Below are 60,948 nucleotides of genomic sequence, written 5' to 3' on the forward strand. Positions count from 1 at the left end.
GGGGCCAGAGGGAAGGAGAGGGTGCAGACACGGCCGAGCGCGGTGAGCAGTGGCGTGGGGACAGGTCCTGGGTCTTTGCACACAAGGGCACCGCCCTTCCCCCTAATTCCATGAGGCCCTACCTGTGCTCAGAGATGGGCTTCGCCAGCCCTTCCTCCAGGCAGTGCTCCTTGATGCCACCCCCCTACCCCAGCCACCACCTGGAGGGTCTCCCTCTGCTGTCATCAAACTCTCCCAGTGAGTGTAAGATGCGGGGTGGAGCCCAGGAGTGTGCTGGGAGGGCCCCTCTGATGTTCACTGCCCTCCCCTGCCCGCAGGAGGTGCCCCAGCTGCTCACCTTCTCCTTTTTCTCCAGGTTGATCTGGTTCCCCTGGAAGGCAGACAGCCCCAGTCCATTAGGAAGAGCCCCTGGCCCTGACAAGCCCCTATGCCCACCCCTTCTCATGATGCAGTACCACCAGGTCCCAGGAGGGGGCGGGAAACACAAACAGACAGGACTTGGAGGGAGGCCAAGCTCTGGGCTCCAGAGGAGGGGCACATGGGTCCCTAGAAAGGGCATGAGGCCCATCTCCATGGGGGAGCTGTGCTGAGAACTAGGGGCTCAGTACCGGGCCTCCCTCTCCCCAAATGTCAATCCTGGTCACCCAACCCAGGTCCCAGGTTACTCACCTCCAGATAATCTTCCAACTTAGTGTCCAGCATTTCCAGGTCAGTTAGAAATTTGCCAAGGAAGGGAACACACTAGGCAATCAGGGTGAAGATGGGATGAGCCCCTGTTCTCAGCTGGCCCCACGGACAATCCCCTGAAAGCCTCCACCCTCAGCCTCCTGTCCCGCCCCAGGGACCCCACATGGAGCAGCCCAGGACCCTTAGAGCCTCCCCTCAGTGGCCCCTTCCCTCACTCTCCAGGAACTCCTCCTCATCACCTCCAGGGCCTACTGCTGGCCAATCACAGGGCCTGTGGCCCCAGCCCAGCCCCTCCCCCACAGGCATGGTGCACCCAGCTCTTCTAGGCCCCCCTAGGTCCCTGCTAATGGAGGGTTGCAGGCTCTGTGGGGACAGGAGGTGGATGGAGGAGGGAGGCCTCCCTCTCCTGACCTGGAGGCCTCCAGCTGGGAGGGCGGAGCCCCTCTCCTCTGACCCTGGAGCCCAGACAGGCTCACTCACCTTCTTGTGCGGCCTCTTCCGAGTTCCCCGGAGGGTCCGCAGCAGAGTGGCAAACCTGGAGGGCCGCTTCTGCCAGGGTCCGGGACAGGGTCATGAGGCCAGGCCTCCTCACCCCGTTTCCCCCACCACCCCTGACCTCAGACCCTGGACAGCTGGCCCAAGTCAGCTGGTACCGGTGCCACTCTGACTCCAGCACGCTCGATTCTGGGTCACTCCCAGCTGCCACGCTCCCTGGGTGTGTGACCATGGGCCTGGGGCCTGCCCCTGCCCCTTTCTGACTGACTGACTGACTGACTGACTGACTGGCAGCGAGTGCTCTAGGGACACAGTGGGAAGTCACAGAGGCACAGTGGGAAGTCACAGGAGGCACAGTGGGAAGTCACAGAGGCACAGTGGAAAGTCACAGAGGCACAGTGGGAAGTCACAGGGGCACAGTGGGAAGTCACAGGAGGCACAGTGGGAAGTCACAGAGGCACAGTGGGAAGTCACAGAGGCACAGTGGGAAGTCACAGGGGCACAGTGGGAAGTCACAGAAGGCACACCTCACCTCTCTGTCTCTGGTCCAGCAAGTGGGACCTGAGGCCAAGCAGCCCTGTGTTCCCCTGGCCCATGGGAGTCCCCTGCAGTGCCCATCCCTGGGGCAGGCAGGGTGCGCTCCCCTTGGAGGGGTGGTGAAGACAGAGGAGCAGCAGGGGCCTGGCTTCCAAGGCCAGGCGGGGCTGCTTTGGGAAGAAAGGTGCCCACCTACCCCATTCACCCAACAGCCTGGAAGAAGCTAAGTGCCAGTGGGATGGCCCCGCATGGAAGCCAGAGACCCGTTCAATGTGCCAGCCCTGCACCCGTCCCAGAGCCGCCCAGCCAGCATCACTGTGGGCCAGACCCCGGCCTCCTGCCCTGGAGCTGCCCCCTGCCATGGGCCAAACAGAGCCCTCTTCCTCTTACTCAGGACAGAGGGCGAACATTGCAGAGAATCTTTAAGTGACAAACTATCGAAGCCACATCCTGCACAGGGCCCCCTCCAGACCTCCAGCCTCCGCTCTACCTTGATGAGCTGCTCCCTGACTGCTGAGTTGTCTTCCTTACACAGCGTGTTCAGTGTGGCTGAGCTCCTCCTGAGCCGGGCAGGAGGGAAAAACATGTTTACAGTGAATGAGCGGGGGGAAGGCGGTTGTTAAAAGCAAATTCCTTTTGACAGTCTAGTGTTTCAAAGCGCTGGGGTGAGGGGTTCACTGGGTTCCTCCCAGCAGGAAGGTCTCCGTGGCCTGGGCGGGGCTCTCCTGTGGGTCACCTGGGCCCCATTCCCATTTCTATGGGGCAGCTCTGTTTTGACCAGATTCAGTTTCATCTGGGCCTAGGGTTCTAGTGGTATAAACACTTGAAAATCTTTAATGGGGTTCAGTCCAGTCTCTGGCACTTAGGGGAACTGATTCCTGAAGCAGAACTGGTGGCCTGAGGTCCCAGGGAGGCTTAGAGACCCCGCCCAGCAGCCCAGTCCCTGTCCCCGGGGTGGCTGCCTCCCAGGAGGTGCCAGCTCCTGAGGGGACATTAGAAGGCATATGAGAGACACCCCACCCATCCTCTTCTCGGGAGAGGCCTACCCACCTGGAAACTTTCCCCCACGTCTTCTTCAGACGGTGGACGGACACGCTCTGCAGAGCGGACAGGATGGCGTGCAGGGCGGAAAAGCTCCGTAGGGCTCTGCACTCCTGGGAGGGGAGCGACGGCTGTGAGGTGGCAGCTGGGGCTCTAGCTCAGTCCCCTCCATTGACACCCCTCCTGGGTGGGACAGGTGCTCAGGGTGGGCATGGTGAGCACCCAAAGACCAGCACTCACAGAGAGGAGGATCCTAGCTCAACCCAAGGAACGAGCCAGGGAGGAAGTGAGCCTCCCACCACCGGGACCTGAGAGTCAAGGTCAGCGGGCCCCTGGCAGAGAGGACCTGGGAACTGTGCTGGGCTCCGGCCTCAGGCCTCAGTCCCGAGAGCTGATAGAGCAGCAGAGGCATTTCTCAAGGCTCCGCATAGGGACTGCGCTGGGCCTCCCATAACATACCTTGGCCACCTTGATCCAGTGCTCCACCACTTTGGCCCTGTCCCGGGCCCTCATGCTAGTGTCCCCAAGGCAGGTGGTGATCACACAGGTGGCCACATTATTAAACTGTGTGATGGTGGCATGGACGGTGGAGGCCAGGTGTTTTTTGCCAGGCTTGTTTCTCTGGGACCAGACGGAGCCCAGGCACTGGTGGGGCAGCACCCTCTTGAATAGCTCCTAGGGAGAAAGGGGAGGGTCACCCACCCTGCCACACCCAGCTCAGTGTCCCCAACCCTCTGCAGTGGTCACTGGTAAACACTGAAGCTCAAGAAGCTGAGGATGTGGCCTGAGACTTGGAGTTCCTGGGATTCATTCTCTGTCCACCAAAGTACCCAGCACTGGATGACCCAGAGCCCAGGACAGGTGGGGAAGGAACAGGAGCATCTGCCTCCAGCCCATCCTCACTGACTCCAAATTCCAGGATGCAGCTCAAGTCCACTCACCCCAAGAGGGCATCTTCCAGCATCCTGATTACCCCTCCGGGCCAAATCCCCATTCAGGGCACATGCCCTGTGGCAGCTACAGCCATGGGCTCTATGTTTGTCTCCCTTGTAGGAAAGTACACATCAGGTGCCTAATCAGTGTGGAGGCCGCTGAGCCTCATGGGAACATGGGTGGGAGCCCCATGGCCCTGGCTGCAGTGAGCTCCCCTCCCACCTACCGGACCAGGACCCGCCCAGCTTTCTGTCTGATCTGCCTCCTGGAATCTGCAGCCACTCTGAGCAGCGGGTGCTGTGCGTGTCCACCCCCACTGTCCACAGGTGGGCAGCGAGGCTTGGGGGTTTGAGAAAGTTACCCAGGACCCACGGGTGGTCAGGAAGTAAGCTGCAATTTGGATCCAGATCACGAGAGTTCAGATCAGAAAAGGCAGGTCGGGGCAGCTGAGGGCAGAGGGAAGGCCTGCCCCCCACTCTCCCCGAGAGCCCCGCTGCTCACCGCGTCCATCACTGTCAGCTGCTCTGCCACCAGTCTGGGAGGGAAGCTCAGGATGTTACGCTTCTCCTCCTTTATCAGGTGCTTAGTGGTCCCAGCCGGGGGGTGGTCCGGTGCTGGGCATGGAGCTGGCTCTGCTGTTGGCATTCGGATCAGAGCTGGTGGTGCAGGAGGCTCCTGCTGGAGAGCCGGCCCTGGGGTGGAGGGTGAGGTGGGTGCTGGCCCCAGGCCCCCAGGGGCTGAGGGAGGTGACACTGGCTCCATCACTGGCACAGCGGGACCGGGCACGGGCCCCTGGGCAGGCCCCTCCTCGGGCTCTGGAGCGCGCTGGGGCTCTGGGGGAGCCTCTGGAGCAGCTGAAGAGACAGTTCACACACAGGCCTGGCTTTCCCGTGCCCTCCCAGAGACGGAAAGATGCCACTGCCCCCAGGGGAACTGCGGCCCCTGAGCCCACCCACCCCGCCCGTCTCCCAGACTGCAGGCCCCTGACCTTCCAGCTCTGCCTCCGTGGGCTCCAGATGCTCCAGCTCCACCCAGAGGCTGAGCACGTGGCCCAGCGGGTGTGAGGCAGGGAGGTGGCCCTGCACGAGGGCCTGCTTCAGGGTGAACCAGGGGAGAAGCAGGGGCCGGCCGAAATATTGTATCTGGTCCGGCCAGGCTCCCATCACAGAAGCTACGGCCCTGGGGGAGGCAGGAGGGCAGCGGGGTCAGAGTCCTGGTCTTTCCTCCCGCACAGCTCTCCCATGGCACCCTGCTTCAGACGGGGCCCGAATGCCTGCCCGGCCCATCCAGGGGTCAGCCCCATGCCATCCCCTGCCCCTGGGGCTGTCCTGGGAGTCGCAGGCCTGGTGACCCAGCAGGCTAACACGGAGTCTGTGTGAGTCTCCTCTTCCCCCGAGAGCTGTCCTGGAGGCCTGTGCACTGCCCACCCAGCCCTCTGAGCACTGGGCACCTGGACTGAGGACTGAGACAGGGTGTGAGCAGCCTGCTCCCCACGTCCTGTTCTGGGCCTGGCGATGGTGGTCAGGGGAGTGGGTGCAGAGAAAGCAGGCAGAGCAGGACGGTCTGTGGTGGGGATGGGACTCCTGGGGACAGCTCAGCCCAGCCTCCCGTCTGGTTATAAGAGGCCAGGGAGCCCACCCACAGTGCTCTCTGACCCTGTCCTCCTGGAGTGGAAGCCACCAGACTTCAGCCTCCCTTAGGAATCAGCAGACGTGTAAGATCAGGGTTCTGCCAGCCCCTGTCCACCTGTAGCCCTCATCCTGTTGACACAGGAGGCCTCCTTCTGGACCCAAAGACCACTCACTTTTTCAATTGGTCCTGGGGTGTGTCACCCTGGTTATTATATGACTGCATATTTCCAGATGTAGAGAACACCTGAATGGCATCAGATCTGATAGATGGTGGGCAGCACCTGTGAATGACATCTAGTGTCACAGTCTGACATGCTGACTAGAACTGAGGCACAGGCACCGTGTCTTCTTCGGTCCCTGAGTCAGGCTAAGTGTCTCCAAAGTGCCTGCTGGCAGTAGGAGCTCAATGCACATTGTCCAGTCAATGAGCTCCAACCAGAACCATCCAGACATCTGAGTGAGCCTGGGGCCCCTGCTGTCCCCAGACATCCCTAATCTGGCCACACCAAGGACCAGGACAAGGACCAGCCAGGCAGAATCTCAAACTGCTTGACAGACATTTTCCCATGTGCTTTTCCAAATTCAGATGCCACAGGCCGCCGATGGGTGAGTCAGGGCACTTCTCACGGGGAGAGAGAAATAAGTGCCGAGAACGGCCGCACACGTCCAGCAGCCCTTTCTGCAGAGCCAGGCAGCAGGTCAGACCTGCCATGGCTTGTCCCCACAGTAGTCCCTGCAAGAACCCCTCGAGGTTTATCCTCTATCACCCGCTTTTCAGAGGAGCAAGCCGAGGCTCAGAGAGATGTGGTGACATTTTCAGGACATGTGGCTAGCAGTGGACTGAGTCACCACTAGGGGGCGTGTGCTCACCTAGTTAACAGCTGGTCCAGGAACAGCTGGGCTCTGGAGAAGGCCTGGTGGGTGGACATGAAGGTGGGGATGTGGGGAATTTTTCCACTCGGGAAAGCTGGTACCATGGACACCACCATCTTCTCCAGTGTGCCTTCCTGGAGGGCACGCATCCAGCAGGCCTCACGGAGGTTAAGAGTTAACTCAGCAGCACACTGGGTGGGACAAGGAGGGACTTCCAGTCAGCGACATCACCATGAACCCAGGAGGATGGAGGTCTGGAGCTCTCCCTGGAACTGCCAGCCCTCAGGACATGTGAGAGAGGAGGGACAGGGGTGCCCATGCCCAGTGAGGTTCTAGGTTTTAAAGCACTGTTTAAGTTTGGTGGGTGGGGGATGCTTATACAATTATGACCTGGGCATGTGTTAGCTGCAGAACATCAGACCTCCTGTATTAATAGTCTGTGTGAAGGACATTGTCCCCATGAGTCCTCAGCAGACATCCCCACCATGGAGATGTAAACCCAGAGGCTTAGGATGTCAAATGGCTGCTCAAGGTCATACAGGTCAGAACTGAGAACTGTCCTGCATGATGCTCCCTCTCAGCTACCTGAGACTCGTCTGTCCTGACATGGAGAGAGAGGGTCTGGGAACCTTGTCACTGCCCAGTTTGGGGACAGTATACATGGTAGACATGGCCTATGAAAATCATTGACTTCGAAAAAGACACTTATTTCTCCTCTTTTTACATTAAAGGGCATTTTGAGACTCTCATTATAGAGATCCTAGATTCCACGCCAATGCCTGGAGACTCCAGGCTGGAGAAAGCCGACCACCAGGCCGGGATCTGAGCAGATGACGCAGGAAGGAACAAATCCACGTGGCTGGTGAAAAGCTGACAGTCAGTCCAGGTGCCCCAGAGGCAATCGCCAATCAAGGAACACTGGTTGCCTTGGGCAGCTTGACGTCAGATTGGTAAACATTTCAATGAGTGAGAAATCCCCAGGCCGGGCGGGAGCAAGGCAGCAGCCACCACCAGAAAGTGCTGTTGGCGACCTCACTGCCACAGCCTCTGGATGTGGATCCGCCTGCAGCTGTGAGGACAGCCATGTGCACGTCCTGTCAAGAGCAGTCCCGTCCCTGGGCAGGTATCCCCACCTGGGGACAGTATATGTTGGGGGCTGAATTCTGTATCCTGAATTGCATGACTTGGTAACCCTCAGAACTTCAGAACAGGCCTGTATTTGGGCTCATGGTCTTTAAGGAAGAAGTTAAGTGTAAGTGAATTTTGTGAGGTGGGTCCCCCAGTAGGACTGGTGTCCTTTGAAGAGCAAAGGAGGACACATGGATGCGCAGAGGGGAGTCCATGTGACACAGAGAGAGAAGACGGCCGCCAGCCACGAGCCGAGGAGACAGCCTCTGGAGAAAGGAGCCTGCTGACACCCTCCCCTCCCCCTTCTACCCTCTGTGTTCACACAGCCAGTGCGGGCCCCCGTCACGGCAGCCCGAGCAAACTCCCACAGGCGCTCAGTGCTCCCGGCCGCACTGCTGACACGGCCCCTGGACTGCACCACAGTCAAGGTCCAGCGGCACTGCAAGGGCATCGCTGTGGCCGACCCCTGCCTTATGGGACATTATGGACACGAGAGAAGCCACAGCTCCTGACGGGGCAGGGCCCAAGGTGTCTGCGATGACAAGTAGCAGAGAAACGGACGGAATAGCTTAACCCTGTCCTCCCCCTTCTGTGTACAGACCATGTGACACGTGTGCTGATGTGGAGACCTGGAGCAGGTCTGCAGGGACACCTGGGGCGGGCAGTTCAACAACTAAACAGCGAACGGGACCGTGCTCGTGGTCTCGGGGCAGAGAAACACGGGCTCCCTCTGCGCTTCCTACCAGTGTGGGGCGGCTCCGACCCTCCCAGAGAGCTGGCGGGGTAGTGGAGGTCCAGGTCCCTCTGTGCGCTGGGCTGTGCACACTCCAGGGGAAAAGCCTTGGAGGCCCCCGGGGGAGGCCCCAGATTTGGGTCTGGGTTCTGGGCCACCCCAGTTGTGTCAAGCTCATGGGTGTGGAGAACCCTCTGAGCCAGCTCTCACCTCAGACCGGCACTGGACGGTGATCCTGGCCTGGTACCCTTGTCCCTTGTAGCAGTTGATGGCATTAGTGAACCCATCCGTCGGCTCCTCCACGCTCTCTGGGGCGGGCCTCTGCAAAGACACAGCCCGGTTCCCGGCAGGAGGCGTCAGGGGCCTGCCTGGCCATTCTCACGGGGCAGATGCCCACCACAAATTCTGCCCCCCGGATCGGGCACACAGGGGCTTCTGCAAAGACCTCCAGGCAGGGAGGGAACACGATGACACCGTGAGGACTCCTGAGTAGCAAGTGGGTTGTTGGACTTGGTCCCAGCACCCACCTTCCCTTCCTGCCAGCCGTGACCTGAGCAATGAACATGACAGCCCCTCCCGACTTCAGACACCTAACGACCTGCTCCTGCCCAGGATGAGTGCCCCTCATCCCACACTTTTCTTCTCCACCCGCCACACACACACCAGGATGAGGGGAGTGGGTGTGGGGCTGCCCAGGGAGGATCAGTTGGGGTCTGGCCTGGATTAGCCGGCCCTGGGCTGCCCTGTTACCTGAGGGCGCCTCGTGCCAAATGGCCAGAATCGTCCACGGCGAGGTTTGCGCCAATGTCTACAGAAACCGAAACACCCCGCACTCTGGGCTTTCCTCAGCCCAGGGCTTCGGGGAGTCGGGAAACAGCAACGATACATCCTGTCCTCTTGACCGTTTGCAGTCAACTGACCTGGCGAGGGGTCCCTGGTTACCAGAGTTCAAGCTTCTGTTAGGGTCTGTCACCGAGGAAGTGAGGTCGCCCCTCGGAATTCCATGATCAGCGCCCCTTCCTCCAATCAGAACCTCCCGCAGCCTCTGGGCTGTTGACCTCTCACCCTGCTCGCCCATGTCACCTCCATACCTGTACACGGACACCCACCACAGCCCTCCCACAGCTCCCTGGGAACGGACCAGGTTCCCAGCTTTGAGGAGAGAGCGGAGTTCCAACCTGAAACTCTTGCTCTTTTGGAAACTCAGCCTCCTTACAGACGCTCACATTACCCTCCATTTGAACTGAAACCAGGTTCTGCTGCTGGCCCAGCGTCCAGAACAGCCACCTCCAGCGGTCACCAGTCTTCCTCCCGCCCGCGGGTGTCTCTGGACCCAGAAAGCCAGTTGGGACCCTCAGTTTCCCACAGGCAGGTGCAGTTACCCCGAGACAATACCTTTGGCCGTCACCACCCCTGACACGTCAGCGTCCATTAAATCATCTCGTTTACTTCTGTCTCTCAAGCCCATTAGACCTGTGAGGGTGGGGATGGGGCCTCATCAGGTTTTGTGTGTTTTTATTTCCATCACACAAGTACCTAGCATAATGTTGACCTGTGGCAGGAGCTTACTACATATTAGATGAATGAACGCTTGAATGAGACTGGTATTATTATCCCATTTCATAGTGGGAAAGACAAAGACTCCCCCCCAAACAAGCCACATTCACGGCCCAAGGCCGAGAGCCCTCGTGTCCAGGGCCCTGTCTCCACTGCATTCTGCCTGAGAGGAGCCTTGTTGAAAGGGGCACGGTGCCAGGAGGAAGGCCTGGGCTCTGTGGAACGGGCTCCGTCTAACGGGGGTGGGCGGTGGGCGTGTGGGACCAGCACCCAGGCAGCTGAGGGCGGGAAGGAGCGTTGCTGATGCTGCACCTTGCGTGGACCTCCCACCTGGCCCCTGGCTCCCTTGTGAAAGCCCATCATGCCAGGGGAGGGGGCATCTCGCCCGAACCTGCACGCTCCGTCCACCTTGGCAGCCGGGTGATTACATGCCCGTTGGGGTCACGACATGGACAGAGCTGGCGCTGAGTGTTTTGGATCAAAATGAAGCGACCATGTCAGTCTGGTTTGGCTGTAAAGGCATTTATCAGAGCGACATCACTGTCCCCCTCATTCAGTACAAGTCGCTGCTCGTTTCTGTCCCAATCGGCAAACATTCTGCCCCTGCTCAGGGCCTACAGGACCCGCCTCTGCTTCTTTGGGGAATGAGGCTCACTGTGGTCTCTGAACTTCCAGGCCTGGTGGCCTCAATTCCTCCTCGTGAGGGATCCCAGGGTCAGTCCCCTCAGGGCTCATGAGAGTGACCTCGCTGAGCCTGAGGGTCCCCCAGGGTTATGGACCTCTGCTCCTCCCGCGGGGCAGCAGGTCCACAGGTGACCCCTCCCTGCAGTCCCACCAGGTCCCCTACTGATCCGCAGCTCCGGGAAGCCCCAGGGAGGGGTCACCCTCTCTTTTCTGTCCCAGCTTCGATTCTACCGAGTCTGACCAAAGTTCAAATCCAGCCCATGTTCATCTTACTCTTCAGTTCTGTGATAGGAGAGCTATGGATGCTGTTCGAGTCTCATGACTCTCCTTTTACCTAAACTAACCTTTCTTACACTGGAGGAAAGTTGAAAGGGGGAGGAAGAAACGTGGCAATGAATGTCAGCACAACACCTCTGCTGACTATCTAAATATTGTCTTCACCACACACCCTGTTCCGCTGAATAAAGAAGATAGAGGCACCTTCAGGCATTTTTAAAATCAAGATTTTATTAAAAAGAAACAACGTTTCAATCACCAAGCAAACAATTTAGAAAGACAGTCTCTGGAATAACACAAGCTATCACTGTGGAGGGCAACCCCGTCCCAGCCCCTGGGCTGTAGGCCTGGCACCTGTCATCCTTGCCCACCCCATGAACTTTTTCTAGATCAGGAGACCAGTCCGGAGATGTGCAGGGTGGCTCCGTGGTTCGCACCAGGTCTGGTGGGTCTGGCACTGGTCCCTGTGTCTCTCACGGTGGAGCCCCACGCAGAGCAAGGCAGCAGAAAGCCACACAGGGCTTCCGAGGGAACCAGCCACAGCCCGAAGCCGCTCTGCCTCCCAAAGCCAAGGGTGGGCCACAAGGGATCCCCATGTTTGGTTTCTGTTCCCCATTTCTGAGCTTCCCTCTGAATGACAGCTGTGACCATATCTCAGAGCGTTTGCCCAGCCCAGTTGGAGTCATAAGCTGGTGAAATGGACATGTTCTTGTGGAAATATGAACACACTCTCATTTGCCAAAGGTAAACTAGCCTTGCACTGGTGTGGAAGGTTCCATCTTCCTGCCTTTCGTCTTCCCTTCTCAGCTTGCTTTGATCGCCCACAACATTAACCTTCAGACAGGAACGAGGGTGAACCTGGCACGTTCGAGCCCCTGATCTCCCAGCTGCACCCGCAGCAGACCCTGGAGGGAGTTCCCTGGCAGGGAGGCCTGGGAGGGTCATGACCACTCCACACTTGTCCCCTGTCTCTATGGGGGAAGGGAGTTCCTTGCTGGGTTCTGTCTTTGTGAAGCTTGAACACATAACAACTCACGGAGTCTCCCTCTGTCCAGCTGGCTCCCGGGCCTCAGATTCAGCTCCACGCTCAGGGCTCGGGGATGGGGAAAAGAAGGAAACCACACTCTATGCAGGTCCTGTTATTGCTGTAGAAGTGGTCAGTGCTATTTCAAGGGAAGGCTGTTTCTTGGAAAAGATCGCTTTCAAGTGTGGTGACTCTTCCAGGTTGTGTACCAGGGCATGAGGCAAACACGGGAAATTCAGCAGCTTCCTTTCTTGAGAGGGACCAGTGGATGGACGGGCTGCAGGTCCCCTCCGGCAGCCGCCATGCAGAATAACTGGCTGCAGTTGGGTTCCTATTCGGCCCCCGTCTGGATAATATCAGCAATATTAATGTTACAGCTTTTTCTGTGATACACTGTACTGCTTCCTCAGAGAGTATTAAAGTGTTTTGAATCTATGTTTTAGAAATCTTGAAACCACCAGTGGAACGTTTTTGTGCTGTGGGTAATGGGTACAGTAGTTGCTAGGGAGGCTGGGCTGGGAGAGGTACCCAAAGGTGTTGGAAGCAGGGAAGACACTGCCCATTGGAGTTGAAGCAGTTAGGAAGCCGGCCGGGGGAGCGCATGCTGAGCTGGGGGAGCGGGTGTGGCTGGGAAGCAGCCGTATTTCTGTCATTCGTGGGGGGTGGGGAAGAGGCAGACCCTGCCTCTCCTGGGAACCAGCAACATTGATCTGGAAGGGAGAGCCAGAAGAAAAGTTCCCTCCTCATGAAAGGAACGCTCGAGCCCCGCTTAGTATTCATATTGTTTTGGCTTTTTTCCCTTCCTGCCTGGGTTCTTTGTGCCTAGAATTCACAATTGCATAAAAACTGCAACAAAAGAATATAAATTCTATCATTGTTGGATGAAATGTTCTGTAAATATCAATTAGATCCAACTGATGTAGTGTGTCATTTAAGGTTACTGTCTCCTTGTTGATTGTCTGTCTGGAAGATCCATCCAGTGATGTCAGTGGGTGTTAAAGTCCCCTACTATGACTGTATTGCTGCTTCTCTCTCCCTCACAGTCCATCAAGAGCTTTTGAAAATATATTTAGGTGCTCTTATATTGGGTGCATATATGCTAACAAGGGTTATGTGTCCTTGTTGGATTGATCCCTTTAGTGTCATGTAGCATTCTTCTTTGTCTCTTGTTATGGCCTTTGTCTTGAAGTCTATTTTGTCAGATATAAGTATTGCTACTCCAGCTTTTTCTTTTTACTTCCATTTGCATAGAATACTTTTTCCCATACCTTCACTTTCAGTATGTGTGACTCTTGTTCTGAGGTGGGTCTCTTGTAGACTTCTAGGAATATATCCTAAGAAGCCCAAAACACCAATCAGAAGAAATATATGCACCCCCATGTTCACAGCAGCATTATTTACAATAGCTAAAATCTGGAAACAGCCCAAATGCCCATCAGTAGATGAATAGATTAAAAAGCTATGGTACATTTACACAATGGAATATTATGCAGCTTCAAAAAAGATGGATTTCTTACCCTTTGCAACAGCATGGATGGATCTGGAGAAGGTTATGCTGATTGAAATAAGCCAGCCAGAGAAAGACAAATATCACATGATCTCAGTTATATGTAGAATCTATTAACATAATAAACTGATTAACAAAATAGGTCCAGAGGCATGTATCATGGAACAGACTGACATACCTCACACGGAAGGGGCTCAGGAGATGGGAAGAAATTAACCAAAGAACTCACACATATATGCATGGCCACTGGACACAGACAATAGTGTGATGAAGGCCTGGATTTTAGTGGTCAGGGAGTAGGAGGAGGGGGACTAAGTGGGGAAAATTGGGGGATATCTATAATACATTCAACAATAAAATAACCCAAAACCGCCCTGCTTGGTTTGGCTTAGTGGTTAGAATGTCGGTCCATGGACCAAGGAGTCTTAGGTTTAGTTCTGGTCAAGAACACGTACCTTGGTTGTGGTTGGGTCCCTGGCCCTGGTTGGGGTCATGCGGGGGCAACCAGTCGATGTGTTTCTCTCACATCGATGGTTTATCTCTGTCTCTCTCCCTCTCTTCCTCCCACTCTGTCTGAAGATAAATGGAAAAATATCCTTGTGTGAGGATTAAAAAAACAAACAAACAAACAAAAATCTGCAGAAAGAGGTGTCATAACTGTGGAAGTTGTAGTAGATGATGTTGTGGTTAATTTTATGTGTCAACTTCACTGGGCCAAGGGGTGCCCATGGTTTGGTCAGACATTGTTCTGGGTGTGTGTGTGAGAAGTTTCTGGATGAGATCAGCATGTGAGTCAGTGGGGTGAGTACAGAGACCGCCCTCCCTAGTGCGGGTGGGCATCGCCTAAGCAGCTGAAGCCCTGAAGAGAACAGAAGGCTGACCCTCCCACCTGTGACAGGGAGACCCTCCTGCTGGTTTTGGGGTTTTCTTTTCCTGCCTTTGGACTCAAACTGAAACAGCTCCTCTTGGGCCCGGGGCCTGATTTCAGACTAGAACTTAAACCATTGATTTTCCTGAGTTTCTCATTGGCCAACTGCACGTCTTGGGACTTCTCATCTTTCACATCATGTTGGCCAAGCCTTTATAATAAATTCTTTACACACATACCCACACACACACATTATTGGTTCTGTTTCTCTGGACAACTCTGAATAATCCAGATGGAGTTAATAAGACAGGAACTGGAATATTAAAATCTTTCCCGAATTCCTAACCTGACTGGATCAGCTGTGTCCTCTATGAGAAAAGGGTCCCTGACTCTCCCGTGTTCAGAATGAGGCCAATGGCTCAGGAAGCTCTCTGGCCACACCTTTCTGCTGAAAACACCAGAGGCCATGAACTGTGTGAGTAGAAACAAGAAGAGGTGACGTGAGGGACAGGGACATGTGCAGGGTCCTGCCCCTCACCTGCCTCTCTCACCTGTACCTCCTGGCTCTCCCCTCAGAATGCACCTGGAGGAGCGCAGGAGCAGGGCAGAGTCGGCCTGATGCCCTGGCCCAGCCCAGCCCAGCCCACACCCCCACTCCCCGCCTCACCTGGGCCTCTCAGGGGTAAACCTAGCCATGTGGTCCTGCTGGGCTCATGGAAGTAAAACTGAACATTATCTGAGACCCAGATTACTGTGCCTTTTTACTGTGACTGAGACCCAGGTCCTTGCAAGAGTCCCTGCCACACCCTCAGAACTGCTCTGGTGAAATAAGAACAGAAAACCCTCTGGCAGCCTCGGGCAGCTGTCCTCTCATACCTGTCCCTCTGCAGGGGCCCTCGGCACAGAGAGGCCCTGGCTCCTTCTAACCAGCACAGCCTCTGTTTCTGCCCAGGCGATGGGGCCCTGGGCGGGTGGGAGGACCATGAAGGGTGCAGGTGGAGATCCCGGACAGGAACTCAGAGGAGCTGAGATGCCTGCCTGAGAGACTGGGAAGCCCTCGGCATGGCGTCGACCCGAAGGTCAGCCGTGTCACTTTGAGCAAGTTAGGTAACCTCTCGAAGGCTCACCTGAGCACCTTGTTAGAAGGAGAAGATTCAATTGTATTGTAAAGTGTTTTAGCTCTGTACTTTATTTTTTTTGTTTTGTTTTGTTTTGTTTGTTCAGACAGAGTGGGAGGGAGGGAGGGGGAGAGAGAGAGAGAGAGAGAGAGAGAGAGAAACCTCGACATGAAAGGGACACATCGAGTGGTTGCCACCCGCACAACCCAACCAGGTTCGGGGACAAACTGCAACCAAGGTACATGCCCTTAGCGGGAACCGAACCCGGGACTCTCTGGACCACAGGCTGATGCTCTAACTGCTGAGCCAAACTGGCCAGGGCTAGCTCTGAACCTTAAATGAGTTAGTGCTGGATAAACTTTTGTTATTATTTTTTACTTAGACAATGAGCAGTTTTTACCAGATATATCAATATCCATGAGATGACACATTACTTTAGGGTCTTAGAACACAACAGTATTCTGTTCATGAAAATGGTATAAAAATGAGTCTGAGTGACTCATTGGAGTATTTTAAGTCAGGAAACCCCTGACTTAAGAAGCCACATGAGGTGACCATTTTATTTCTTTGTTCGTTCATTTATTCATTAATTTATCAAACACTCATTATGCCAACTATGTTCCTGTCCAGGCCCTTGAGAAACTCACAGGCTAGAGGAGGAAGCCGACTCAAGTTCAAGATCAGCCCTGACCCTCATCACAGCCCAGAGAAGAAAGATACAGACAAGACTTGGGCATAGGGGGTGGTCAGGGAAGGCTTCCTGGAGGAGGTAATGCCTGTACTGAAGTTTAAGTTCCAGTTAGGCAAGGAAAGAGGTGGTGGCTGAGCACTCCAAGGAGGACTGTAAGTACAAAAGGCAGAGAGACAAGCAAAGAATGGGTGGGGATGGATAGGGAAGGTTTGAGAGTGTGTGAGGGGAGTGGTGAGGCATGAGGTTGGAGACCAGACTGGGCGCTGGACCTGGGACTGGCCTGGAGCTATGCCCTGAGGAGCTTGACACGGGTGGCACGTCCAGGTTTGCATTATTTATGTAAAAGCTTGCTGGGCCTGCCAGGCTGCCTGCCTTGGAAAGTCACAGCCAGGGACTTCCATGGTCTCTGCTTTTTAGCCGCTTCCCGCTACCTGTCCGTGCCCAAACCGGTGGCTGCGGGGACAGAGCAGCCAGACAGACACCAGCAGCTGCAGCCCCTGGGCCAGGGGAGGGCAGCCTCTCCCTTGCAGGTGCAGGTTCCAGCCAGACCCCTGCTGCTTGGTCGCCAGCCAGGGCGACAGCCCTCTGCTCACTCCCTGCAGTGTGAGTGAAATGTTTTAATATAATGGGCCTGGGACTGTCCCGCAGCAAGTGAGGCTCTGAGCCGAACGCGTCACACGTAGGGGCATCTTCAGATGAGCTGCGAGCGAGCGAGCGGGGGCTGCTTCCCCCGCAGTGCTCAGTGCTGGTCCCGCCTGTGCCGGGGGTAATCTGAGGTCACGGGGCTCGCAGGGGTCCGGAGAAAGGGATCAGGGAACCGGGTCCACTCTGCAGCCCTGGCCGGGGCTCCTCTGGGATCCAGGCTCCCGCGACAGGGGCGCCGGTGCTGATGTCAGACGGCCAGGCCCCAGGGCACAGGAGCCGGCCGCGTCTGTGACGTCTGTGAGGACAGAGAGATGTGGTGTAAATTGTTATTATAATCGATTTTCAATGTGGAGAGAACCTGGCCTTCCTGGAATAAACCTCACCTAGTTTAATGTAGAATTCTATGTACATATTGCTGGACTTTATTGGATGAGATTTTTACATAAAATGTTCTCTATGTTCACAAAGGATATTGGTTTATGATAGTCTCATGTGGTGGCCTTTTCAGTCTATAGCTTCAGGTTCTACTTTTTAATATATTTTGGCCACTCTAAGTCCTCTGAATTTCTATATTTTAGGTTTAGCTTACAATTATTTTTAGATTTAATTTATCTTTATTTTTTAAAGTATTACAGATGTCCTTCCTTCTTTTCCCCCATTGACTCCCTCATCCCCACTCCCATCAACCCCCCACCATGCCCTCATCACACTGCTGTCTGTGTCCATTGGTTACGCATATATGCATATAAGTTTTTTGGTTTATTTCTTCCCATCCCCACCCCAACCCCCTTTCCCTCTGAAGTTTGTCTGTCTGTCTCCTACTTCCATGTCTCTGGATCTATTTTGTTCATCAGCTTATTTTGTTTATTATAATAAGTGGGATCATGTGGTACTTGTCTTTCTCTGACTGGTTTATTTCACTTAGCATAATACTCTCCCAGTCCCTTTATGTCATGTCAACAGGTACGAGATCTTTCTTACAGCTGCATAGTACTTCATTGTGTATATGTACCACAGCTTTTTTTATCCACTCATCTACTGATGGACTTGGGCTGTCTCCAGATCTTAGCTCTTGTAAATAGTGCTGCTATGAACATAGGGGTGCGTACATTCTTTCTGATTTGTGTTTCAGGCTTCTTAGGATATATTCCTAGAAGTGGGATCACTGGGTCAAATGGCAGTTCCATTTTTAATTTTTTGAGGTAACACTATATTGTTTTCCACAGTGGCTGCACCAGTCTGCATTCCCACCAGCAGTGTACTAGAGTCCCCTTTTTCTCCACATCCTCGCCAGCACTTGTTGTTTGATGATTTGTTGATGGCAGCCATTCTGACAGGTGTGAGGTGATACCTCATAGTCATTTTAATTTGCATCTCTCTGATGATTAGTAACACTGAGCATTTTTTCATATGTCTCCTGGCCATTTGTATGTCCTCTTTGGAGAAGTGTCTATTCAGGTCCTCTGCCCATTTTCTAATTGGATTGTATATCTTTCTTTTGTTGAGCTATATGAGTACTTTATGTATTTAGGATATTAACCTCTTATCTGATGTATCATTATCAAATATGTTCTCCCAAAGAGTGGGTTCCCTTTTCATTTTGATGCTGGTTTTTTTTTTTGTTTTTTTTTTGCAGAGCAGAAACTTTTTAGTTTAATGTAGTCTCATTTATCAATTTTTTCCTTTGTTTCTCTTGCCCTAGGCAATGTATCGGTGAAAATTTTGTGATGTCATGATTATGATGCTTACATTTTCTTCTGGGATTTTTATGGTTTCACAACTTACATTTAAGTCTTTTACCCATTTTTAGTTTATTCTTGTGTGTGGTGGAAGTTGATGGTCTAGTTCTATTTTTCTGCATGTACCCACCCAATTTTCCAAACACTGTTTGTTGAAGGATTGTCTTTTCTCCATTGTCTGCTCTTACCTCCTTTTCAAATATTAATTGTGCATGTGTTGGGTTAATTTCTGGTTCTCTGTTCTGTTCCATTGATCTATAAGCCTGTTCTTGTACCATTACCAGGCTGTTTTGATTACAATGGCTTTATAGTATAACCTGATATCCGGTATTGTGATCCCTCCTACTTAGTTCTTTTTCGAGATTGCTGAGGCTATTTCTGGTCTATTTTGGTTCCATGTGAACTTTTAAAGTATTTGTTCTAATTCTGTGAAATATGCCATTGGTATTTTAATGGAGATTGCATTGAATTTATAGATTGCTTTGGGTAGTATGAACATTTTAATGATGTTGATTCTTCCAATCCATGAACAAGATATATGTTTTCACTTTTTAATATCTTCCTCTATTTCTTTTTTTAATGTCTTGTAGTTTTCGGAGAACAGGTATTTTACCTCCTTGGTTAAGTTTGTTACATGGTATCTTAATTTTTTTTGTTGCAATGGTAAGTGGGATTATTTATTTAGTTTTCTGTTCTCTGGTCCGCAGGCCGACGCCAGGGTATTTCCTGTTCTGAGTGTTCATTATTGGTGTATAAGAATGCCATTGAGCCCTGGCTGGTTTGGCTCAGCAGTTAGAGCATTGGCCCACAGGCCAATGAGTCATGGGTTTGATTCTGGTCAAGGGTGCCTGCCTCAGTTGTGGTTCATCCCTGGCCCCGGTTGGGTCATGGGAGAAGCAACCAGTTGATGTGTTTTTCTCTCTCTCTCCCTCTTGCTCTCACTCTTTCTCCCTCCCACTCTATCTGATGATAAATGGAAAAATATCCTTGGGTGAGGATTTAAAAAAAAAAAAGAATGCCATCAATTTCTGGATGTTAATTTTGTATCCTGTTACTTTGCCCAAATCATTTATTATACCTAGTAGTGTTTTTATAGAGTTTTTAGGGTTTTCTATGTACAATATCATGTTGTCTGTGACTAATGACCATTTCACTTACTCCTTTCCAATTTGGATGCTTTTGATTTTTTCTTCTTGTCTGATCACTGTGGCTAAGACATCCAGAAGTATGTTGTATAAGAGTGGTGAAAGTAGACACCCCTGTCTTGTTCCTGTTCCTAAGGAAAATGGTTTTAGTTTTTGCCCATTGAGTATGATGTAGGTTTTTCATATATGGCCTTTATTCCGTTGAAATATGATCTCTCTATTCCCACTTTCCTGAAGACTTTTATCAGTAATAGGTGCTAGATTTTGTTAAATACTTTTTCAGCATCTATTGATATTATCATATGATTTTTATCTTTCCTTTTATTTATGTGGTGTATTGCATTTATTGATTTGCTAATATTGTACCAACCTTGCATCCCTAGGATAAATCCCACTTGGTTGTGGTGAATAATTCTTTTAATATATTGCTGGATCTGATTTGCTAATATTTTGTTGAGGATTTTGGTGTCTATGTTTATCATGTATATTGGCCTGTAATTTTCCTTCTTTGTAGTATCTTTATCTGGTTTTGGGATTAGGTTTATGCTGGCCTCATAAAAAGAGCTTTAAGTCCTGGCCAATTTGGCTCAGTGGTTACAGCATCAGCCCCTGAACCAGGCGCTGTAGGTTTGATTCCGGCCAAGGGCATGTACCTCAGTTGCGATTCGTCCCCAGCCCTGGTCAGGGTCCTGTGGGAGGCAACCAGTCGATGTGTCCCTCTAACATTGATGTTTTCTTCTCTCTCTCTCTCTCTCTCTTTCTCTCTCTCTCTCTCTCCCCACCCCCTCTCCCTTTTACTTTATCTGAAGATAAAATAGAAAAATATCCTCGGGTGAGGATTTTTTTTAAAAAGCGCTTGGAAGTCTTTTTTCCTCTTGAATATTTTGGAGTAATTTGAGAAAAATAGGTGTTAGTTCTTCTTTGAATGTTCAGTAAAATCCCCTGTGAAGCCATCCAGACCAGGGCTTCTGTTTGTGGGGAGTTTATTGATTACTGCTTCAATTTCCTTAGTTTTTATTGGCCATGTTCAGGTTTTCTCACTCTTCCCAGTTGAGTTTTGAAAAACTGTGTGATTCTAGGAATGTGTCCATTTCACCTGGGTTTGTCCAATTGTTGGCATATAATTGTTTATAGCATTTTCCTACAATCTTTTGTATTTCTGTGGTGTCAGTGTTACTTCTCTTTTTGTTTCTGATTTTGTTTATTTGGGTTCTCTTTGTTTCTTGGTGAGTCTGGATAAAGGTTCATCAATCTTGTTTATCTTTTCAAAAAACCAGCTTTTGATTTCATTGATCTTTTTTAATGTTTTTGTTTTTTTTTTTCAGCCTCTATGTCATTTATTTCTGCTCTGATTTTTATTATTTCTTTCTTTGTACTTACTCTGGGTTTTTCTTTCTAATTCTTTAAGCTGTAGGGTAAGATAGTTTACCATAAATTTTTCTTGTTTCTTGAGGTAGGCCTGTAATGCTATGAACTTCCTTCCCTCTTAGGATTGCTTTCTTTTTGTCCCAGAGATTTTGTGTTCTTGTGTGTTCATTTTCATTAATTTTCAGGAAGTGTTTAATTTCTTCCTTGATTTCCTTGGTAACCCATTCATTGTTTAATAACATGCTATTTAGCCTCCATCTGTTTGAATGTTTTTGAGTGTTTTTATTATACTTTATTTCTAGTTTCATTCCATTGTGATCTGAGAAGATGCTTGATATAATTTCAATCTTCTTGAACTTGTAGAGACTTAGTTTGTGTCCTAACATGTGACCTATCTTTGAGAATGTCCTGTGTGCACTTGAGAAGAATATGTATTCTTCAGTTTTGGGGTGTAATTCTTTGTAAATACCTGTTAAATCCATTTGATCTAGTGTGTCATTTAGAGTCTCTGTTTCCTTGTTAATGTTTTATCTAGAGAATCTATCCAGTAATGTCAGTGGAGTGTTTAAGTCCCCTACTATGATTGCATTGCTGTTGATTTCTCCTCTGAAGTCTTCCAGAAGTTTTTAAATGTATTTTGGTGCTCCTGTGTTAGGTGCATATATGTTTACAAAGGTTATATCCTCCTGTTGGATAGATTCTTTCAATATTATGTAGTGGCCTTCTTTGTCTCTAGTTATGGCCTTCATTTTCAAGTCTATTTTATCAGATATAAGTATTGTTACCCCAGATTTTTTTCCTTTCCATTTGCTTGGAAACTTATTTTTCATTCTTTCACTTTCAACCTATATGAGTCTTTTGTTGTGAGGTGGGTCTCTTGTAAGCAACATATATCCATTCAGCTATTCTGTGTCTTTTGATCAGAGTGTTTAATCCACTTCCATTTCAGGTTATTATTGATATGTATTTATTTATTGCCATTTTTATTTATTATAGTTATGTTTCTCTCCCTATTCTGCTTATTGCAGCAGTCCTTCTAACATTTCTTGCAGTGCTTGTTTGGTGCTAATATATTCCCTTAGCTTTTTTTTTTTTTTTTGGTTTGGGAAGCTCTTTATTTCACCTTCTCTTTTGAATGATAGCCTTGCTGGATAGAGTAGTCTTGGATTCAGATCTTTGTTTTTTATCCTTAAATAATTCATGCCATTCCCTTCTGGCCTGTAGTGTTTCTATTGAGAAATCAGCTGATAGCCTTATGGGGGCTCCTTTGTAGGTAACCTGTTGCTTATTTCTTGCTGCCTTTAGGATTCTCTCTTTGTCTTTAATTTTTGGCATTTTAATTATGATGTGTTGGTGTGGGCCTGTTTGGGTTCTTCTTACTTGGGGTTTTCTGTGCTTCTTGAACTTGTATGACTTTTTCCTTCACCAAGTTAGGAAAGTTTTCTGTCACTATTTCTTCAAATATATTCTCTAACCCTTGCTCATTTTTTTCTTCGTCTGGCATTCCTATGATGCGGATGTTGTTATGCTTCATATTGTCCCACAGTTCTCTTAAGCTGTTCTCCTGTTTTTTGTTTTCTCTTTCTGGTTCTCTGATTGGGTGATTTTTTTCTACCTTGTCTTCTAATTCACTGATACGATCTTTGGCTTCCTCTACTCTGTTGGATATTCCTTCCAATGTGTTCTTTATTTCTACATCATTCTTCATTTCTGTTTGGTGGTTTTTCATTTCCAATTGGTTGATTTTTATTGTTTCTATATCTTTACTCATGCTCTTGGGCTCTTTACTCAACCTGTTGAGCACCTTCATAATCATTACTCTGAACTCTACCTCTGATAATTTGCTTAATTCTATTTTATTTATTTCTTCTTCTGTATTATTCTCTTGTTCTTTCATTTGGGATATTTTTCTTTATTTCACCATTTTGGCTGCCTCAGTGCATTTTGGAGCCCGCCAAATTTTCCCTGTAGGTGTTGGTGTTCTGCTGTTTGTGACTCCCTCTACTGGGTTTGAATGACTGTAGGAGGGCCCACATTAAACACCAATGTTAAGTCTTATTTTGCCTGGGTAGCTTCACAGGCCAAGCAATGATTCAGTTATCCTCTAGCTTTTGCCTGCAGGCTATTACTCTCAGTTGCTTAATGAGCCTCAGGTTTTAGCCCTCAGCTGAATGGAAAATCCCTCTGGTGCACAGAGTAAAAGGATTTCCAGTGGGTGGGGCAATTGCTTTCCCCTGGGATAAAGTTACTTTGATAAGAAAGTGTTACTTCAATTGTTGGCTCAGTGGGGGAGCCAGGTGCAAATTTCAAGGGGCTTCTGTTTTTCCTTCCCTCCTTGCTTACTGGTAGACTCTAGCTGTTAAAGATCTTCAGTTTTCATTTCTCCAGCCAGGCAGTGTTAAATTCCCGAGGGAGAAGCCATTGCTTCCCCCCAGGGCTCTGAGAAGGGGCTCTTTGATTAAGATGGTACTGTCCTATGAAGGAGTGATTCAGCATAAAACTCCCAGTGACCTCCCTCCCAGTTCTCTCCCCAGTGCCACTAACTTCTGACTCTCTTCACACAGTTGCAGTCCAGACTGCCTTCCCTCTGCTGGAGCCCAAGGTGAGTGGCTGTAGCTGACTGGAGTTCCCTGAGCCTCAGATCTTGTGAATTCCTGAATCATGTGTTTTGTGGGAACCTTTTCCTGCTCCACAACCCTGTGCTGGGGGCTACCCCTCTGTGCTAGGTAGCCGCCACTCTGTGCTGTGGACCTGGCTTGGAGATTTAACTCCTGACTCCTCTGAAGGAACGGCTCTCTGCTGCTGCTGTGGGGACCCAGCCAGCCCTCTCATGCCTCTGCAGCTCCTACAAGGCTTGAGTTGGTGTCCTCTTTCCATCCCTGGTTATAAGGGTTCTCTCCAGCTGCTCCTCAGTTGGTTTTCCCCAATGGTTTGTCTTTATTTTAGTTGTAATTCCAGTTTGGTCCTGGGAGACAGTCTTTGAAGCTTCCATTCACTCAGCCACCATTTGTTTCCCTCTGATAAACATATATTTTGTATGTTATTTGTGTTATACACTGTACTGTTCCAATAATTAAGCTATAGAAAAGAAAATGTTATTAGGGATATCATAAGAGCCCGGCTGATGTGGCTCAGTGGCTTGAGCACCATTCCATGGACTGAGAGGCCCCAGTTAGATTCCCAGTCAGGGAACATGCCTGGATTGGGGGCTCGATCTCTGGTAGGGGCCACGCAGGAGACAGCCAATTGATGTTTCTCTCTCCGATGGATGTTTCTATTTCTCTCTCCTAAAAAAATCAATAAAAACATATTAAGAAGAAAACAGAAAGAAAATCATAAGGGAAAATACATTTATAGCACTGTATTTATTGAAATAAAATCTGTGTATAAGTGGACCCACACAGTTCAAATCTGTGTTGTTCAAGGTCAACTTATGTCATCTTCCATAAGTGGAGTCAGTAGCAGTGTTTAGACATGGCCACCCTATCCCTCTTGAAGCAGTTTCTGCCCTTGGTTTCTGGGGAGGGACCTCTTCAGGTTCCCTTCCTACATCACTGTCTGGCCCTTCTCCAGCTCCTGTGCTGAGTCCTTGTCAAGTGAGTGACTTCTAAACCAAGGTGGGGACCACTTCTTTCACCTGCTTGATATCTTCCAGGCCGACTCTACTGTACACGATGGCTCTCAAATATGTTCCTCCAGCCTGACGCAGGACCGCCACTGGCACACCTGACACCTCAGCTGGACTTCAGAGAGGGCTGCAGATGGGTCCCAAGCACAGCTCCTGATATTGTCCCTCCAAACCTGCTCCTCCCCTGTCTGCCCACTATTGACAGGAATCCTCCTGTGTCCCTCTTTTTTCTTCCCACAGTGCCAACCATCCACAAAGCCCAGGGCCCATACCACCCGAATCTGCTCCCTCACTCCTCACGTACCATCCAGCCTCAGTTACACTTCACCTGATCTACTGCACTGGCCTCCCCACCTGCTCTCCAGCCTCAGCTCACCCCAGAGCAATGCTCTTCACAGTAGGGAGACTGAGCTTTTAAAAAGTGGAAGTAATCATGTCACATCTGCTCACAGCCCTCGCCGCCATCTTCAGAACAAACCCCACAGCTTGTGTGGCCTGCCCCTCGCATCTCTTGGTCCTTTCTCCCACCACAGCCTCAGTGGCGTGAGCTACTAGAGATTTCTAATTTGCTCATTGCTACAGCCCCAACACGTTTCAACATATATATTTTAATTAAATACATTAATTTTTATTTTACTTTTCAAACTTCATTGCCTTGGAGATTTTTCCATATTGCTGTGCATAACCTCTGTCTCTTACTTTGGACTCTTTGCATCGTATTCCATCCCATGGGTTGGCACTGATAGAGTTCACTTCTCTCCGACTGGTAAACAGATGAGCTGATCCATTTTCAAAGGTGTGATTAACACATAAATTTAGTGGAAGAATTTAGGCCTGAGGAGTTCTTGTCCTTACATAGGGAACTCGTGGGTGGGTTTCAGGGTATCTGGAACCCCAAGCCTGTGTGTGAGACTTCCTAGGGATGAGCATGGAGGCGCTGGGTTCTGGGCAGTACTGTTTCTTAACTCCTAGCAGCTGTGCATCACTGGCGCGGGATGTTAGTTCCAGTGACCCAGGCAGTCTGCTGTGCTGGCCTGCCAGCCCCTAGCAGGGAAAGTGAACTTATTGATGAGAAAACTGTGGTCAGTCCAGATGCCTTGGACAGTTTGTTCTGGGTGGAGGGGCTGGAGTTAGACAAGATGACCTTCAGTTTTTCCCTGGTGATCTGTCGCCACAACCAAACCTCTCCTGGCCTTTCCACCCTGCTCCTGACCATGGGTCTAATGGGCTCTAAGCACCTGTAGGGAACACAAGGATGTGCCTTTATAACTGCCAAGTGACATCAAATGTCACATGTGGTTTTGTTTTCCTGACTTCCCCGTATCTGCCCCTCCTTTTAATGATGGTGTACAAAGGGAAGAAGACAAATACAAAATGAGACCATGCGAGATGGAGCCAATGATGTCGCAATGGGCTAAACAGTCTCTCGAAATTCCCCTGAGGAGAGCAGGTGCCTCCCAGGCCTGGCCTTGCTGAGGAAGTGTGGACTCTGGCTTGGGGCTGCTGTCAGTTCCTTTGTACCCTCAACAGTTCCTGCTGCAGCAGTCGAGTCTCTTAAAGGTGCAGGAAAGAGCATCACTCTCCAGAGCTGAGGGAGAACATGGCAGTGCTCCCTACAAAGCACCGAGAGGCAGGTCCCTCCTGCCAGGCTTGCCGGAGGCCCCTGCCTGTCCACTCCCTGCCAGCATCTCGGGGCTGAGTACAGCTGAATGCTGGCTCTCACCCCAAACTCAAGTATGTGTGACATGTGGTTATCCAACCCAGTGTCAGGTAGCTCAAGGTACTTTCCTGATCAGTGAGTGGCTTTTTTTTTTAACCTCTGTGGTTTCCTATTTATTTATTTATTTATTTATCTTTATTGTTGAATGTATTACAGATGTTCCTCATTTTTCCCCCATTAACCCCCTCCTCCCCACTCCCACCTCCCTCCCGCCTTTTCTCACACTGTTGTCTGTGTCCATTGGTTATGTATATAAGTTTTTTGGTTTATTTCTTCCCACCCCCCAATCCCCTTCTCTTTGAGGTTTTTCAGTCTAGCAACCAATTTGTTCTTCTTAATCCCTTCAGCTTTTTCACCCATTCCCCCAACCCCCCTCCCATCGGGCAACCAACAAAATGTTCTCTGTATCTATGAGAATGTTTCTGTTCTACCTGTTCATTTTGTTTATAGATTCCATTGTCGGTAGATATGTATTCATTGCCATTTTGTTTGTTCATATATTTTATCTTTTTCTTCAAAAAGACCCTTCAACATTTCATATAATAATGGTTTGGTGGTGATGAACTCCTTTAACTTTTTCTTGTCTGGGAAACTCTTTATATGGCCATCAATTCTAAATGACAGCTTTGCAGGATAGAGTAATCTTGGTTGTAGGTTCTTGCTTTTCATCACTCTAAATATTTCTTGCCACTCTCTTCTGGCCTGCAAAGTTTCTTTTGAGAAATCAGCTGACAGTCTTATGGGAACTCCCTTGTAAGTGACTAACTGCTTTTCTCTTGCTGCTATTAAGATTCTCTCTTTGTCTTGAACCTTTTGCATTTTGATGATGATGTGTCTTGGTGTGGGCCTCTTGGGGTTCATCTTGTTTGGGACTCTCTGTGCTTCCTGGACTTGTATGTCTGTTTTCTTCACCAAGTTAGGAAAGTTTTCTGCCATTATTGTTTCAAATAGATTTTCAACTCTTTGTTCTCTCTCTTCTTCTTCTGGCACCCCCAAGATGTGAATGTTGGCACGCTTGAAGTTGTCCCAGAGGCTCCTTACACTCTCCTCATTTTTTTGGATTCTGTTTTCTTTTTGCTCTTCTGATTGGGGTGTTTTTTGCTTCCTTAGATTCCAAATCAATGGTTTGCTTCTTGGCTTTACCTACTCTACTATTGAATCTGTGTAAATTATTCTTTATTTCAGTTAGTGCCTCCTTCATTTCTGACTGTGCCTCCTTCATTTCTGACTGGTCTTTTTTAATGCTCTTGAGGCCCTCACTAAGTTCACTGAGGTTCTCACTAAGTTCACTGAGAATCCTTATAAGCAGTATTTTGAACTCAGCATCTGTTGGGTTGCTTATCTCCATTTCACTTAGTTCTTTTCCTTGAGTTTTGTTCTGTTCTTTCATTTGGGACCTGTTTCTTTGTCTCCTCATTTTGGCTGCCTCTCTGTGTTTTTTTCTGTGTATTACTTAACAAGAGGTATGGAGCTATCTGAGACCAGATACTGCTTGTTTGAAAGAATTTAGGAAAACCTGAAGCAGGATCCAAGACAGGCCAATCCTATGGTTAAGCAACTGGCAACAGGTTGGGTGGGCCCAAAAGTTGGGTGGGGCAGGGCCTCAGGGAATCACCAGGGCAGGGCTACCAGTGTGAGCCAGGTTGCTGGAATCCCAGATACGGTGGCTGTCTGCCGCCCAGGGAAGGGCTCACCAAAGGAACAAAGGCCTCTGACAGCACATTTGTCCCGGAGAAAGCCCCCTCTCCAGCCCTTGCTCCAGTGCCAAACAGCTCAGTTCTTCCCTGTATGTCTCTGGTGCCCCTCGAGCTGCCTCCCCTCCAAGCTTAGAGGGAGAGAGTCTGATAAGTCCGTGCGCGGGCCCTTTAAGAGGAGCTGCCTGGGGCTCCAGCCGCCTCAGCCTCCCTGAGCCTCAGTTCCCGCTGGTTTTTCCAGCCAGAAGTTATGGGGACTCTCTTCCTGGCACTGGAACCCTGAGTGGGGCACCTGGTGTGGGACAGGGACCCCTCTGTCCTCAGGAAGGACTTTCCCACGGTGTCCTCCTGATTTTTATCCGCCACACGTGGGTGTGGGACCAGCCCGTCCCCTCCGCCCCTCCTACCAGTCTGGATGTGGCTGCTGCTTTAATTCCGTAGTTGTAGGACTTCCAGTCAGCGCGATGTCAGGCGGTTTTGAATGATGGTTGTTCTGTAGTTTAGTTGTAACTTTGATGTGGTTGTGGGAGGACAGATACCAAGTTTACCTACCCACCGTCTTGACCGGAAGTCTCAGTGAGTGGCTTTGATGCTTTGGGTAGAAGAATAAAGTCGATGGTCAAATGTGATCTGTGTTCTCCTTTAAAATGAATATTGTGTTATAAATCCAATATAGCCTAGTGATGGAAAGCATGAGCTTAAAGCCAGATGACCCGGGTACAAATCCCAGTGCCACACTGCTCTGGAAGGAGCATACTAATCATTCTGTGCCTGTTTCCTATGCGTAAAACATCAGCAAGATGGCACCCTCTGTGGTGGACGTCTCCAACTGTTCTCCCTTCCCTGTAAGTAGAACTGTGGCCTGGCAGGTGCTGGCAGCTGTTCCGTGGTTCCCAGCCTCCCTTGCAACATGGTCATGTGATGTCATCTTCTTCCAGGGAACGAGTAGAAATGGCCCGTGTTATTTCCAGTTCCAGCCTTAGAAGAGCAGGTGTCTACCTCCACACTCCTGCTCTCTGTTTCTGGTGGCTCGAGCAGCAGTGAACAGAGCAGCTTTGCAAGGCACACGTGGGCAATGGCAGAGCCGCCCTCAGCCTGCCCATGCTGCCGCACCAGTTTGGAACTCAGACTGCCACGTGCAGGAGAAGGAACTTCCATCTGCTCAGAGCTGCTGCGTGTTTGCATCTCCTTCCTTCCTTCCTTCCTTCTTTCCTTCCTTCCTTCCTTCCTTCCTTCCTTCCTTCCTTCCTTCCTTCCTTCTTTCTTTCTTTCTCTTTATTGATTTTAGAGAGAGAGAGAGAGAGAAACATAGATGAGAGAGAACATCAATTGGCAGCCTCCTTTATGCCCCCCACTGGGGATCAGGCCCACAAAACAGGCATGTGTCCTGACCGGGAATTGAATTGGTTACCTCCTGGTGCATAGGTTAATGCTCAACCACTGAGTCACATCAGCTGGGCTGTGTCTCTTTTCTTTTTTTTTATCCTCACCCGAGGACATTTTTCCATTTTTTGTTCAGGTAGAGTGGGAGGGAGAGAGAGGAACAGAGAGAGAGAGAGAAACATCGATGTGAAAGGGACACATCAAGTGGCTGCCACCCGCACAACCGAGCAGGGCGAGGTACAAACTGCAACCGAGGTACGTGCCCTTAGCGGGAACCGAACCCAGGTCTCTCAGGACCGCAGGCCGACGCTCTAACCGCTGAACCAAACCGGCCAGGGCTGCGTCTCTTTTCTTAAAGCAGCTGTTGCAATCCTCACTAAAGGGCTGCTTCCTGGAGGTGGTGGAGCATTCAGCATGTTGGTAAACACCCAGGAACCAGGACAGTGCCTGGCACGGAGCCAGCAGTGTGCATGTGTTGGCTAACAGCTCTGGGGACGGCAATAACAATGAACGTCATTCTGCAATGAGGCAGGAGCAGATACGCGGGACCCTGCAGGACACCTTGGTGCTGTGCTCAGTGAGGCATGCAATGTGGGTTTCTGTTGCCCTCCAGTGCTCAGCACCCTTGCGTAGACAATCCGTGATTGGGAGTAAAGAATTGAGAAGCGCGTGTCTTTGGATTGTGTCTGGTTACAAAAGCTCTTCATGATGACGGGAATAGAGCATCCTACGCAGAAGGTTCCAGGAAGCATGATCGGGAACTTGTGCCAGGAGGGCAGGAGCAGACTGACAGTCACCATGGGGGTGACCTTTAACGACCTGGAGATAAGATGTGAGGAAAGATTATGCACCACCCCTCATCTAAACTTGACTTTGGAGTTTCTTTGTGTCTTCTGATTGCCCACCCTTCTATTGACACTTTGGGTTCGTGCATTTCCAGAAAACCCTGGGGGTTCATGACCACCGGATTCACACCACAGACCCCTTTGCCGGTGGGGCAGCCCTGACTCCCACCCCTACTGCCAGGCCCAGCAAGCAGGGGGTCCCTCCGCTCAGCGCCTCCCAGATGCCAGGAGAGTGGGCAGAATCCTGCCCTCGACACCTTTCCCAGCTCATCAAGCATTTCTCTCTCCTGGGAGCCTCTGAGGACTGAGAGGAGCATCCCCAGACCCTTTGTCCAGAACTCATGGGCCTGTACTGCCTTCTAAGCCTTGTGCGCCTCAGCCTGGGTCCTCCTTGGGGGGCAGGTGGCACAAACAGATGGGCCACCAGCTCCCTCCACGTGCAGAGGAACAAGGCTCACAGGTCATTGTGGCAGTCAGGAGACACACAGTCTGCCATTGGAGCCATGACCACCGAGGTGTCGCCAGGGTAAAGGGGGTTGGCAGCAGCTGGTGCTGGCAGAACTGTCAGCATTTCAACAGGAGTGCAGCTCATGCCGCTGGGTGCCCCGCATGCACCCAGTCGCATTGTGCTCCAAAGGCATGAGGGAGGGGCTCGTGACTCCTGAGCAGGTCTTATTGTGGCCTGTTTCCAGTTCAGCCATAAGGATTCCAAGGGTGGCTGCTTATTTGTGAACTTAGGAGACAGGATAAGAAACAACACCTAGGGCTCGACATCTACCTCCTGCTGAAGGAGACCATGTTACCCAGCTCCAGGAGGGCAGAGGGGAAGGTGGAGTGCCCCACATCACGTGTGTATGGCCTGGCAGGGGAGACCCTGGAGAAGGGACTTCAGTGCTGAGTGGCAGGGAGATGAGAGTCGGGGGTTGGTGTGGACTCTGGCCCGTTAGTTCTCTCCACCTGCTCGGCACGGGTCCAGGGTGAGCTCATGCTGCTCCCTGAGCTTCCCCGCAGGTTCTGGTTGGCGCTGCCTGTGCAGGGCAGCAGCTGGTGCCCCGTGAGCATCACCCTCCCAGGAGGCTCAGCACTCCCGTTCTCCATGAGGGCAGACGGAAGCTCCGAAAAGTTAACAGCGGGGCAGAAAGATTCACAAACTGGTCCGTCAGATTTCTAAATGGGAGGGATGGGAGATAATAGACTGGAATAAAGGAGGTGAACTTAGAACAGGCAGAATTTCATGAGCCGGTGGGAGAGGAACATTCTAAGCAAAGGGAACAGAGCGAAGAAAAGGCTTAAGGAATAAAACGCAACATGAAAAAAATTTTGCCTGTTTGTCAAGTCACGTAACCCGTGCTCGCTCTACATTTGCTTTGGCTACAACTCCATGGAATTCTTAATGTCTCTGAACTGTATTACCCCCCTGCAGAACGGTGACTTACAGGGCACAGGGGTGTGTCAGTGTGGCATTGGCCATGAAGGTGCTGTGGGTGCTGAAGGCACTACAAGAGCAGGACAGCACTGGTAAATAGTTCAGGTTCATGGGGACTAACGAGGTAAAAGCAAGCATGTGAAAAAGACCCAGTGTATGGAGAACTGTCAAGAAAGGATGGATGAAAAGCCTCCCAGGTCCCAAAGCCTCCCTCTTCAGCCAGGTGAGTGACTGCATTAGAACCCGCCCACCTAGGAGGCAGGAGCAACACCCCGGTGCTGGCGCCCTCTCGCGGCTGCTGCTTTGCACGGCAGCTCCGTCCGTAGGTGTCCGCCGCTTAGTGCTGGGGGTGCGGTTCTGAGCTAGTCCAGGGACATGTCGCGGGAGATCCTCCAGCTTTGGCTTCGCGAGGCAGTGCCCGCCCTTCCTGCGCCCCGTGGTCGGTCCATCTCGCACCTGCCCTGAAACTCCCCATCCCCTTCCTCCCACTGACCTGGACCCAGGGTACCCCAAGCTCTGCTGCCCCAGGTCGTTTGGCCTCCACCAGGAAGGCTTTTTAATTTCTATTCATTTCTATGTGCTTACTAAATTTAATTTTATTTCCAAAACACTATTCAAAAATGGAAAAATTCAAAATAGAAAGTTAAAATTACCCCCAAAGTTTGAGGCTCCCAAACCCATATGCAGAAGAATAGATTTCTGGAAATAATTACATAAAATGGCACTTGGGTACACAGCTTCTTAAAAAGCAGACACGTTAAATTCAAGTTTCATTGAATTTAACCCAAGAAAAAGAAATGAAAAGGACTGGCGAATTTTAGGTGAACTTTTGTTTTAGTCAGATAACTCTGTATTTATTCTATTGAAAACATTACAAACATATGGAAAAGCAGAGTGAACAGTAAGATGACCTTACCATCCACTTTTAACCAATCTGAGCATGTGCCCGGGCGCAGAAGCTCTTCTTCCTGATTTCCAATGGAAATGCTCACGTGAAAGGAACTCATTAGTGGAGGTATGCCTACAGGCAGAATTTCCCAACTGGTCAAATTCTGTCCCTTGGTGCTGGACACTGGGCACTCGACACCCCCTCCCCACTGGAGTCAAACTGGAGCTGGTGAGCACCAGGCTCCCCCACTTCCTGTTCCTTGCCTTGTGTGCTCACAGTTACCGAGACAATGCACCCTCTTGCCCTGGCCGGTTTGCTCAGTGGTTAGAGTGTCGGCCTGTGGCCCGGGTTTGCTTCCCGCTATGGGCATGTACCTCGGTTGCCCTTTGTCCCTGCCCTGGTTGGGGTCATGTGGGTTGGAACCACTCGATGTTTCTCTCCCTCTTTCCCCCTCTCTCCCTCCCACTCTATCTGAAGACAAATGCAAAAATGACCTTGGGTGAGGATAAAAAAAAAAAAGAAAGAAAGTATATCCTCTCATTACCCCTGCTCTGGGGAAGTGGAGCTCCACGGGTAGCACACCTTGTTCAGAGGTAAGTGGCAGAGCTGGGACGCAGATTCAGGTCTGTCCGACGTCAGAGCCTGGGCACCGGAGAGAACACTAGGAGGGGGTGGGCTGCATGTGAGCTGTCCAGCTGCTTAGGAGCAAAACTCTGGGTGAAAGGTTTCGACAGCAGCTGGTGAGCTCAGTGCTCCGTTATCCCAGGCAAACAAGAGGATGTTAGTCTCCCTGGCCGTCCTGAGGGGAGCTGGTTTGGGAATCCTGTCCTCGCCCCACCTTGGCAGGAAGTGAGAGGGAACCTGAGCGAGGCTGGACCACCCTTGCTGATGCTTCCGGGAGTCAAGCTGTCATGGTGAACCACACCAGGGCCCAGTGAGCAAAACCCAGAGTGTGAGTCTCGGATATTAGCTACAGTGAGGGTATCGGATGAAGGTGGAACTTCAGAAGTGATCACAGGAATAATTGAGTTTTTCTAGTAATGACTGAGGTTGAAAGGAACAGTAAGTACGTGCCTTTGAGAGCTGGAGCTGAAGGCCAGCCTGAGGGGCCAGCCGCCCGTGACACAGCCAGTGAGCCGGCCAATCTGACACTGTGTCGCTGGGACCACTGCACCCGCCACCTCCAGCTGCAGCCCACCTCCGTCAGCCCTGCGTGACCCTCGGGGCAGCAAAGGACCTGTAGACGAATTGCATCCATTGGAGGTGCAGACCGGAGACCGAAATCACACCCGGACTGTGAACAGGGAACATGTAGCATGAAGGTGTATGGACTAGTGCAAGGGTTCACTGCTGAGAAGGGGTAAACGGGCTCTGAAGAAGACCACAGAGCTGAGGGACAGTTCCAAGGAGGAGCAAACTGGGCTGGGACTCAGGCCTTGGAGACAGGGCAGGCACCGGCTTTCGGGGCCACCTCTGCTCTGCGCCAGAGCCAAGGCTGGTGAGCAGGGAGCCTCCTGGGGGTCCCACACACCACTAGCAGCCACGCTGTGGACCCAGAAGGGCAAACACCCAGAACCAGGAGAGGAGCCCTTTCCTTCTGCAGTGTCCTTCCAGCACCTTCAGTGACAAATCTAACAGAAGAAAAATGTTCACAGGGTCCAGCTCCAGCATCACAAAGCAGGACAGAGGAAGGTGGGTTTGGAGTTGAGAAGAACGAGTGGACACCTAGCTGCAGCCCCGTTGCCAGTGGCCCCACGCTGGATGGGACCCAGAGGCTCATCTATGGAATAAACAAACAAACGTGGTAGAGGGCACAGAGGGATAGTACACTGTGGGGAAAACGAGCGACTCGAGCCACACACAGCCACATGGCTACATCCTAGAAACTTTAAGTTGACTGGGGAAAGAACTAGCAAAAGACAGCATACGTATAAATCTTGTATCAAGTAAAATGGCACGATATATTATTTAGTTATACATACATCTGTGGTGAAGCTAATTTTTTTAATCCTCACCTGAGGATATTTTTCCATTGATCTTTTTTTAGATAGAGTAGGAGTGAGGGGGAGAGAGAGAGAGAGAGAAACATCAATGTGAGAGAGACACATAGATTGGTTGCCTCCCGCACAACCCGGACCAGGGCCAGGGATCAAACCTGCAACAGAGGCATGTGCCCTTGACTGGGAATCAAACCTGAGACTCTAGTCGGTGGGCCGATGTTCTAACCACTGAGCCAAACTGGCCAGGGCGTGAAGCTACTTTTATATGAGCAAAATAATGAACAAAACAATATGGGGGAGTGGTTCCCTGTGGGGTGAGATGGGGATGGGCTTGGGGAGGGGCACAGGGTAGTTTCAGACATCGGAAATGTTCTACTTCTTATACTGATGACAAGTTCACGAGCACTCATTTGATTGCTACGCCTTATAACTCACATGAATGTGACATCTGTCACACACGTACCTCTGTCTGTGTCAAACATCACTTCGTGAGGTGAAAGGCATCGGACAGCACCAGGAGGCGGGCAGCCTGGTCCCGCGGCTGCTGTTTCAAGGCTGGATGTCTTCACGGAAACAGCTCCTCCGAGCCCGCACGTGCCGGGCTGTGGCCACACACGTGCAGTTCTGCAGAAAACATAAGTCACGTGTCCGGGACGAAGGAAGCTGTGGTTCTCCCTCGCTCATGGGGATTGGATTACACTGGCGATCTGTCCCCAATTCTGAGGGACCTTCCAGAGGACACAGACCACCAGGAGCACTTTCCAGGAATACATGAACGGCATCTAGCGGAGTGAAGACAGGACTTAGCCATAGGTCCAGAGCTCGAAATTGGGAGCACTGGTGGGACACTGACGGGTACTGGGTCTCAGCTCAATTAAAGGAACCACGTGGACAACTGGAAATTGCAAGTGTTGGCGAGGATGTGAAGAAATGATCATTCCCGTGCACTGTTGGTGGGAGAGGGAAATAGGACAGCCACTGTGGAAAATAATAGTATGCGGTTGCCCCCCAAATTGAACATGGAACTAGTCTATGATCCAGCAATTCCACGTCTGGGTATGTACCCCAAAGAATCAAAAACAGGGACTCAGGCAGCTGTACTCATGTTCATAACAGCATTATTCACAAGAGGCAAATGGCAAATGTCCACCGACAGATGAACAAATCAACAAAGTGTGGTCTCTTCAGACAGTGGAATATTATTCAACCTCTAAAAGGAAGGGAATTCTGACACACGCTACAGATGAATGAACGTTGAGACATTAAAATGACTGAGATAAGCCAGTCACAGCAAATCACTGTGTGACTCCACGCACAAGAGGAACCCAGGCTAGCCAAGTTCATAGAGACAGAAAGTGGTTGCCAGGGGCTGGGAGGAGGGAGGATGGAGGCTAGTATTTGATGAGCAGGCAGAGTTTCAGTTTAGGAATATAAAGAAGTTCTGGAAATAGATGGTGGTGATGATTGCATAGCAATGTAAATGTGCTTAATCCCACAGAACTGGGCACTTGAAAAAATGGTTAAAAAAAGATACATTTTGTTATGTATATTTTATCACAATTTTTAATAGAGAACCACGTGCATCGCCTTGAACGGGCTGTCTTGGTGAGTCCCGTCACTGGGAAGGTTCACAGAGCCCGGGCGAGCATCTCATCAGGAACAGTCTAGCCAGGGGCTCTCATGGCTCTGGCTAAAGGCTCTGCTGGAGGGACTAAGGGCAGGCTTCCTCCTGTCCAAAGAGCTCAGATTCCACCAGGAGAGGCAGCTGGGCCTCCCCAATAGCTCGTGCTGCATCCTGACACCAGGGCCCCCAGGGAGGAGCTGCCTCCGGAGGCTGGAGATCCACCCTCGGCACAGGCCTCAGGAGTGAATGTATCTGCTTTGGGGCTCAGGCCCGAGCCCAGGCCCTCAAGTCACTAAGCCACTTGTTTGCATCCATCGTGGTGCCCATCCGTGGCAGGACCAGGCCTCAGGGTCAGTCCCACTGGAGGGCACCTGGGCTCAGCCAGTGACCAGGATTCTGGCCCAGCCACACACTCCCTCCGACCAGCCAATCTCCGCTCCCTAACAGCGGCCAGGGCCCAGCAAGGTGAACGTCAATGTGGTCTCCGCGATGCATGGAAATCTGGAAATCTACAGTCTGAACTGCAGCGGATATGCAGACAGGAGAAGAGGTACTGGAAGCGAACCCTGCCCCAGCTCCCTGGCAAGTTGAAAAGCTCAGTGGTTAGTGAGAACCTTCCACCCTGAATTCCCTAGGAGAACAAATAATGAACTGAGCTTCTCACCTGTCCTTATTCTTCAAGACTCATTTTCTTTTTGTTTAAATACTTTTTGATTTTGTAATTATAGTTTGGAAACCACCTCTCTGAGAGGTCACTCCAGATCCCCAGGTGTGATCGGGTGCCGTCCCGTGTGTCCTCGAGGGCTTTGCCCATCTCAGCTCCCTCTGTGGCCTCTTCCCAACCAGGACTCCCGGCACCAGCACAGTGCCCGCCATGCAGCAGCCCCAACGCGTGCTTGCTGGAAAGGTGAAGGCATGCATGAAAATGAGCACAGTACCAGCATCATTCTTAGCTAAGAGTCCACATTGTTTTTGGCTGACTCAGTGTGACACCTAGTGGTGACTCATCTCCATTGTGGACCCAACAAAATCAGCGTGACTCCAAGGGCATGTCCTTATGTTCCAGCAAAAGCCTTTTCAGTGCCAGCCGTGAGCCAGGGACCACGTGCGTGCAGGGGACACTCGGATGACTCGGTCATTGCCGATCCTGCGGGCACCGACGCTGCCCCCCGCACTCGGTGGGCCTTGCGTCACACCCCGGTGGGGAGACGGGAGGACCAAGTGCTGCCGGTCACCGGACCAGCGTGGGGAAGCATGACCTCTGAGGGCAGCGGAAACTGCTACACGAGCTACCTCAACACCATCCTGCTTGTCATTCTCTTTGAGGAAACTTGGACTCCAGTTGTATTTCTTGCTTCGGCCAACGCTCCGGGCAAGTCCGCACCTAAAAGCGCCCTGGCTTCCCTGTTCTCCGCTGCGCGAAGGATGCTGGGCAGGGGCCCAGGGAGAAGCCAGCCTGCCTTGGCCCTGAGTTCTCCAGCCTCTTGCTCCCCCACCGCTCCAAACAAGGCTCCAACAATAAACCCTAATTGGGTAACCACTTGGGAGGCAAAAGTAGAGTTATGTCTCTTATGTCACAATTATAATAGAATAAAACAAAATAAAAATACCAAAACATAGGAAAACACATAGGTGGCTTTTTTAAAAAAGTGCAACCAGATATTATAAAGGAGAACACGGAAACATTTAACATTGTATCACTTCTATGTGACAAAAATGAAATAAAACAAAACAAAAATAAACAACTTCAAAACAAAGATAACTGAGAAAAAGTACAAGTAAACACATGACAAAATGCTAGTACCCTTAATATACAAAGAAGAATTACACATTTTAAAAAGGAAATATATTTAATAAAAAATAGATAAAGAACAGGTAATTTTTCAGTCATATAAATGGCCAATTATATAAAAAATAAAATAAAACGGTTTGCTTGATTAATTTTTTCCCATTTATCTTTATATAGAGTGGGAGGGAGGGAGAGAGAGAGAGAAACATCAATGTGAGAGAGGCACATCGACTGGTTGCCTCCCGCGACCTGACCAGGGCCGGGGATGAACCGTAACGGGTACACGCCCTCGGCCGGAATCGAACGCATGACTCTTTGGTCCGTGGGCCGACGCTCTAACTTCAGAGCCAAATTGGCCAGGGCTTAATTGATATTATTTGCTTGACTAATGCTGACAAAGGTGTTGGCGGTGGGGGGCAAACTGGTACATTTCCAGGGAACAATTTAGTAATTGAAATCTCATAGTAAATGTGTACATCCTTTACTCAGCAACCCCACTTCTAGGAATATTTACTGAGAAAATGATTGGTCAGCTGCATAAGGATGAATGTGTGACATGGTCACTAAAGTGTGGTAGACCTATATAAAGTCAAACTCATTTGTCTTTCAATGATGTAAAAGAATAACTTTTAGCTATAGGCCAAATTTTCCCTGGCTTATTATGACACCTAGTGTCATTATTAAATAAATGACGGTGTACCCTTTGGAATGTGTTTCCCATTACACATGTGTATTATCATAAAAATAAGTCCAGAATACATTTAACAACTGTAATAAAAAGTTAGAGCTATCTCTAAATCCTCAAAAAGATTGTGATTTGAAAGTATATTTATCAAAATATTAACACTACTTTATCTGTGTATGGCTGGATTTAGGATAGTTTATTTTCTTTGTATATTTTTTAAATTTTTATATGGTAAGAATGTATTGTTTTAAAAGTTAGAAAAACATAAGCTACACACATACAACTTAACCCCTGCCTTTCAAATATGTCCAATCCAGCTACTACGCTGGCCTGCTAAGGCAGGAGATCTACAGACGTACAGAAACACACAGTTATCTAGATCAACAGATACATGGGAACACTGCCTTGCGAGAACACTGGAAAAGCTGCATTCTGAGATTCAGAGTGACCTGTATGGTTCCTCTCTTCCGTTGGAGCGCCACGGCCCTCTCAAATAGCCCTGGTGGGAAGGGCACCAAGAACAATCCATCATAATGTACACTATAAAGATTCAAACACAAAAGCAGCCATCGGCTGAGGCGTTGGGTTTCCCGTGTCACAGGCTCTGTAGAGTTTCTCTCCCTAGAATCGACTCTTCCCGAAGCTCGAACTTACAGTAAATGTAACCACACCTTAATGACATTCATCCCATTCTATCACTTTTCCTATTTTTAACCAACATCATGGGAACATTTGTCCTCTGATTCGCTGACAAGTTTTCAGGCCAGGAGCCTGGCTTTTAAAACGACAGTAGCCTTAATCGTATCGCTGGTTTTAAAATGAAATAACAGCCTGTAATTAAAGACCTGGAGCACACCAACCTCAGTGGGCTAAGGACGGCAGCTCAGCACCGAGCTCAGGAAACAGGACGCATCAGCCCTGGTGCTGGAAGGCAGGAGATGGAGAACCAGGGTCAGATCCTGGCTGTGGCCTTGCCAGTCACTTCAAAGCCCTGCACCACAGGACTGTGGGATGTGGCCCCGGTTCTTAGAGTCCTGTCAGCGAGGCCCACCTGGCGGGGGTGACCAGAGTCAACCCAGGGCTCTGCTCCTCTGGAAGAACCTGGGGCAGGTTCTGGCCGCTCAGGCAGCGCACACGGTCTCCCAAAGCACACGGGCTGTTGGGGCTCTTCTGTCCCTTCAAATACACAGAGAGGTGGAGTCTGCGTCACCTCCCCTTGAATCTCCACCTGCGGGTGTAGTGTCCACCAGGACAGGGTAGTGGGAGTGACTTGCTGTGCTGTCTGGGGCTCAGCTCCTGGCTTTCTCGTGTGCTCCGGAAACACTCACTCTCAGAACCCAGCTACCAGGGTGTGCTGAGCCAGGGCTGTGACCAAGGCATGAACAGCACTCTGGCCGATGGTCCCAGCCGGGCCCAGCTTTCCAGCCGCTCCTGCCTGGCCCCAGACATGTGAGTGAAGGATCCCCAGCCACCTGAGTCCCTCCCAGCATTTCGAGTCTTCCTCACCAAGGCCCCCAATATTGTGGAGCAAAGGCAAGTCATGCCCACTGGGTCTCGATCCACAAAACGTATGAGCATAATAAAAGGGTGGCTGTGCCCGGCCAGTGTGACTCAGTGGATGGAGCATCGTCCCTTGGACTGAGAGGTTCCGGTTCAATTCCCAGTCAGGGCACATGCCAGGGTTGAGGCCCAGTAGGGGGCGTGCAGGAGGCAGCTGATCGATGTATCTCTCTCACATTGATGTCTCTCTCCCTTCCTCTCTCTCTAAAGAATTAATCAATAAAAACATATTTTGAAAATAAATAAAGGGTGGTTGTTTATGCCACTTGTCTGTGATGGGTTGTTGGGCAGTACTGGCACCGGAAACTCCAGGTCTGATGTATGAATTCACCTAATAAACACCTGCCTGGTACTTACGATGTGCGAGGCCCTGTCCTAAGGAAGACACAGACATTAATTTGTGTTATAATTATAATATGAACCGTTATAACAGCCTGGTGAGGTCTATAACATTATTTCTTCTGTATTTAAAATACATATATATTTTGTAAAAAGTTAAATAAATAAATCTTTTGCCTTTTAGCAAATGTTATACAAAAGAATAACAACCGTGCAACTTTTTGTTCTATCCTGGGATCTGAGAGATCCAAATGAGAGAGTGTGATACACACACACACACACACACACACACACACAAGCAAACTATACTAGACTGGACAAAGCCACAGCTGAGTAACTAAATCAAAGTCAGAGTAGATCTGTTGGTTCCCAACGACTTTCTGACTTTGATTTGATTTCCCAGTGCAACTGGGGGAAAAATGTGACAAGTCCAGTGCATTTGGCAGTTATAGTTCCTTGTAAATTAATGCATTTCCCAAACTGTATGCTGAGCTGCCCCCGTTCCCTGCAGGAAGTTTATGGGAGCGGGATATCCTCAATTTTCAAGGGGAACACAGCCGTACTGCACATTGATCAAACACCACAGGAGCTACTGCCTCTGAGGAGTTCACAGTCAACACTAACTTTATTACATTTCTTTTGATGATGTCGTATCTTTCCAAGTGGGGTTCAGCAGTCGCTGTGACAAAAGCAGGTGCAGCTCCAAAGCCAACATGGAGCAGGAAAGGGGAGCGGCAGCGTCTGGACAAGCAGCTGGGTGGGGGTCAGAGCCCCCCAGACACTCATCACATTGATAGGTGGTCAAGGAAGCATATATTTTTCTTCCAATTTTCTATAGTTTTTCAAACAGCTAAACGTTTTGGAGACACAACTGCTTATTACATTGTTTGACCCTAACTACTTAATAGAGGAGACGTGGGTATTTCTTTTGGCTTAGGGGCAACCATGGAAAACCATCTAAGCCACGAGCCAATGGAAGTTAGGAACCTCTAAATTGATCAACTGGCATTCGGGTTTATAATTTAATCTGAAATTATTTTGGTTAGTACAAATCCATCCCTAGGGCTTGATTTCCTCTGGGTTAACTCAGCAAAGCATATTGTTGATATGTCAGGCTGAGGACGATACCCTGAAATCTGGGGTGTCTCCACATTTCCCCCAGGACCAACTTTCAGGGAGCAAACTGCTTCCTCTATCATCACGCGCTGCTGAGCTGGGGCAGCTCACGGAGCCACACGAATTGTTTATCCCCCCTGTTCCTCCGTTTGCTTGTTTCAAAAGGCTCCCAATCAAGTGGCTATTGCCAGGATTAATGAGCTAAACTTAGAACAGTTTGCGATGTTTTATTGTTGATGTAATAATATCAGCAGTCGTCATCAACATCACCATCATTGTCACCAGCATCCTGTTTTTGCGGGTGCTGAGGCTTTGGCATCATGACAGATTTGCTCATTTCAGATGAATTGCTAGGCCCTGATACTTGCAATTATGAACTGGGCCTCACGTAACCCAAGAACTCTTGAGGTAAGTGTGTCAATACAACTGTGGAAAAATCTTGTTTGTTTTTTCTTTTTAAATTAATTTTATTGGGGTGACATTGGTTAATAAGATTTTATAGGTCAAAAAATCTTAAATTGCATCTTCTGGCGTTCTTATTTGGAGTACTGTATTATAGCTTTCTTCTCCTTGGTAGTTCCACCAATACATAATCCTCATTGCATAATCTCCTTTTTTTCTGCTCTTTTATATTTTTCTTAGGATGTTAAGAAATACCCATCCTAAAAAACAGTTCTTTATATTTGGTGCCCTGGTCAGTAAAGTCTCAGCATAAAGCCCATGAGGCTTCTATGTTCTCATGGTGTGACACACTGATCACTTCCTAAGACAACCAACTCTCCTCCACATGGAGTAAGTGCTGTTCTGTGCGCTGATTCTCTCTATCTGAAGTCTCTTGCATAACAGTCGAATGGGTCACCTCAGAGTGTTCCTCAGCCCTCTGAGTGGACGCATCCTCTGTGTTACATAGACGACATCACTGCAGGGCAAGGGGGACCTGAGCCACAGTGGGCCACGAGCTGGGCTGGGTAGCAGCTGGGCCATTCCTGTTCTCCTCCAGGATTCTAAAATGTGAATTCTTTTAGAATAAGGTACAGCTCCTAGAGGCATGCAACCACATTCAGAGAGGGGGAGGTGAAGGGCACTGGGTTCTAGGCGCATTTTCCATTGTGCTGAATGAGTCTGAGAGAGGAAACAGCACCAGGCAGGAGCAGGGCATGAAGCAGAAGGAAAGTTCTCTGACCGTGAGAACTCCCTCCCAGGGGTCTTGTTTACTGTCTTGCAACTTTGCCTCCGCAGGTTCTGCAGCTCCCCTTCTGCCCAGCATGCTCTAGGCAGTGAGAGGTCTTCAGAGAAGGAGCTTGCAGTGTTAGTGGGTACGTTTTTGTGCTTATCTGTAAACAACGAATGGAGGCGGGGTCTTTTCCAAATGAATTCTGACTCACAGAGGGTCCGCCTCCCCTGACCTTGTAACATGCTACGGCGTATGTCAAGCAGATGAAGTTCTCCCCCCACTTTTCCAGTCTTCACTTGTGTTTGTGCCTTTCCCAGTTCTTACCCGGAACCCAAAAAGCACATAATCCAAGGAAAGAAAGGAAGCAAGGGAGGCCGGAAAAGAAAGATGGGGGAGGGGAGGCATGGAGGCAGAGAGAGGGAAGAATCAGCGATGTTGGGGGCCCTGCGTTGGCAGTTATTTTTAAGTTATATGTTTGTCTCTTCTCTTAGGCAGACAGAACAATAAGTGGGTAGGAAGCTAAGCCTTTTTATTCAGGGCTTCTAGTTTTTTGTTTGTTTGTTTTTATCCTCACCCAAGGACATTTTTCCATTTTTGTTCAGATAGGGTGGGAAGGGGAGAAAGAAACGTCGATGTGAAAGGGACACATCAAGTGGCCGCCTCCCGCACAACCCCAACCGGGGCCGGGGACAAACTGCAAGAAAGAAAGATCTCTTATCCTTTGAGACGACATGGAAGGAACTGGAGAGTATGATCCTAAGCAGAACAAGCCAGTCAGAGAAAGACAAGTATCACATGATCTCACTTATTTGTGGAATATAATGAACAAAACAAGCTGATGAACAACATAGACCCAGAGACATAGAAGTAGGGTACAGACAGACAAACCTCAGAGGAGGGCGCCGGGGGAGGAAAGAGATAAACCACAGACAACAGTGCTGGGGGGAAGGGGAGGCGGGTTTGGGAGGAGGGTGTCAATGGGGGAAAAAGGTGAAACATCTGTAACAAAAATTAAAAAAATAAAATTATAATGGCTTTAATGTCCACTAATAATAAATTGACTAAGTTTTCAAATGCTCATATGATCGGATATTATAATACATTAAAAAATGGCATTAACTTTAATTGGTAAGGATTTGCTACTGGGTACGTATAAATGGTGACAGAAGCAAAGAAATCCAATACCTAAGAGCTCCTGAGGGCCCTTGACGGCATCTGTCACGCAGTGCCCTCTTCTGGAGACAGCAGGCCTGCTGAGTAAGCCCTCAAGAATGTGGGGAAACTCACATGTGCCCAAAAAAAAGTGACAGCTAAGCAGGGGCTTCAGCTCAAGAAGCAATTTCTGGCTGCATGAGTGGCTGCCGCGGAGTCAGGGAGCTGCGGCCGGGGGCCTGCAGAAAATCAGGCGGGACCAGGAGTCATCACGAGGCTGGACTGAAGGTGCGGAATGAACTTGCCCTTTCCTAGAGAGAAAGTGTCTTTTTATGAGACTTACCTGCAGATGTGCAAAACAGGGGTGTTTCCACGGAGTGTCTGATCACCTTAGCAACAAGGCAGAGAGAAACAAAGGATGCTGAGTGGATGTCAGTCCCACAGGTAGAGTTGGTGCAGAAAGTTTTAACCTCAAAGATTTGGGCAGAAACAAAGTACCTGTCCTGTGGTAGCAGTTTGAAAGTACCTGTCCTGTGGTAGCAGTTTGAAAGTACCTGTCCTGTGGTAGCAGTTTGAATACTTAGCAGCTGTGTAACTTTGGACAAGTTTAACTTTTCTGAGCTTCAGTTTCCTCAACTGTAAAATGTTTCTTTGCATGTTTTAATCACCATCTCGGAGAAAGTTACTTACAAAAGAGAAGTATTGGCTTTTCATTAAAAAATAAAACAAAACTATATTGCTTTAATAGGTACACAAGGAACAGTAGCAGCATTTTTCCTTTTAGCAAGTTAGTATTTTCAACATTTTAAACGTGGATAAGCAGATTCACAGTTAATGATCTGCTTTCAAAGTGAAAAGCTAGAAAAGTCAAGTTAAAATAACTAGTGTACCTTCATCCACTGTGTGATATTGTTAACCTCATTCAATCAGTTCCCAGCACATTTCCCCAGTCTACCTCTCCAAGGCCAAGGTACATCTTGCGGTCCCTAGATGATGATGGCGAGGGTGATCAGGTTGTCACTGCCTGCCACCTTCTGGTTGGATCCGGGAAGTGCAGCATCAAGTCTAGCAGACTATGGCATCAGGGCTGGCCTCTTCCTAGAAGGCCATTTTAGGAATACCTTAACCAATTTATTTTACTTTTATTTTTCTTTTTATGTATGCACAAGAGAGATACATGGTAAAAATCTATGTTTGAATGTGTGTAAGCAAGCTCTTTCAAATGTATAAACTAGAGTTAACTTTCATGCAATTCCGACTCACCTTACACCACTGCCACCCCACCGAAAAGACATACCATGCCTGTCTGCCCAGATCCTTCTCCCAGACACAGATGTCTGCTCAGTCTGTGCAGGCGCAGCCCAGAAAGGCAGGGTCGTGACCCCCCTGGAGCAGCCTGTGCGCAGTGAGGGCCAGGATTGGGAGATGAATAACTCAGGCTCCCATAGGTACGCGGACAACTCTGTGCTTCTTGGAGGTCAAAGGGATTGAGTTCCCACTGCCTACAGCTGTGACCTCAGGTTCTTACCCTTATATTGGCCTTTCCCCTTCCCTGCCTCGCTCCCTCAGCTCCTCATTCCTGCATCCTGGGATCGCCTGTCCATCGCTGTACTTGAGTCCTTGGCTCCAGCTCTCCTTTGGGGCAGATCCAAACTATAGATGCACAACAATCACGAACAGAGTGCCACCTCTCTTGCATTAGTTACAATTTCCCTTTTGATGTGACTCATGAACAATGATATTTTTTTCTTTATTGATTTTAGAGAGAGAGCAAAGGAGAGGAAGAGAGAGAAACTCCAACGAGAGAGGACGTTGATTGGCCACCTCCTGCATGCCCCCCACCGGGTGTCCGGCCACAACCTGGGCGTGTGCCCTGACTGGGAATCAAACTGGAGACCTCTTGGTGCACGGGTGATGCTCAACCACTATGCCACACTGGCTAGGCCCATATTTTCAAAGCAAACTTTATTTTATAGTATAATTTTAGATTTTCAGAAAAAGTAAGATGATAGTACAGAGAGTAGCCATATACCCAACACTCAGTGTCCTCTATTACTTCATGCTTTAGCACGGCACATTCGTTACAACGAATGAATCAGTATAATTATTAACTACAGTGCATTCTTTACTTAGAATTGTTTTGTTTTTATCTACTGTTTTGTTTCTTTCCAGGGTCCCACCCAGACACATTATCTTAGCGGTCACATCTCCTTGAGCACCTCTTGGCTGTCACAATTTTTCAGATTTTCCATTTTTGATAACCTTGACAGTCTTGAGGACTTCTGGTAAGCTCTTTTGTAGAATGGGATTTGTCCGGTGTTCACGAGGAAGACAAAAGATGTCAAGTGTCATTTTCATCACACCCTATCCGGGGTCCATACGAAGAACATGACTCGTCGCTGGTAATTTGACCTTGTCACCTGGCTGAGACCGTGCTTTGTTTGCCAGGCGTCTGCACTGTGCAGGGCTACTCCCCTCTCCCCCGTCCACGTTACACACTTCGGAAGGGAGTCACTTTGTGCAACCCAGGCATAAAGGGTGAACTAGCTTAAGCCCAGAGTATCTGCATGAATCTGCATGGGAGATGGTCTCTTCTCCCCCACTTAATAACCTTTTCACTCTTTGACCAGTATGGGCTCATGGATATTGACTTTATACTTTGGGTTATAATCCAGTATCTACTCGGCTGCTCAGTGGTTCCAGTTTCAGCCGTCAGGAGATCTTTCATTGGCTTCTGCATCCTTTTAACAAATTCCTATCGTTGTGGGGTTTTGTTTTGTTTTTTATTCTTCCTGCTAGTCTCCTTTTGAAGTAACTGAGGTTCCCCACCCCTGCACCCACTACTTTAGAAGTTATATGCTCTTTCTTTTATTGTTATCTTGAGTAAAATTTGTATATGCATATCTTTGCCAACCATTTGAATACTTTTTAAGGATCTAACATTTGAACTCCAACTAAGCACACTTCAACTTCTATGCTGTTTTGTCCTGTGTTTCTTTTTTAGTTCTATGTTGCTCTAAGGTTACAAATAAGACAGTATTTGTATCGTTTTGTTAAGTAAATGGTCATTCAGACTTACCCATATTTTTTTGGTCACCATAGTTTCTTAAACCTCAGACCTCTCATCAGATCATTGAGGTTCTGCACAAAGTTCATCTAAATTTCCTTCAGTTAGTCTGTTGGCAATAAACGTACTCATCCTGTCTGAAATGTCTATTTCACCCTCATTCCTAATAGAGCTTCACTGGGCACTGACATTTCTTGGTGAATTCTTGTTTTTTCTTAGTGGGTTGACGATACAATTCCAGTGCTGTTCAGCCAGTGAGCCTGACACTGTGCTGTAGGTAATCCGACTCTTCTCGCCGGCTGCCTCACAAATCTCCCCGATATCCTGGTTCCACTATACATAGAGAGAGAGGAGTGATGTGTTTTATTTAACTCACTTGGGATTTCTATTGCTTTGGGAATGAGAGTTGGTAACTTTGACCAATTCTGGAAAATCTGTCTTTATCTTTTAAAATATTGCCTATTTGCAATTCTCTCCTTATAAAACTCAGAGACATGTTTGACCTTCTCAGACTTTTACCATCTCTTAACTTTTCTATTTCTACTTGTTTGTCTCTGTGTTACCCACCATACTGGGTGATTATTTGGTCCTACCTTCCAGTTCATTCTCTCTTCCATTGGTTATTTTTCTAAGGGATTTGTTTTTGTACAAGGAACTCTTTGTTCTTTATTCTTTTATTTATTTGAACATATCAAACGTTATTTACTTTACATTTTATATCTGGAAATTGCACTAGCCCTAGTCCCCGCTGATCTGACAGTAGTATTTGTTTTCCGCGGGCCTTCCCTTAGGCCTCTTTGGAGGCATTCGGTGACCCTGTGGGTTTGTGATGTATGACTCTGAGTGGAGAGCGTTGGAGGACCAAATCGAAAGTGTGTTCTTCTCGTGTGGATATGCAGCTGCTTCGACCGTGAGCTCAAGGGAACCCCCTGAGAACTTGGATTGAGAACTTTTTAGACCACATGTCCCATGAGAATTCAAACTGCAAACCCACATGAGGGGGTCTTCCCTTCGTAGGGACAACTGCATTCTCTCCCTTTCCAACCAGAGCCAGCCCCCCCGACGCTGAAGGTGGCGTTCGGGATTCCATCTCCCACTAAGATGCCTCAACTCCAGTGCTCCCCAGGCTTGTCTCCTGCCACCCGTACCCTCAAGTCCACTCTACCAGCTCAGCATCACCAAGATTGGGCATGTGCCCCGAGTGTCCACTTCTCTTTCTGGAGTTCTGCTCCCACTGTTTCGGGCCTTGAGAATGCTTTCCTTTCTTGCCAGCTCAGTGACACATTTAAGAACAGTAAAAACAAGTTGTATCTAACATCTTGAGTTATCATCAGGTGGTTGTTGAGAGTACTAGTTCTTCACACACTGGAAATGGAAGCCCAAAATTCTGACCCACAAAGTTACTGAAAGGCAATGATGGAGCAGAGGCAGGGAACACAGACTACTCTTTTTTTTAAATCAATTTGGAAATGGGGAGTAGAAATCCAGAACGACTGGGGTTTTTTGGTGATGTGCAGGTGGCTTTATCAGGAAATGTGGCAGCTGCTACCGAGAGAGACCAGGATGACGTCACTTCTTTCCCAACAACAGAGGTCTGGCGAGGGCCGTCAAGAGCTGGGTTACAGTGACCCCACAATGTCACCAGGAGTATTATGCCAAGTGGGCTGGTATCACATGTACTTCAGCCAGAAAGTAGATGGAGATTAATCCCAAAAAGGGCACAAGCCAGTAGTGTTTCTCTTAAGAAGCTTGCCGAGAACTCCCAGCCGACTTCTGCCCACCTCCCTCTGGCAGTCCATAGCGGCAAGGGAGGCTGGGAGTTTAATCTTTCATCTGATCCCGTCGCTGCTTGAGTGGAACTGGAGCATCCTGGATGATTGGCAGGCAAGTAGCAGTCTCGGCCACAGCACCCAAACACTTTCACTGCCCAAGGCTGGCATGGAGGGAATGACTGAAATCAAGATGAGTTACTGGAACTAAGTCCTAAAGAATGTGGGAGAGAAGAGGGTCAAAAACTCAGAGGACGGGTTTGGACCTCGAGAGCAGGTATATCTTCACGTGAAACTGACGAACAGAAAGAGAAAACAAGGCCACTGGATGGGTATGGAGTAGTGAGACCCAAAGCCGAGGGGAGTCCTTGTAGCACACAAGTGACAAGGTCTCCTGTGGAGATGCTGAGTGGGGGCAGCGTATAGAGGGGGGAGGGCCTGGACCATCTGCTGTGTGAATGTATCAAGAATGCCAGTTGAAAGCTACCTGTCGAAAGGCTATACATATGAGCAACAATGGGTTCCACAGCAGGACAAAGTCACTATCATTAGAACATGTTTCTAAAGTAGGAAACACACTCACAACATATTTGGCCTATCACTCTTGAAAGACACTATGCCCAAAATTGGGCTCAGAATTGAAAGCGTGGAGGTAATGACAAAAATACATACATAATTAGGCGTTGGTGACAGAGGACACCCCTCTGAACAGCCTTTCTCGTTTCTCATAAAGTGCCTTTCCATCAGGATAACTTTTCTGAGTGCTTCTGGTGCCTGGAAGCCACCGTGGCTCTGATTTTAGGTGACATCAGGCGCGTTCAGGGTGGTATGGCCATGGACGGTCTCTCTCTCTTTTTAAATCAAGTTTGCTCAGGATGACTAAACAGCAGCCTGGGGCCCGTGTAGCCAGACAGGGCTCATGAGCCAAGTCCACGGGCACCTGCACTTTTGTTGAGCTCAAACTAAATGCCTTAGTCTGGTCTGGAGGCAAGATTATGAGGCAGTTTACACACACTGCTCCAAGTGGCACAGCAAATACTTAGAATTCCATCCAGTGTGGGTGCCACCTCCGTGGACACTGCCCACGCTGCCCGCAATGTCCAAGCACAGCTCCCTGTTCCTGGGAGCCGTGTGCATTGCGGCTCGAGCCCTCACCTGTGTCCCCCTCAGTGCATTTCACTGGCAGCCAACAACAGGAAATCTAAGAGAGCAGCTCTCTGAAGATCCTGTGGAACCAGCGTTCAAGTGACAGAACTGACCGAGCTGTTGCTACCCTGCAATTCAGGTTTCACGGAAGACCCTTCAAGCAAAACCAAGACCTAGAGGAGCTTTTTATCAGCAGCGCTGGCTCTCATGCATGTAGAAAAGCTGATATTCACTAACAGACACTTCTGACAGATACAATGGGTCATAGCTGCTTGTCATTCACCGAATTACAGCAAAATTAAATTTTGCAGTATAATCTGAAGGAACTCTGTGCCCTCTCTGGTTCAAAGATTCAAACCAGCATTAACTACCACATCATTCAACACTTAGGGAATATTTCCTGTAATTATTTGGTCAATGTTGATTTGGTAAGGATAAATGCTAAGAGGATTCTAGGCAGAAAAATATCTTGATGTGTTTATTAATTGATTGAGATTGTTTATCTATGTGTATGTTTATGTTTATTTTTTAAAATTTAAGGTAGGCTTTTGCAATAACTGAGTTAGCTGACATCCCAACAGTTTGAGACAAATAATTATTTTAACTAGAAAAAAGTATTTAGCCTACATGACAGTAAATTGAGATCTTTCAATTATTGCTTTAAGAAGTGTTTGTTTTTATAAAAATCACTGCCTATTTCTTAAGAGGATAAATATTATTTTTTTCCCTATCAATCATTCCTTCCTTTTGAGTTATTAATCCTGTTACTACCTTAAGAGTAAAAAAAAAACAATAATTTAACTGCAAAACTTACTTTGCAATTTTTCCACCATATAAATTATTCATATTAAATAAACTCCATATTGCTTTATGCATAGCAATATGTGAATAAATAGTGAAGTTTTACGGCTTCCTTAAACCATAAGTGAGGAAAACGAGACATGTGCCAGACCAACAGCTGGTTTTTATTTTTTTAAGAAAATGTTATTAATTTAAATAGAGTTCTAAGAAACTCAACAGGATGCCCAGCAATGATTATTTCTGAGTTCTATGAGATTTGAAACATAATTATAAAAGACTAAAAACCAAAGGATATTTCCTTTTTAAAAAATCCAGATGATCTGTCACATGGAGAAGTTCAGCCTGTAACCGCGCAGCCTCAGTCCTCCTCCGAATCGCTGCCCCTGCTCAAGGGGGCGGAGCTCCGCACCGAGGACAGCAAGGCGTCTTCAATTGGTTTCCTAGGGTTTTCCTCCAGGTTTGTCTTGATTGCTCCAGACTCAGACAATTTCCACTCCAACTCTATACGATAAAGACAAAGTTAATCAACTAAGACAGTCTGCACCGGGCCCTCACCCTCATGCCCACCAAGTCAGTTGTTTTCTATGCAGAAACTATAGTCATCCACATTTGATGACAACTGAATTTTAGTGCCATAATTATAAGGTACCTAGAAAAACAAAAATACTTCAAGCCCTTTTTCAGAAGATGCGATCAGAGGAGCTATTACATACACTGGAACCTGTAAGGTAACTGAAAGAAGAGACCACACAACCTCAGTTTCTCACACTGCACCATATCCCGGGAAAAGTCAACATGAACACTTAAAGGAAATACTTTTCACAGGCTGTGGGCTATCTAATCATTACATCCTCTTTTGGTTGACAAAAAGGAGATTCTTGAGCCTGGTGTCCAGCATCTCGATCAAAGGCTAAATGTTTGACGACATCCTGGAACTGATACATTTGTTCCAACTAATAATCAAAAGTACCAGACAATGAAGAATCAGTGGCTAACGGCTCAATTCCTGTATTTCACTCTCTCTAATTAGTGAAACTCCACGTGTGTGAGAACTTGTGAAGCAAAATCAAGTAGAGAGGGGCTGGGTGGCACCGGGGACTGGAGGAGAGGTGCTGCCCTGTGAATCACGTCCTTCCATTAAACCCGACAACCAACCTTCTGAAGTCACAGTCCTTTAAAGTGCTCATGGAGATGAGTAACACCAGTATTCTCAGTGACATGTTATGAAAATTCAACAAATTTCTTAAAAAAAAACCAAAACACCCAAACTTAATATTTCTGACTCTTGACTCAAGAACACATTTAAATCCATACATACATTCATACATATAAGTGTATGTATTTGATGTTATTGTTCACTCTCAAGCAGTAATCACTGTTTTAGTAAGTTCACTAATCCTCAAATAAGACTTGTTCTAGAAATAAAGACTATAACTACTATAGTACATCTCTTTCCCCCCTCATGGGAGGAACAGACCAAAATATGACCCAAACGTATGCTTAGTTTGAAATGCTGTATGCCTCTGAACACTGGAATAATGAGTAACTGATATCACACACATGTGTATGTATGTATGTGTATATGTTTATACTACTCCCTGTTGAAGAATATCTTTTTTTTTTTAATCCTCACCTGAGGATATTTTTCCACTGATCTTCAGACAGAATGGGAGGGGGAAGGAGGAGAGAGAGAGACATCAATGTGAGAGAGACACATCGATTAGTTGCCTCCCACAAGACCCCAACCAGGGCTGGGGAACAAACAGCAACCAAGGTACGTGCCCTTGACCACAATCAAACCAATGACTCTTTGGTCAATGGGCCAATGCTCTAACTGCTGAGCCAAACCGGCCAGGGCAAGAATATCTCATATAGAGTTATATGAAGTAGTACATAATCATTTTTTTTTAATCCTCACCCAAGGACATTTTTCCATTTTTTTGTTCAGATAGAGCGGGAGGGAGAGAGAAGAAGAGAGAGAGAAACATCGACGTAAAAGGGACACGAGTGGTTGCCACCCGCACGACCCAACCAGGGCCGGGGACAAACTACAACCAAGGTACGTGCCCTTAGCGGGAACCGAACCCTGGTCTCTCTGGACCCCAGGCTAACGCTCTAACCACTGATCCAAATTGGCCAAGGCTATAATCATATTTTAACATGTTTTTAAAGACTGCTAAAGCACAGTTAGACATATTTCAATAAAGAGATAAAGAATCTGACTTAGCAGGAAGCCCTCAGGCCTCAGTCTCTCTCACATTATGTGTGTATATATATTTTTGACACCTCCATGTGCAATAGGTAGGAAGGAATAAAAAGACATCTGTTAGGAGTTAAGAGAAAGAATCAAATAAACTTTTAATTTAATTTAAAAGCTACTAAGACATTCAACTGAGAATATATTTCTATAGAGATGATTTACCTATGTTTACGCATCTGTCCTAATATGTTCATATGAATTAAACAAAAATGAGTGATGTGACCTTGAGCTCAAATACAGGGAAAATAAAACATTAATATTATATATATTTTTTAAAGTCCACTGTGTCCTCTTTTCATTGGAGACCAGTTGTATCTGCCCACGGGGTGGTCTGAGAGACGGTGTGTGCTCTGCCCCTCCCTACCATGCACTGGCCACCTCATGTGCCCTGGCCCATCTCAAAGAGACCCTTACCGTCTATCGTCAGGTTCATGCCACCAAACACTAGCGGTCCAATAAACTGAGCCTTGATATCCCCTTCAAGGTAAACGAATACTGTGGGCAGATTCCTGTCAGGATAATTGGGTATGCAGGTGGTTGAAATGGCTTTGATAAACTTGACATCAGGAAACTTCCTGGCAAGTCCACTGAAGTGCTGGTTTATCAGGGCACAGAGGGGAATCCTAGGAAACAGAAACAGAAAACAATGATGAGAAGGAAATGCTACAAAGTAGAAGTAGAAGCAATTGTGATTCTGCATTTATACACAACAAACTCCACCATCCCTCTATTCTAAAAAAAACCTCACAAGTGGTTCTGCTACTCCAGCCAAGATGAATTAACATTTAAAAAAAAGAAAGAAAGAAAACCTTCTCAGATATTCAGGGAAAGTGAAGAACTCAAAATCCAAAGTCCAATTTAATATGACCCAACACTAAGTCAGAAAAACAGCTTCAATGTAAAAGATAATTATTATGCCCTTCTACATGACAGAACAGTCAATATTTAGAATGTGTGAAACAAGTCAGAAAGCATTTCCTGCTCTAAAGAAAGTCCCACAGAGCCCTGGACTCGACAGTTGGAGGACAGCCTGGAGGTGAGACACGCAAAGGACCGCGGGACCACTCGCCGTGACAACTGTTACGCAGCTCAGCCTCACCACCTGCAAGTGTCCATTACACAGACTCGAAAAGCCAGAGTTTCTCTAGAGGAATAAATAACTTAGGAATTTATTTTCAATTAGAGAAAGTTTTTATTGCTACACCAAAACAAAGGCATCTGTGGTTAGTCAAACATATAAATTTGAAAGTCTTAAGACAAAACTTAGGCATTAACGTTTGGGCAAATCAGCCATTAAAACACCCTCTGATGTGGATTTAAACCCAAGATGTTCAGAACATAAAGTCCAATGAGCATTTAAAGGCAGACCGTAAGATCACTCACCCTTGTTTGTAAAGGTGCAAGATCACCCACAAGCCCTTCCCAGCTTTGGTAACTTCCTGAACATAATCCTTTCCTGAGATCTCCAAAACTTCTCCAAATTTGTTTCTCAGTTTAGTTGCTTTCCACTCGGCCAGTCTCTGCTGCCTGCACAACAGGAGGAGTGAGTTGTCTTACACACACGTACACACACACAGGTACACACACGTATATCTTTCAGACAACAACCTTTAGAAAGGTCCAGGTTTATTTATTTGCCTCATGGCAAAAATCTAAGATCAGTTTGCTAAAATTTGAAATATTATTATTTTATTATGGTCCTTTCCAAATGTTATCTCAGTTAAAAAATTCATTTTTCAAAGGACACACATTTTAGTGCCACACACACACCCCCAAAACAGTCCCTCTGGGTGGCACTAACCTGTACATTTCAATAGCTCGTTCATCTTCCTCGTTAAATTCATCTTCATTATCCTCCAATTCTTCCAGAGTCATATCTTCATATGTTTTCACTGAATGTAATTAAGTTGGCAAAACCCAAAAATTTAAAGGAGGAACACGCATTTTCCCCCTCCACTCTTCTCCTACAGACGCGCATGCAACACCAAAGACTCCCAGCCCACCAAAACCAGAATGCAAAGGACTTCAGGTATTACACCAGTAAAAAGAAGTTGAGGGTGTTTTACAAAGATAGAACCAGTATGGTGGTATCTGCAGGCTTGACTTTTACCTACACATCACAGTAAGGATATGAATGAGAAGTTTCCCAAGTTTATAAAACAAACAGTGTATTTGCCTGAACTCACCTGGTCATCAAGCCCATACACTACTGGATGGGTGTTCACAGTTCTCCTGTCTCCCAGGGGATGGGAGACCAGCATACCCTTCCTAGAGTTACAGGAATTATCACTGGCTCTTGGCTCTTGGTATTTTCTTGTGCCTGGCAGGCAACTCTATCTTTTCTTTTAAGGAACTACTATAGCATTGTATTTTGTTTTTATTGCCATCAACTCTTGCTTCTTGCCATCAAATCAGGCTTTTGTCCCTGACACCCACCCCATCTCTACAAAGAACTGCTCTTACAAAGGTCGACAACGACATTCATTTCTTGACTGATGAGCAGCCTGTGATCCAACCCAGCACTGCCTCCCCTGTGAACAGCTGCCCTCCTCTGGCTTCCAGGACGCCCCCTCCTCCCCTCCTCCTGCTTCGAAGACTGCCCTCCTTTGGACCCTTTGCTGGTTTGATTCCTTTTCTTCTTTATATCCACTTGCTTGGAGATCGTATCCTATGGCTTTAATTACTACTAAATGCTGACAACTCCCAAATGTATGACTCCAGCCCATATTCTCTGATTTGGGAAAAAACACACCCAATGGCCCGCTTACCCTCTCTACTTGTCTAATAAATATCTCGGTTACTATGTACCAAAATGACTTCCTGATCTCACCTCCAGTCTGTTCTCTCCAACTTTCCTCATCTCAGTTGGAGTAACTCCACCCTCTGGTGGTTCAAGCCCAAAGCTTTGCAGTCTCCTAGAATTATTTCTCTCACATCGCACAGAGGGTCGATCCATCAGCAAATCCTGTTGGCCCTACCTTCAAAATATATCCAGATCTGATCACTTCTCACCATTTCCTCCTCCACCAGCACCACCACCACCATGCTGGTCCAAGCCAACGTACCTCCCGCCTGAATTACTGCAGTAGTTTACAGACTTGTCTCCCTATCTCCTGCCTTGCCCTGCACTGTCCGTGCTTAGGAAGGCAGAGCACACGTGTCACCCCTCTGCTCAAACTTCCAATGGCTTCCAACTCACTACATAAAATCAATGTCCTTAGGAACTACAAGATCCTAAATGGTTTCACCCCTCGTTACCTCTCTGAACTTATTGCTCCTCTCTCGCAACCATATTGGCCTCCTTGCAGATTCTCCAACATGCTTTCCACTTGCTGAAGTAGCTCAGTTCACCTCCCTCAGGAATCCCAAATGTCATTCCTAGTGAGGGCCTCTCTGACCTTACCTAGACTCATACTCCCCTCTCCTCCAACCCTTCCAAAGCCCTTTCACTGCTTTCTTTTCCTAATTTTCACTTATGTATTACTTATTATTTGTCACGCACAACAGTGTAAGTCCCACGAGGACAGGGATTCTTGTCTGGCCTGTGCACAGCTAAAGCCTCACTGTCCAGAAAAGCATCCAGCACACAGTAATCATTCAATACCACTCACTGGATAAATGCTTTGTAATACATCCTTCTCTAAATTAGCTCTAAATGTAAACAGGGGCCAAAAGTACTGGCCTCTGTGATCAGTAGTTCTCAGATTCCAGTGTGAGTCAGAAATCCTTGAGGCACTTGTTTAGAATGCAGATTACTGGGCCTCACCCACAGAGATTCTGATTTGGCAGGAACTGAGTTTTTATAAGCACCCCAAGGATTCCAATTCAGGTGGTGCAGCTACCTTTAAGAAAACCCCTCTCAGATCCCATACATTGCAAGTATCTTATGCTTCCCCAAATTAAGTTATTTAAATATTTTCAGTTAAAGCAAGTATCTTATGCTTCCCCAAATTAAGTTATTTAAATATTTTCAGTTAAAGCAAGTATCTTATGCTTCCCCAAATTAAGTTACTTAAATATTTTCAGTTAAAGCACAAAGAGAATAAAGTATAAGCTCAGGAGAATATAAACACTATAAACTTGAAGCAAATTTCCATGACATTATCCAAAGTGAACCGCAGACCAGAAAGTTCAAGTTCAGGATTCTCACGTGCTCATCTGACACATACAAGAAACCGTGGAAATGAAGGGAGCCTCTGAAGTCCCTTAATTCTACGACCCAGGAAGTCGAAGGTGGAGACATTCTGTGACTTGTGTGTGGTCCCACAGTGTCCATCCCAGCGCTTCCTGGCTCCTGACCCTTGCTCAGGGGATCCTTCCACCACAGCAGTTAGGGGCTTAGAAAGTTGTTTCCTATCAGAGAGACTCAGAACAGAAAAGAATAAAAGCAAGCTCACCAACTGACTGCTGAAGGACTCGCTGCTCTTCCTCTTCTGCCTCCTTTTCCAGTTCATTCAAACTTTCTTTCGAGGGCAAGATGCCCTTTTTGCGTAAGATGTCATTCCACTCAGTATCTGCGTTGGGGTCCTAGAACAGGGGGCCCAAGGATACATACCATGAAAAGTCCACTATGGAGGGTGCTACATTGGGCAAGGGGTCAAAGGGGGAAAGGTAGTGGGAAGAAAAATTCAAATTATTTTGTGGCCTGTTTCTGAGAAACTGTCAAAAGACCCACAGGCCATGTTCCATTCTTCCTGTCCTGTACTCCGTGCCCCCAACTACCCACCACTGAGGGGTAATATGATGTGCAATTTGGCATCAATGCTGAAACCAAGACTTTGACCTGGCATTTGTCCAATATTCTTAGTAAAGACTTAGAGTGATTCATTCTACAGATATTTATTAAGTATGTACTACATGCAAATTATTGCAATAGTAGGGAAGGGTGGCGAATGCCAAAGCCACCTATTTTACAGTCAAGAGAAAGAGACAGGCATTAAACAATTAAACACACAATCAGATACATATTACAAACTGTGGCAAGTGCAATGGCCAAGAGGCTGCTGACCTAGAGAGTTACAGGGGCCTGCATTCCCCAGGTTGGATGGAGACGTTCCCTCAGAATAGGTGACAGTTAAATCATCTCTGGTGGGTGAGAAGAAATCAGACATGAGGAGAACTTAGGAAATTACTTTCAGGCAGAGGGACCAGTATGTTCAGAGCTCCCACGAGCAGTGATATTGAGCATTTCAGTGTCCTCTGGCTGCAGCAGAATCAGGAGGAGAGCTTGATGCTAGGCTGACAAATTCTCTAACGGCCAAACCTGAGAGGAAGGGAAGAGCTGAGACCCCACGGAATAGCTCACAATGGCTAGCACATGAGTGCTAGGTGCTGGACACTTTTCTAAGCCCGTTAGCAGCATCTAGTTAATCCTAACGGGCCGACGAGGGACACAGCCTTTGGGAAGCCACTGCCATGCTGGTACAAGTCAAACTTATCAGGATCAAATGTCAGAGGATAAATGTCAAAGTGGGTTCTTAGCTCCAGAACCCTGCTGCTCAAATACTGGTTTTGCATAGCTTGGCAGGAACGCTGCTAATGGACCTGGTTTGAAATTTGTCATGAAGGAGCGCTGTGGAAAGGGCACTGGGATAACCGGGCTCCGGCCCAGGTCCACGTCTCGGTTCTGCTAAGATAGAGCAAAACAAAAATGAACAGAATCCTTTCCACTGGGTGGTCAGGGAAGGCCTCCGAAGAGGTGACATTTTAAAGCAGGGGCCTGAAGGAGAAAGAATGCAAAGGCCAGGGCAGCCCTGGAGCTTCCTCATCACCCTTTAACAGAGTCTGGTTTGTGGCAGACAGACTGTATTTACAGAGGCTCATCCTCATGCCTTCGGCCACAACCAAACCCACACAAACTCCATTTCCCACTGAGCCAGACACGAGATCTGGAAGGCAGCAGAATGGCCTTTGGTGGAGGGTCCTTGACAACTTAGCTGTCACAAATTTTTCTCATAAAAGTATCCGTTTGCATAGTGTCTTCATTCACTTTCCTTTGGGTTTTGGTCAAAGTCCAGAGTCAATAAAAGGACAATATTGGCGGATCTTGTGTTAAGACGGAAAGTTACTGAACACAGGGTCCTTTGGGCTGGACTCCGGAAGCCCGGAGAGCCCACCTCAACCTGAACACCGGCGTTAGGGCTGAGTTGCTAACCCCTGCCCCAGCTCTGAGTGGAGTCAGGAACAGGGCTTCCGCCACCGGTTTGTGACCGGAGCCCACGCGGGACTCCACTTCTCCAAGCCTCGGCTTCGCGACCCGTGCACAGGCTCCACAAGACACCTGCTCGGGTGCTCAGCACGAGTTAGTAAGAAGTAACTGCCGGTGGGATACGACCTCGAGGAAGTGGAGCCCCAAAGGACGGAGATTCGGGGTGGAACCCCCGCAGGTGAAGACGCCCAGCCGGCGGGACCACCCCGCCCTCCCGCACTGCGCCTGCGCCGGGCCTGAACACACGCGCCTCCCCGGAGCCTGTGGCGCTCGGAGCGTCCCGCAGGCCTGGACGGAACAGTCCGCCGCCGGCGCGGACCTAGCGGGGCAAACAAGCGGCCTCAGCCCCCAGGCCTCGCGCCCCCTTGGCTTGCTCACCTGCATCTTGTCCCAAATAGCTCAAGCCAGATGGGCCGCCGCGCCCGTCCCTCAGTTCTCTCCCGCGCATGCGTGCAGCTGCCTCTCCGCCCAGTCCGGCTTTCGCCCCGCCTACGGGAGTGAGCTGGGCGGAGCCAGGGAGGGAGCCAGGCCTCTGAGTCTGCGCGAGCTGCTCAAGAAACAGGCGAAGCAGCTGTGCACACACGCGGGACGGGAGACGCCTACCGTCTGGCTTGCCAAGCTCGGGTCACCGCTCCTACGTGACAGCCACGGCCCTACGAGTCACGTGACCTGGAGCCAATCCTGTTTACTACCTTATGAGGGCAGATCTTCGGCCTTGTAGCTGTGGGCTGGGTAGAGGAGGTACTAGTGACAGTGCACTTGATCCAGCCCTAGACCTAATTGTGCAAAAGAGGTCGAAGCCCAAGAAGCCAGAAAAAGAAATGTTTTAGTGATGCAGTGTTATAATTAAAAATGATACAGGGTCACCTGGAGTTAAAATTATCATTTCAGCGTAGGATAAGTCAATTTATTTGTAAGACATTTATTGAGAGCCTGCTTTGTACCAGGTACTATTTTAGGCTCTGCTAATACAGAAGCGATCACAACAGACAAAACCCAAAAAGCGAAAGACATTTCATCTGGTTGAGTGCCAGGAGATCCGTATTTGCACAAGTGCTTAGCCTTATATGGTCACAGAGGAGGCATTGAGTAAAAATCAGCAGAGCCCGAATTGTAAAATGCAGGTACTAAGCTCCAGGCTTCTGCCTACCCAGCCCTATGAATTTGAGTTAAGGAATAAATATCCCTCTTTGGACACCTGGGCTGGTGTTGCCAGTCTTTGAGATTTTTCTCTGCCCTCCTATCCCTGGGTCCAACCTCTAAGCCATGGAGGCTCTGACATAGGAGCTGGAGGGCGGGATGGGGAACTTCACTCTTCACTGACTATCCTACCTGAATTCTCCTTATGGACCAGGAGCTGTGTATGTATTGGCAGTGAGGCAGGGTAGGGGCAGGAGTGGTGCTGAAAAGTGGTCCCATACCACTCCTAAGCCACTCCTAAGTATGTCCCCAGTATGGACATTAAATTATTTTAATCTTCTGTGGCACAGATCCAAAGATGATGAGACCTAAAATACACTGATTGCCAAACCTACTCATCTTCATCTTTAGGAAGCTGGGAAAGATGGGAGCTGTCATTCATCTGTTGAGCCTATGAGAGCATCTCTACAAAGCCATGTTGAGCTGCCACTTGGTTGCTGAGCTCAGTGGAACAGTTCTTCAAAAAGGCAGAGCTGTGGGGAGATGGATGCAGTCCCTAGCTTCAGTACTATGGATTGCCAGCTAAGTTTCCATAGATTTTATTGAATTAATGTTTCTCAACCTATTGTACACCCTTTGATCAATCTCTAAAGATTTTGAAAAGTTGTCTTTATTAATCTTCATCAGCTTAATAGTTTCCCTGAACATCTCATGCTACCATTCTGGGGGACCTACCTGGGTTATTTGTTACACAGCAACAGATAACTAATACAATAGCCAAGCAAGGCGGTATAACTTAAATTAAGACAAACAACCAATTACATGGAGAGCAGGGAAGACATTTCAAGCAGGA

At 48.4% G+C, this 60,948-nt stretch overlaps 2 protein-coding genes across 2 annotated transcripts in view; both read right to left on the bottom strand.

Moving 5' to 3' along the window:
* Positions 1 to 6,346, bottom strand: part of LOC118643355 (ral guanine nucleotide dissociation stimulator-like) — a 6,474-nt gene extending 128 nt beyond the window's left edge. The window contains exons 1-8 of the mRNA XM_036281384.1: positions 6,195 to 6,346; positions 5,498 to 5,605; positions 4,682 to 4,872; positions 4,459 to 4,547; positions 3,220 to 3,435; positions 1,168 to 1,236; positions 670 to 741; positions 338 to 370 (exon numbers count right to left, since the gene is read on the bottom strand). Of these exons, the coding sequence (XP_036137277.1) occupies positions 338 to 370; positions 670 to 741; positions 1,168 to 1,236; positions 3,220 to 3,435; positions 4,459 to 4,547; positions 4,682 to 4,872; positions 5,498 to 5,605; positions 6,195 to 6,346 (930 nt within the window). The remainder of the gene's footprint in view (positions 1 to 337; positions 371 to 669; positions 742 to 1,167; positions 1,237 to 3,219; positions 3,436 to 4,458; positions 4,548 to 4,681; positions 4,873 to 5,497; positions 5,606 to 6,194) is intronic.
* Positions 6,347 to 50,685: 44,339 nt separating this feature from the next.
* On the bottom strand, positions 50,686 to 59,444 carry PDCL3 (phosducin like 3). The gene is made up of 6 exons (XM_036281389.1): positions 59,334 to 59,444; positions 57,145 to 57,274; positions 54,549 to 54,639; positions 54,131 to 54,274; positions 53,162 to 53,370; positions 50,686 to 50,988 (listed from the first exon to the last, which is right to left on the bottom strand). Exons 1-6 carry the CDS (start codon positions 59,337 to 59,339, stop codon positions 50,846 to 50,848), a joined length of 723 nt encoding a protein of 240 aa, XP_036137282.1. The 5' UTR covers positions 59,340 to 59,444; the 3' UTR covers positions 50,686 to 50,845.
* Positions 59,445 to 60,948: the final 1,504 nt, after the last annotated feature.

This window comes from Molossus molossus, unplaced genomic scaffold (genome assembly GCF_014108415.1).
Source record: "Molossus molossus isolate mMolMol1 unplaced genomic scaffold, mMolMol1.p scaffold_m16_p_34, whole genome shotgun sequence".
NCBI classification, from domain to species: domain Eukaryota; kingdom Metazoa; phylum Chordata; class Mammalia; order Chiroptera; family Molossidae; genus Molossus; species Molossus molossus.

What these genes read in the sequence shown, in the direction of transcription:
- PDCL3 (XM_036281389.1), bottom strand. An exon ending in CGAGCTATTGAAATGTACAG is followed by an intron (nt 54,275 to 54,548) that starts GTTAGTGCCACC and finishes CCTGTTGTGCAG; the next exon opens with GCAGCAGAGACTGGCCGAGT. An exon ending in TTGCACCTTTACAAACAAGG is followed by an intron (nt 53,371 to 54,130) that starts GTGAGTGATCTT and finishes TCTGTTTCCTAG; the next exon opens with GATTCCCCTCTGTGCCCTGA.